At 43.0% G+C, this 72,089-nt stretch overlaps 2 protein-coding genes across 2 annotated transcripts; both read right to left on the bottom strand.

Moving 5' to 3' along the window:
• Positions 1-24,806: 24,806 nt before the first annotated feature.
• Positions 24,807-26,685, bottom strand: LOC115159814 (adhesive plaque matrix protein-like). The gene is made up of 2 exons (XM_029709869.1): positions 26,668-26,685; positions 24,807-25,754 (listed from the first exon to the last, which is right to left on the bottom strand). The coding sequence occupies exons 1-2, from the start codon at positions 26,683-26,685 to the stop codon at positions 24,807-24,809; spliced, it is 966 nt and encodes a 321-aa protein (XP_029565729.1).
• Positions 26,686-31,773: 5,088 nt separating this feature from the next.
• LOC115159864 (neuropeptide FF receptor 2-like) lies at positions 31,774-59,006 on the bottom strand. Its single transcript, XM_029709937.1, has 6 exons — positions 58,837-59,006; positions 56,032-56,388; positions 35,517-35,616; positions 35,227-35,347; positions 34,301-35,071; positions 31,774-32,532 (listed from the first exon to the last, which is right to left on the bottom strand). The coding sequence occupies exons 2-6, from the start codon at positions 56,378-56,380 to the stop codon at positions 32,515-32,517; spliced, it is 1,359 nt and encodes a 452-aa protein (XP_029565797.1). The 5' UTR covers positions 56,381-56,388; positions 58,837-59,006; the 3' UTR covers positions 31,774-32,514.
• Positions 59,007-72,089: the final 13,083 nt, after the last annotated feature.

Genomic DNA, 72,089 nt, shown 5'->3' with positions numbered 1-72,089 from the left:
CCTCAATGCCATCGGGTGAACATATTCCAGACTGTTCTGGTAAAGCAGTCCTATAGTTTAGCATCCGCTTTATCGGACCTCTTCCATATTGAGCGCATCACTGATAGTAGCTGTTTGTGTTTTAGGTTGTAAGCAGGAATCAAGAGTATAGAGTTATGCTCAAATTTGCCAAATGGAGGGCAAGGGAGAGCTTTGTATGCATTTCTGTGAGTGGAGTAAAGGTGATCTATAGTTTTTTCCCCTCTAGTTGCACAGATGACATGCTGGTAGAAATGAGGCAAGAAGAATTTCAGTTTTCCTGCATTAAAATCACCGTCCACAAGGAGTGCAGTCTTAGTGCCAGCATCGGTTTGTGGTGGGAAAAATAGACCACAAAAAAATATAGATGGAAACTTTCTTGATTAATAGTAAGGTCTACAGCTTGTCATGAGGTATTTTAACTCAGGCGTGCAGAACCTCGGGACTTATTAGAGATTATTATTAATATTAGAGATCACACGTTGGCCTCTCTTATGATGCCTTTTTCTTTTAGGGCCTGGTCCGGTGTGAGCAGTATGTCCCGCGCCTCCGACTTGTTGAAGTAGAAATCTTCTGTCACGATCGCTATCTTCGAACTCCCGATCTTAAATAGACGAAGGCGCAGCGTGCATGGAATTCCACATCTTTTTTAATGAAAATGAAACTCACCAAAACAACAAAACAGGAGCACAACGAAAACGTGACGTTCTGGGGCTGCTCAAAGGCAGCTACACAAAAACAAGATCCCACAACTAAAGGTGGAAAAAAGGGCTGCCTAAGTATGATTCCTAATCAGAGACAACGATAGACAGCTGCCTCTGATTAGGAACCATACTCGGCTCAACACAAAGAAATAGACAAACTAGATTGCCCACCCCACAGCACACCCTGACCTAACCAAACTAGAGGAAAATAAACGTCTCTCTAAGGTCAGGGTGTGACATCTTCATCCAAATCGAGGTTAGTGATCGCTGTTCTAATGTCAGAAGCTCTTTTCGGTCATAGAAAACGATGGCGGAAACATTATGTACAAAAAAGATAAGATCAGCGTGAAAACACACAAAATAACAGAGTTGGTCAGGAGCCCGTAATACATCTGCTTGTCATTGCAGAAAATGGTTGTGTTTATATCACAGCTAGATCTTTTTTTTCCTGATATATCATTTAGCCTGTCAATTCTTGGATAACTCATTGGGATTCAGATAAAGAGGCATACTAGTAAAGGGTAAAATAAGAAACATTGAATTGTCATCATCACATAGAATTACATTAGGGCTACCTTTCACAGATTAATTCCCAAGATGCATGCAGTATGCATATACCATTGGCCTGAATTGTCATCGAAAGGGACATTCTTGAAGTCTTAAAACTTTAATTTACTGTAAGGGGAGTTCTTATTTCATGAATATAAAACATTTCATAAATAAACTTTCATGAATATAAAACATTTCATAATTGACACTCTTCACTCTTCAATATTTTCAAAGCAACCTTTGTGAAATCTACTGTGTCAATCAAGTGAATGGGTAATTATATGGAACACTCTGTGATATAAGGTGCGTTAAAAGTTATGTTAATGACAATTGTGATAAAAGTGCCATGAATATTAAGGCTTTAAAGAGACCACAACAAATTCGACCTTGTGATTTGAAGTGAGTATTTTATTTAATTGTGCTCGCAGCATGGCACTAGCATAGTGGTTTCCTTGGCGACTCCTCATCATTATTCATGTTTGACGAAGCCACCAACGAAGCCACCACTATATTTACCCTGTCTAATAGCATCAGAATTTCAGACTTTTAATAAAGGCTGTTGTGGACTAAACCTGTACCTGTTTTGAAGTTGTACCTAAATAAAGATTGTGTTGCTCTTTCAGTCTCTTCACAGCTTGATACTCGTTCATCTTCTTTTTTAAACCACCTTTAATTCCAAGACTTGACTTGAAGCCTTCATCATAAGGGCTACATAACATGGTCATAATCATTATAAACAGTCACGGCAGATGTTGAAGTGAAATGCAACCCACCCACAGAGATCCTATAATCCACTCTCTATATAATTCTATGAACCCATCTGTCGTTGTGGGTCAGGCCATCTAGGACACAAAGGGGACAGGTTATGGCATAACATTGCATCACTAAGTCTAGGTCTAGTACAACATATTTATCTAGGCATGGAGACAGTAGGACAGATTTAACTAGCCTTGGCCTTGGACATCACAACTGGAATTTTTACAACATGAATCCAGGCAATCACACATGGTTCTGCTATCATTCAGGTTGGCTTCACTGCCCCTTTGTAATGCCCCCTGACACAGTAGCCTCTGACTGTCAGCCTCTGACACATGCACACACACACACACACGCGCGCGCACACACGCACACACACACACACGCGCGCGCGCACACACGCATGCACACACACACACAGCATAGAACCCACAGCCTTACAGATGTGACTTACTCTATGGCCGTTCACTGTAATTACTCTGTTGTCATTGTGGGAGGAGTGATAGTAGCAATGGCCCGTGTCTTGCCATTTTGTCCTCCCTCCCTCCCTTCCACCCTCCTTCCCTCCCTCCATCCTTCTCTCTCTACTCTCTCTCTCTCTCTCCCTCCCTCCCTTCCAGTGTTTCAACATCACATCTCAATGAGACTCTATATATTACATGTAATCAAGCAGGCCTATATACTCCCTATATCTGTCAGATAGTTGCTGGGCAACTCTAAATCTAATGGCACTATTGTAAAATAATTGGCGTTTCTGTATTACGCTGGAGCTGCATGCATTTCCCTGTTGCTGGGCATCTTGGAAAGATGCTGGTTGCATTCTAATTTGGCCTATGAACAAAACTGAAATGGTGTTCCTTTACGACACCCTGTCAAGCTCTGCAGTCACTTCATATATCTAGGGAGTAGGAGGAATGATATGAATTTACACATAAATGTGTACAGATGTATTGTGTAAAATGATAAATTACAATGTTATTAATCTTTCCATGCTACAACCAGCTGTGACAGTTAGATAATAAGGTGCTGATTGTTGTTCTAGTTGTTTTGTAATGGTAGAACTACTATCCTCTTCTTTTCACTTTCCTTTTAAGATACATTATTCGGTTCTCTATATGCATACAAAATTGTGAGTCACGATGCCACAGTCGACCACAAAATAACAATTTAACCCTCAAAATGGGGGACACTAACAATAAGTTGTTTACGAGAAGATGTCATGACTTCCACCGAAGTCGGTCCCTCTCCCTGTTCGGGCGGCGTTCGGCGGTCGACGTCACCGGCTTTATAGCCACCGCCGATCCACTTTTCATTTTCCATTTGTTCTGTCTTTGTCTTTTCACACCTGGCTTCACTCACCAATCACTTGTTTATTATTTAACCCTTTGTTTCCCATGTTGTATTTGTGAATGATTGTTATTTGTTACGTGAAGGATTGTCAGGCGTTGCATTTTTGTTTTAGACCGTGTTTTGGCACTTGTATGTGTTATGTGTTGTCATTTGGTAACCGGTATTAAAGTGTGCCTGTTTATTGTACTGTGCTCTCCTGCACTTGACTTCGCCTCCCATATACACACATTACAGAATCACTCACCTAAGAATGGAGTCAGCAGGAGCAGACGCCCTCCCAGTTGCAGTGGAGGAGCGCGTTCAGCAGCACACGACCATGTTGCAACGTCTGGGCACAGCCATGGATCGCGTGCTGCAGACTATGGATCGTTGGGAGAGAGGAGGTTTTTCAGCGCCTCCACCAGCCCCACTACAACAGGTCCCACTGTCCACCCCTCTTTCACCTGGTCCCAGCGGGATTCAACTCGCGCTCCCGAGGGAGTATGATGGGACGGCTGCCGGATGCCAGGGGTTTCTACTACAGCTGGAGCTCTACCTGGCGAGCGTCCACCCGGCTCCCTCGGGGCGTGAGAGTGTGTCCGCCCTCGTCTCCTGCCTCTCAGGCAAATCCCTGGAGTGGGCCAACGCCGTATGTAGTGAGGGAGACGCGGCATTGGACCATTACGCAGAGTTCACCCGCCGCTTCCGGGCAGTGTTCGACCACCCGCTTGAGGGTCGAGCGGCGGGTGAACGTCTGTTCCACCTGAGGCAGGGGACGAGGAGAGCGCAGGTTTTCGCCTTGGACTTCCGGACCCTGGCCGCCAGCGCGGGATGGAACGACAGGGCTCTGATCAATCACTACAGGTGCAGTCTTCGCGAGGACGTCCGTCGGGAGTTGGCCTGCCGAGACACCACCCTCACATTGGACCAGCTGGTGGACCTGTCCATCCAGCTGGACAAACTGCTGACTACCCGCGGACGTCCGGATCAGGACCTGTCAGTTCCATCCCCCAGCACCTCCGCTCCGACGCCCATGGAGCTGGGAGGTGCTGCACTTAGGGTGACCAGAGGAGAGGCCATTCCCTGCACCATCTGTGGCCGCAGAGGTCACACTGCTGGTCGGTGCTGGGGGGGTTCCTCAGGGAGTCGAGGCAGCAGGCAGGGCACTATCGTGTCACCCCAGGTGAGTCGGCACCAGGCTCACCCAGAGCCCTCTGTTGCTCACATGTATGTGTTTATTTCATTTCCTGAGTTTTACCCGCATTCCCAGCATAATGCGCTAGTAGATTCAGGCGCAGCTGGGAATTTTATTGACCGTTCATTTGCTCATAGTTTAGGGATATGCCTTGTTCCTGTGGATATGCCCTTCCCTGTGCACGCCCTAGATAGTCGACCATTAGGGTCAGGGCTGATTAGGGAGGCCACCGCTCCACTTTACATGGTTACGCAGGAGGGTCATAAGGAGAGAATCAGTCTCTTCCTTATTGATTCTCCTGCGTTTCCCGTGGTGCTGGGCTCACCCTGATTGGCCTGTCATGACCCCACTATTTCGTGGCAACAGAGGGCTCTCAAGGGGTGGTCATGAGAGTGCTCAGGGAGGTGTGTGGGGGTTTCCATCGGTGCAACTACAGTGGAAAGTCCAGACCAGGTCTCCACCGTGCGCATCCCCTCAGAATATGCCGATTTGGCTTTCACCTACTGTAAGAAGAGGGCGACTAAATGACCACCTCATCGACGGAGGGATTGTGCGATAAATCTCCTGGTAGATGCAGCACTTTCCAGGAGTCACGTGTATCCTCTGTCACAGGAGGAGATGGTGGCTATGGAAACATATGTCTCCGAATCCCTGAGGCAGGGATACATTCGGCCCTTCACTTTACCTGCCTCCTCGAGTTTCTTTTTTGTGAAGAAGAAGGATGGGGGTCTACGCCCGTGTATTGACTATCAAGGGATCAATCAGAACACTGTGAGGTACAGCTACCCGCTGCCTCTCATTGTCAGTGAGATCGAGTCAATGCACGGGGCACGCTTCTTCACAAAATTGGATCTCAGGAGAGCTTACAACCTGGTACGTATCCGGGAGGGGGACGAGTGGAAGATAGCATTTAGTACCACCTCAGGGCATTATGAGTACCTCGTCATGCCATACGGGTTGATGAATGCTCCATCAGTCTTCCAGGCCTTTGTAGACAAGATTTTCCGGGACCTGCACGGGCAGGGTGTAGTGGCGTATATCACCGACATTCTGATATACTCCGCTACACGCGCCGAGCATTTGTCCCTGGTGCGCAGGGTGCTTGGTCGACTATTGGAGCATGACCTGTACGTCAAGGATGAGAAATGTCTGTTCTTCCAACAGTCCGTCTCCTTCTTAGGGTACCGTATTTTCACGTCAGGGGTGGAGATGGAGAGTGACCGCATTTCAGCCGTGTGTAATTGGCCGACTCCCACCACGATAAAGGAAGTGCAGCGGTTTCTGGGGTTTGCCATCTACTACCGGAGGTTTATCCGGGGTTTTGGTCAGGTAGCAGCTCCCATTACCTCACTGCTGAAGGGGGGACCGGTGCGGCTGCAGTGGTGGTCTGAGGCGGACAGGGCTTTTGGTCACCTGAAGGCTCTGTTTACCTCGGCTCCCGTGCTGGCTCATCCGGATCCCTCTTTGGCGTTCATAGTGGAGGTGGATGCGTCCGAGGCTGGGATAGGAGCCGTGCTCTCTCAGCGCTCGGGCACGCCACCAAAGCTCCGCCCCTGTGCTTTTCTTTCGAAGAAGCTCAGCCCGGCGGAGCAAAACTATGATGTGGGGGTCCAGGAGCTATTGGCTGTTGTCAAGGCTCTGAAGGCGTGGAAACATTGGCTTGAGGGGGCTAAACACCCTTTTCTCATCTGGACTGACCACCGTAATCTGGAGTACATCTGGGCGGCGAGGAGACTGAACCCTCGCCAGGCAAGGTGGGCTATGTTCTTTACCCATTTTGTTTTCACTCTATCCTACAGACCAGGTTCTCAGAACACTAAGGCAGACGCACTGTCCCGGATGTATGACACAGAGGAGCAGTCCATGGATCACACTCCCATACTTCCGGCCTCTTGCCTGGTGGCACCGGTGGTGTGGGAGCTGGACACGGACATCGAGCGGGTGTTACGCACAGTGTCCAGCTGGGCGCCTGTACATTCTGTCTGCTGTCCGCAACGTTTGATCTATTGGGCCCACAAGTCACCCTCCTCTGGTCATCCTGGCATCGGTCGGACGGTGCGTTGCCTTAGTGGGAAGTACTGGTGGCCCACCTTGGCCAAGGACGTGAGGGTTTATGTTTACTCCTGCTCGGTGTGCGCCCAGTGCAAGGCTCCTAGGCACCTGCCCAGAGGGAAATTAAAACCCCTATCCATTCCACAACGGTCGTGGTCGCACCTTTCGGTGGACTTCCTGACGGATCTTCCTCCCTCACAGGGCAACACCACGATCCTGGTCATTGTGGATCAGTTTTCTAAGTCCTGCCGTCTCGTCCCTTTGCCCGGTCTCCCTATGGCCCTACAGACTGCGGAGGCCCTGTTCACTCACGTCTTCCGGCAATACGGGGTGCCTGAGGACATAGTCTCTGATCGGGGTCCCCAGTTCACTTCCAGGGTCTGGAGAGCGTTCATGGAACGTCTGGGGGTCTCGGTCAGCCTTACCTCAGGTATTAACCCGAGAGTGGAAAGGTGGAGAGAGTAAATCAGGATGTGGGTAGGTTTCTGCGGTCATATTGCCAGGACCGGCTGGGGGAGTGGGCGATGTTCATCCCCTGGGCAGAGATGACCCATAACTCACTATGCCAGTCCTCCACTAACCTCTCTCCTTTCCAGTGCATACTGGGGTATCAGCCGGTTCTGGCACCGTGGCATCAGAGCCAGATCGAGGCTCCTGCGGTGGACGAATGGTTCAATCGCTCAGAGGAGACCTGAGACGCCGCCCATGTACACCGACAACGGGCCGTGAGGTGGCAAAAAGCGAGCGCCGACCGTCACCGCAGCGAGGCCCCGATGTTCGCACCGGGGGACAGGGTCTGGATCTCGACCCGAAACCTGCCCCTGCGCCTGCCCTGCCGGAAGCTGGGTCCGCAGTTTGTGGGGCCATTTAAAGTCCTGAGGATACTGAACGAGGTATGCTATAGATTACAGCTTCCCCCAGATTATCGCATTAATCCCTCATTCCATGTGTCTCTCCTCAGGCCAGTGGTGGCTGGTCCACTCCAGGAAGCTGAGGTGTGGGAGGTTCCTCCGCCCCCTCGATGGGGGGAGGGGGCCCCGGCATATTCTGTTCGAGCCATCCTGGACTCGGGGCGTTCAGTACCTCGTGGAGTGGGAGGGGTACTGTCCGGAGGAGAGATGCTGGGTGCCGGTGGAGGACGTCCTGGACCCTTCGTTGCTGCGGGATTTCCATCGTCTCCACCGATCGCCCTGCGCCTCGTCCTCTGGGTCGTCGTCGGTGTTGGCGCTCTGCTGGAGCCGCGCGTCAAGTCGGTCCCTCTCCTTGTTCGGGTGGTGTTCGAACAACTCTACCTGTTGTTATTATTCTGCACACTGCTAACTCTACCTGTTGTTGTTATTCTGCACACCAATAACTCTACCTGTTGTTATTATTCTGCACACCAATAACTCTACCTGTTGTTGTTATTCTGCACACTGCTACCTCTACCTGTTGTTATTATTCTGCACACTGCTAACTCTACCTGTTGTTAATATTCTGCACACCACTAACTCTACCTGTTGCTGTTATTGTGCACACCACAAACTCTATCTGTTGTTGTTATTCTGTACACCGATAACTCTACCTGTTGTTATTATTCTGCACACCACTAACTCTACCTGTTGTAACTATTCTGCACACCACTAACTCTACCTGCTGTTATTATTCTGCACACCACTAACTCTACCTGTAGGCCCTACAGTATATGACACAGACAAAAGACCATCCCTCCTCCTCCTCAACCCACCAAACTGGTGCCTTTGAAAATGGCAGTTGTTATTCTGTGCAACTATCTCTACCTGTATATCCTATCTGACAATGAGAAAGGCCAATCCCTCCTCCTTCTCCTCCTCCTCCTGTTGTTATTCTATGCACCTCTAACACCTGTATGTCCTATCTTACCCTGAAAAACTATTACCAGCCCATCCCCCCTCCTCCTGCATTCTCCTCTAAAAGTAGAGAGGATGAAAGGGACTCTCTCTATCCCTGCAAAGCCTGTCTTTATCGCCAAGAAGTAAATTGAGATCCCTCTTCACTGATAGAATCTAGGCTTGGATTGTTTTAGAGAAGAGGGATTTATCTCAATTTATTACCCAGGAATGACTTCTTTGATGTGTCTTTTCTTTGACTCCAAAAGACATCATCCTCCAGAGCTAGAGAAGCTGTGGTTTCTGTTTTGGGTTGGTGGTAGCCTACGTTAGAGCTCTTATACCCAACCGACGAGTCCGAAGGGCCCTGACATTATATACTGCTCAAAAAAATAAAGGGAACACTTAAACAACACATCCTAGATCTGAATGAAAGAAATAATCTTATTAAATACTTTTTTCTTTACATAGTTAAATGTGCTGACAACAAAATCACACAAAAATAATCAATGGAAATCCAATTTATCAACCCATGGAGGTCTGGATTTGGAGTCACACTCAAAATTAAAGTGGAAAACCACACTACAGGCTGATCCAACTTTGATGTAATGTCCTTAAAACAAGTCAAAATGAGGCTCAGTAGTGTGTGTGGCTTCCACGTGCCTGTATGACCTCACTACAACGCCTGGGCATGCTCCTGATGAGGTGGCGGATGGTCTCCTGAGGGATCTCCTCCCAGACCTGGACTAAAGCATCCGCCAACTCCTGGACAGTCTGTGGTGCAACGTGGCGTTGGTGGATGGAGCGAGACATGATGTCCCAGATGTGCTCAATTGGATTCAGGTCTGGAGAACGGGCGGGCCAGTCCATAGCATCAATGCCTTCCTCTTGCAGGAACTGCTGACACACTCCAGCCACATGAGGTCTAGCATTGTCTTGCATTAGGAGGAACCCAGGGCCAACCGCACCAGCATATGGTCTCACAAGGGGTCTGAGGATCTCATCTCGGTACCTAATCGCAGTCAGGCTACCTCTGGCGAGCACATGGAGGGCTGTGCGGCCCCCCAAAGAAATGCCACCCCACACCATGACTGACCCACCGCCAAACCGGTCATGCTGGTGGATGTTGCAGGCAGCAGAACGTTCTCCACGGCGTCTCCAGACTCTGTCACGTCTGTCACATGTGCTCAGTGTGAACCTGCTTTCGTCTGTGAAGAGCACAGGGCACCAGTGGCGAATTTGCCAATCTTGGTGTTCTCTGCCAAATGCCAAACGTCCTGCACGGTGTTGGGCTGTAAGCACAACCCCCACCTGTGGACGTCGGGCCCTCATACCACCCTCATGGAGTCTGTTTCTGACCGTTTGAGCAGACACATGCACATTTGTGGCCTGCTGGAGGTCATTTTGCAGGGCTCTGGCAGTGCTTCTCCTGCTCCTCCTTGCACAAAGGCGGAGGTAGCGGTCCTGCTGCTGGGTTGTTGCCCTCCTACGGCCTCCTCCACGTCTCCTGATGTACTGACCTGTCTCCTGGTAGCGCCTCCATGCTCTGGACACTACGCTGACAGACACAGCAAACCTTCTTGCCACAGCTCGCATTGATGTGCCATCCTGGATGAGCTGCACTACCTGAGCCACTTGTGTGGGTTGTAGACTCCGTCTCATGCTACCACTAGAGTGAAAGCACCGCCAGCATTCAAAAGTGACCAAAACATCAGCCAGGAAGCATAGGAACTGAGAAGTGGTCTGTGGTCCCCACCTGCAGAACCACTCCTTTATTGGGGGTGTCTTGCTAATTGCCTATAATTTCCACCTGTTGTCTATTCCATTTGCACAACAGCATGTGAAATGTATTGTCAATCAGTGTTGCTTCCTAAGTGGACAGTTTGATTTCACAGAAGTGTGATTGACTTGGAGTTACATTGTGTTGTTTAAGTGTTCCCTTTATTTTTTTGAGCAGTGTACATCGGGTTAAGGTCGGGTAGGACCTGTTTTTTCATCAATAACTAGGGCCCGGGAATCACTAAATTGATCACTAACATTTTGAAGCTGAGCCATTTGCTTGTGCTCTGCTTTGCAGTACAGTCATATATATCTGACTAAGATATGGTCAGGAGTGCTTCAACCATGTCAAATATAAGAGGAGCGATTATTTCACAGAAAATAATCATGTTTCTTCATTGAGCAGAGCAGGCCAAGCTGAGCCGTTGCCATGGAAACTCACAGACTCAGAGCTACCATGAGCAAAGCGCATGCACAGCAAGCTGCGCGAAGTGATAGACAGAGAGGAGCAGCTAATGGATTTACTAACGGAGGAAGTTATTTCTGATTTCGGGTTTTGGGCAGGGCCTTAAATTTGGCAGAACCAATCGGGCCTGGGTAGGGTAGGGCCTGAACGATGTGGGCGTTGGTAGGGCTCGAGCATAAAATGAATGCCCGTGCAGGGCTCTAGCCTGTGGCCTCTAGCCTCGGGTGAGTGAGGACAAAGCCTTCACAGCTGCTGTCACGATGAATGAACCCAACTAAATCCTGATGTCTGATCCAAAACAACCTCTCCAATCAAATAGGCTGTAACAGCCATTTAGCACTCAGACAGACCACAGTCATGCTCTGCTACAGTAGCTCTCCGCTCTATCCCTGGCCTTACCACAGTAGCAATCAAGCTGTGAATGAACTTCCTCTGATCTACTGCCTTAACAATCCGGAACCCTGTGCCTGTGTATGACCAATGATTATGTGTAGGAGCAGTGTGATCGGAATAATAATGTACCAGTGTACCGTCAAGACTAGCTAGATTCATTCACACAATTTACCCCTATAGATAATAAAAGATGTGGAAACATGGCATTGAACATGTCTCACTGAATGAAATAAAAGCAGTGAATGAATCTGTCCCTATTGCATGTCTGCAGTTAGTGTGGAGGTAGTGTGGAGGCAGTGTGGAGGCCGTGTGGGGGCGGTGTGGGGGCGGTGTGGAGGCGGTGTGGAGGCAGTGTGGAGGCAGTGTGGAGGCCGTGTGGAGGCCGTGTGGAGGCCGTGTGGAGGCGGTGTGGAGGCGGTGTGGGGGCGGTGTGGGGGCGGTGTGGGGGCGGTGTGGAGGCGGTGTGGAGGTGTGGGGGCAGTGTGGAGGTGTGGGGGCAGTGTGGAGGCCGTGTGGAGGCGGTGTGGGGGCGGTGTGGAGGCGGTGTGGAGGCGGTGTGGAGGCGGTGTGGAGGCGGTGTGGGGGCAGTGTGGAGGCGGTGTGGAGGCAGTGTGGAGGAAGTGTGGAGGCCATGTGGAGGCAGTGTGGAGGCAGTGTGGAGGAGGTGTGGGAGGCGGTGTGGAGGCGGTGTGGGGGCAGTGTGGAGGAGGTGTGGGAGGCGGTGTGGAGGCGGTGTGGGGGCAGTGTGGAGGCGGTGTGGATGCAGTGTGGAGGAGGTGTGGGAGGCGGTGTGGAGGCGGTGTGGAGGCGGTGTGGAGGCGGTGTGGGGGCAGTGTGGAAGCGGTGGGGAGGCGGTGTGGAGGCGGTGTGGGGGCGGTGTTGTGGCGGTGTGGAGGCGGTGTGGGGGCAGTGTGGAAGCAGTGTGGAGGCGGTGTGGAGGTGGTGTGGGGGCAGTGTGGAGATAGTGTGGAGGCAGTGTGGAGGTAGTGTGGAGGCAGTGGTATCACCCTGACATCTGATAATAGTCTTTATTTCCTTTTCATGTCCTTTTTATTAGATCACACAAAGTCTCTGATTAAAACAACTCAGGCGCTCAGATTCAAACACCTTTTCAGTCACAACCTTATATACTATTGTCAGGTTGCATCTCAAATGGCACCCTGTTCCCTATATAGTGCACTAGATTTGGGCCCATGGGATGTCTCAGTCTGCCCTTGCTGACTGACTCATGATCTTCACAGTGACTGAAGGGGTCTGAAGGTTCCAAGGGCGAAAGTTCCACAATAAAACCTGTTCACGTTGTTGAATATGATGTCAGCTACACACTTGAATGCCTTTGCACGGCTGTCCTTCTGTTCTATGTTAAGTATAATGCATCAGGTATGGATAAAAATAATAAAGCAGCATTCTGAGGGGGCATGATGTCAGGTTGTTTTTATGTCACCATCACTAAACATCACTCTCTCTCCTCTCTCTCCTGACATGACGCCTTTGATCCCAGAGCTAAAGCAGATGGGTGCTGAGAAATGCACTTATAAAGAGAGGTGTGTGTGTGTGTGTGTGTGTGTGTGTGTGTGTGTGTGTGTGTGTGTGTGTGTGTGTGTGTGTGTGTGTGTGTGTGTGTGTGTGTGTGTGTGTGCGTGTGTGTGGGGGTGTGTGTGGGGGGGGGGGGGGTGCGTGCGCACGTGAGTGTGCGTGTGTATGCGTGTGTACGTGCACTGTTCATTCTGTGTCATGCGTGCAATGTGATTGTGTGTGTGTGTGTGTGTATGTTATATCTCAAAAGAGATAAGGGAAAGTATATTCAATAAATACATGTGCAACACCCATAAAGGGAATATGGAGCAGCAAAGTTGTTTGGTGAGGAATGACCTGAGGAAATATGAACTAGCAGGATGCTGGATGCTGGAAAATGGGGGAAAAAAGCACCGAATGAAATCAGATACTATCAGACAAACCCTCAGATAAAAGTCCCTTCTCCATTCCACTGTTGGTTATCCTTAGAGGCACACAGTGCTCTGTTTCACTGAAGCAAGCAGCCATAGAATAGGAAGGACAAAAAATCTCACACAGCAGCTCTCCCCTTTCTATCTTGCCCTTGGTCTTTGTGACTCGCTTTCTCTGTCTGTCTGTCTGTCTGTCTGTCTGTCTGTCTGTCTGTCTGTCTGTCTGTCTGTCTGTCTGTCTGTCTGTCTGTCTGTCTGTCTGTCTGTCTGTCTGTCTGTCTGTCTGTCTGTCTGTCTGTCTGTCTGTTGCATGTGTGTTTGTGTTGTGTGTCTGTGTCTGTGTGTGTTTGTGTGTGTGTGTGCGTGTGTGTGTGCCCTCATTGCATCAAACACTTCCTCTCACTCGCCACAGACCAGTGGACCAACACCAGGATTATCAAATTGTTAAGAGAAGGTGGAGCCCTTACAGGTATTTCAGAGAGGAGACAGTGTGCTCTTCCAGACCAACTGTACTATACGTCCATTTAAGAAAGGGTGGGATCTTCGATACCACACGTACCGTTGTCTTCCTATTCTGCACCACACAGTACTATACCATACTTTCTGTTCCCTTCCTATACATCCTGAGAGAGAATACACAGTGTGCTTCTCCACTTCTGCCCGATGCTGTCTGCTCTGCACCACACTGTACTGAACCATATACAATTCCCTTTCTCTCCCTCTTCTCTTCCCTGGACACTTTTTCAGGCCCGCTGGCTTTGACACGCTGGAATGCTGATGCCTGGGTGAGATGTGATGGACATGCATTCTGATGTTAAGGCTCTTTTCACACTCTCTGAAGAGGAGAGGAGGACAGGCTGCAGAAATCACACCTGGAACGAGTGACAACTCCATACAATATTACAAATGAGGTGTCATCTCCATGCAATATTACAAATGAGGTGTCATCTCCATGCAATATTACCAATGAGGTGTCATCTCCAGACGGTAGATGTTTTATGAAGGCCCTTTTATACTGTCTGGAGATGACACATCATTGGTAATATTGCATGGAGATGACACCTCATTGGTAATATTGCATGGAGATGACACCTCATTTGTAATATTGCATGGAGATGACACCTCATTTGTAATATTGCATGGAGATGACACCTCATTGGTAATATTGCATGGAGATGACACCTCATTTGTAATATTGCATGGAGATGACACCTCATTTGTAATATTGCATGGAGATGACACCTCATTGGTAATATTGCATAGAGATGACACCTCATTTGTAATATTGCATGGAGATGACACCTCATTGGTAATATTGCATAGAGATGACACCTCATTGGTAATATTGCATGGAGATGACACCTCATTTGTAATATTGCATGGAGATGACACCTCATTTGTAATATTGCATGGAGATGACACCTCATTGGTAATATTGCATAGAGATGACACCTCATTTGTAATATTGCATGGAGATGACACCTCATTGGTAATATTGCATAGAGATGACACCTCATTTGTAATATTGCATGGAATTGAATTCTAGTGCCTCCTGATTATAATGGAGGTTTACAGGAGTAAATGAGTGGATTGAAAGAGATGCAGGGTCCCATGTACTGTAATAAACTGGTCCTCCTAGTGGGTAGCTTTAACCTGTAAAACCATGTTGGCTCAATACAAATCATGTTAACCCAAAAACTATGTGATTCAAATTAAAGTGTTAATAAAGTGTTACTATTTTCAATTATAATATAATATACTATGGTATATTTATGTAGTTATAATATCATATTATAAAAGCTGTGGTCTATGTTACGCTAGGTGATTTGGGGGATGAGGGAAAGTAGATCTACTGATGTTTATCCAAATAAAGAGAGGGATTGATGATAAAAGTCTGACGATGAGAACCGCTGATTCACTTTGGGGTGTTTTATGCTACTTTATGTAATTTCCTTAAAGGGGAATATCACAAAAACTATATTTTGGTAAATGTTTCATTAGTCCACTGCTGACAAAATGTTTTTCATGTCAGAAGTCAAGTTGTCAAGATATTGGACTTTTAAGAAGAAAAGTGTCTCCAGCCACATTATCATGATGATGTGTTTTGCAGCATATGATGAGGAGTGAAATTCCAATTGAGAACAATGGCAAGTACTTTGTATGAACAGAACATAGTGTCCCTGAACATAAAAAAAAAAATCCATCATGATGTCTGGTTTGCTACATTTATATGTTTAAAATCAAATCAAATCAAATTGTATTAGTCACATGTGCCGAATACAACAGATGTAGACCTTACAGTGAAATGCTTACATACGAGCCCCTAACCAACAATGCAGTATAACATGTTTTTATAAATATGAATAAGAAATAAAAAGTAACAAGTAATTAAAGAGCAGCTGTAAAATAACAATAGCGAGACTATGTACAGGGGGTACCGGTACAGAGTCAATGTGCGGGGGCACCGGTTAGCCGAGGTAATTTAGGTAATATGTACATGTAGGTAGAGTTTTTAAAGTAGCCATTTGATTAGATGTTCAGGAGTCTTATGGCTTGGGGTAGTAGCTGTTTAGAAGCTTCTTGGACCTAGACTTGGCACTCCGGTACCGCTTGCCATGCAGTAGCACCCTATGACTAGGGTGGCTGGAGTCTTTGACAATTTTTAGGGCCTTCCTCTGACACCGCCTGGTATAGAGGTCCTGGATGGCAGGAAGCTTGGCCCCAGTGATGTACTGGGCCGTACGCACTAACCTCTGTAGTGCCTTGCGGTCGGAGGCTGAGCAATTGCATACCAGGCAGTGATGCAGCCCGTCAGGATGCTCTCGATGGTGCAACAGTTGAGCCTTTTGAGGATCTGAGGACCCACGTCTCTTTTTGCCACTGTTGTATGTCACTTCTGGTTACAGTAAGTGATTTCTCTCTTAATGAAAGTTATCTTGGAGAATGTCATGTAGCAATGCACTAGGTCATGGTCTAAGCCATTGAGATACATCTGTATTATGTACTTGATTTATCTGGTAAAAGCTTTTCTCCTTTGCTGACAGGTGTGTAAAATTGAGCACACAGCCATGCAATCTCAGTAGAATGACTTTACTGAAGAGCTCAGTGACTTTCAAAGTGGCACCGTCATAGGATGCCACCTTTCCAACAAGTCAGTTCGTCATATTTTTTGCCCTGCTAGAGCTGCTGTAAGTGCTGTTATTTTGAAGTGGAAATGTCTTGGAGTGATAACGGCTGAGCCGCAAAGTGGTAGGCCACACAAGCATACAGAACGGGACCGCCGAGTGCTGAAAAAATCGTCTGTCTTTGGTTGCAACACTCACTACCGAGTTCCAAACTGACTCGTCGGGAGCTTCATCAAATGTGTTTCCATGACCGAGCAGCCTAAGATCACCATGTGCAATGCTAAGCATCAGCTGGAGTGGTGTAACGCTTGCCGCTATTGGACTCGCATTCTCTGGAGTGATGAATCACGCTTCACCATCTGGCAGTCCAATGGATGAATCTGGGTTTGGCAGATGCCAGGAGAACGCTACCTGCACCAATGCATAGTGCCAACTGTAAAGTTTGGTGGAGGAGGAATAATGGTCTGGTTCTGTTTTTCATGGTTCGGGCTAAGCCCCTTAGTTCCAGTTAAGAAAAATCTTAACGTTACAGCATACAATGACATTCTAGATGATTCTGTGCTTCCAACTTTGTGGCAACAGTTTGGGGAAGGCCTTTTCCTGTTTCAGCATGACAATGCCAAAGTGAGGTCCATAGAGAAATGGTTTGTGGTGATTGTTGTGGAAGGACTTGACTGGCCTGCACAGAGCCCTGACCTCAACCCCAACGAATACCTTTGGAATGAATTGGAACGTCAACTGCGAGCCCGGCCTAATCGCCCAACATCAGTGCCCGACCTTACTCATGCTCCAGTGGCTGAACAGAAGCCCCCGTTGTAATGTTTCAAATCTAGTGGAAAGCCTTCCCAGAAGACTGCAGGCTGTTATAGCAGCAAAGGGGAGCAACTCCATATTAATGCCCATGATTTTGGAATGAGATGTTCGATGAGCAGGTGTCCACATACTTTTTGCAATGTAGTGTATGTCATGATATTAGGAAAAGTGTTTATTTCCAGCAAGTGTATTTTATGGGTTTTGTTTCTGTAACTAGGTTGACTGGCTAGCCACTTTGATCTGTGTAGCTAGCTGAACAAGAAGACATGAAATAACTTTTTTTCTGATTTATACAGTACCCTAAGAAAGTATTCAGACTCCTTGACTTTTTCCACATTTTGTTACGTTACAGCCTTATTCTAAAATGGATTAAATAAATATAAATCCTCAGCAATCTACACACAGTAACCCATATTGAAAAAGGGTAAACAGGTTTTTAAAAATGTTTGCAAATGTATTACAAATTAAAAAAAGAAATACCGTATTTACATAAGTATTCAGACCCTTTGCTATGAGACTCGAAATTGAGCTCAGGTGCATCCTGCTTCCATTGATCATCCATGAGATGTTTCTACAACTTGATTGGAGTCCACCTGTGGTAAATTCAATTAATTGGACTTGATTTGGAAAGCCACACACCTGTCTATATAAGGTCCCACAGTTGACAGTGCATGTCAGAGCAAAAACCAAGCCATGAGGTCTAATGAATTGTCCGTAGACCCTTGGTCAGGGAGGTGACCAAGAATCCAATGGTCACTCTGACAGAGCTCCAGAGTTCCTCTGTGGAGATGGGAGAACCTTCCAGCAGGACAACAACCCTAAGCACACAGCCAAGACAACGCAGGAGTGGTTTCTGAATGTCTTTGAGTGGCCCAGCCAGAGCCTGGACTTGAACCCGATCGAACATCTCTGTAGAGACCTGAAAATAGCAGCGACGCTCCCCATCCAACCTGACAGAGCTTGAGAGGATCTGCAGAGAAAAATGAGAGAAACATACCTATGCAAGTCAGGGTTCTCAAGTACAGAAACATTGTCAATGCTGAGCATGACCTCAGTGTTGTACTGTCAAAAACTGAGCCCAGAATAGACATGCTTGTTGAAAACTTCAACCAGCCACACACCTCTCATTAGGACTGTGTGTATGTGTGTGTTTTCTGGTCTACATCTGTGTGATGTGATTAATCAGTTTATTCCAGTTCAGAATAAAATATATGTATTTTAAGAGGAACAGTTCCAAACTAGACTTTCTATCAATAATAATGTATACAGTATACAATACAGATGTACAGTAGGCCAGATTATTTTTTATCTGTACTGTTACTTAGGGTTGCACAATCAAAAAGCCTTTGTGTGTGTGTTCTGTTATACATCTGTGTGATGTGATCAATCTGTTTATTCCAGTTCAAAAATAAGTTATTTATTTTATTTTAACAGCAACAGCTCCAACATAGACATGTATGTAAGAGTGTTTTTAATGGTGAAAAATAAACATGAAAATATATTTATGGGTATTTCATTGTTATTTGTTTTTGTCTATTTTGCATTATTTTTTTAGGCATAAAGGCAATGAAATGTTCCGATATTTACGTATAGTTCCATATTTTCCCAAGCTTGGGTCCCAGGAAAACACAGAATTTCTCATTTGGATCCCAGGCTGAAAGGGTTTAAGAACCCCTGTTGTAGAGTCATACCCAAGAAGACTCAAGGCTGTAATCGTTGCCAAAGGGGCCTCAACAAACTACCCCACTATTCTTTAAAAAATGTATAAGTCAACTGCTTTTGTTATGTCATTATGGGGTATTGTGTGTAGATTGCTGAGGGGAAAAAAATTGTGTACATTTTAAAATAAGGCTTTAACGTAACTAAATGTGGAAAAATGTAAGGCGTCTGAATACTTGCACTATGTGTCATGTGTATATGACAAATGAACAAACATGAACTTGAACTTAGAAGGGAAGGGGGAGCGCAGCCAGAAAGAGCAGGGGAAAGATGGCAGGCTTTGTTGTTAGATTGTAGGTGAACAAAACACATCAAATCTCTAGGGTGGCAGGTAGCCTAGTGGTTAGAGTGTTGGGACAGGAACTGAAAGGTTGCTGGTTTGAATACCTAAGCAGATAAGGTGAAAAATCTGGCAATGTGCTGTTGAGCAAGGCACTTAACAATGGCTGACCCTGGAAAACACCTTTTTTCACTGCACCTATCTGGTGTATGTGTCCTCACATGTTATGTAGTCTCACATTAGTTGGTAGTAATAATGAAATGAATCATAGAGGCTGGTATACGGTTTGGCTCATCTCTCTTCATATTCATATAGCCTAGGGGCTATAGAGCTTCTTATCTGTCATGTTTTGGAGTTGTGTTGCTCTGTTACACGAACACTGACATTTTTCTTTACAGTTAAGTTGCCCTGGTCATGTCAGTATACAGAACCTGTTATTATGAAGTTATGGCATGTTGTACCTCTACCTTGCTACCTTGCAGATAAGCCAAGGAGGGGGACAGATGAGAACAGCAGCAGCCAGGGACAACTGGTAGTGAAGGATGATTTAGATGACCCAGACCCAGGCCCAAAACAAGTTAAGCTACCCCAGTATCCCCTTGACCCTTGTGGATTGCAAAACTAGTAGGAAACACACCAGACAAGACACAGAGACAGCAGCAGAAGAATAGGTGATGGAGAGAGACAACAGACAAGACAGAGACAGCAACAGAAGAATAGGTGATGGAAAGAGACACAACAGACAAGACACAGAGACAGCAATAGAAGAATATGATATGATAGATAGAGACATCAGAAGAACAGAACAGGCCATAACAAAAAGTGGACAAAGGAGACTCAGACAGCAACAGACAAGACACAGAAAGTGACAGAAGAGGGCAGATAAAGAACAGTTTAAAAACATTTTTTTATTTATTTAACCTTTATTTAACCTGCGGTGACGGGGGCCTGGGATACATTTTTTAAATAAAATGTAATATAAATATAGGACAAAGCACACATCACAACAAGAGAGACAACACAACACTACATAATGAGAGAGCCAAGACCACAACATAGCAAGGCAGCTACACATGACAACACAGCATGGTAGCAACACAACATAATAACAACATGGTAGCTACACAACATGGTAGCAGCACAAATCAAGGTACAAACATTATTGGGCACAGACAACAGCACAAAGGTCAAGAAGGTAGAGACAATAATACATCACACAAAGCAGCCATAACTGTCAGTAAGTGTCCATGATTGAGTCTTTGAATGAAGAGATTGAGATATAACTGTCCAGTTTGAGTGTTTGTTGCAGCTCGTTCCAGTCGCTAGCTGCAGCGAACTGAAAAGAGGAGCGACCCAGGGATGTGTGTGCTTTGGGGACCTTTAACAGAATGTGACTGGCAGAACGGGTGTTGTATGTGGAGGATGAGGGCTGCAGTAGATATCTCAGATAGGGGGGAGTGAGGCCTAAGAATGTTTAATAAATAAGCATCAACCAGTGGGTCTTGCGACGGGTACACAGAGATGACCAGTTTACAGAGGACTATAGAGTGCAGTGAAGTGTCCTATAAGGAGCATTGGTGGCAAATCTGATGGCCGAATGGTAAAGAACATCTAGCCGGTCGAGAGCACCCTTACCTGCCGATCTATAAGTGATTTCTCCATAATCTAGCATAGGTAGGATGGTCATTTGAATCAGGGTTGGTTTGGCAGCTGGGGTGAAAGAGGAGCGATTACGATAGAAGAAACCAAGTCTAGATTTAACTTTAGGTGGGTTGAACACACAGTAGATTGTATTACTTCAAGCTGCTCTACAGATTCTAATTAGTTGTATTCATTAGCAAAGTTATAGCAGGTGAAATACAGAGAGTGAAAAAGTAAAAACATGATTTACAAAGAATTTGCAGGTGAGGTGAAAAAGCCTGTAATATTATTGTTAAAATAATTGTTTACTGTGCACATCAGGGTCATATCAGTTGTGATGTTGCATGCAGAATGGTTTGGATAGAGAATGGTTTGGATAGAGAATGGTTTGGATAGAGAATGGTTTGGATAGAGAATGGTTTGGATAGAGAATGGTTTGGATAGAGAATGGTTTGGATAGAGAATGGTTTGGATAGAGAATGGTTTGCCACAGTGACTTCGGCCCCGTAAATACTCAAGTTGTACAACACATTGACAAAACCATTGAGGTACAAATAAATAGTTTTTCTGGATCAAAATAATTACACAAACATAGTGGAGACACAACACAATGGTTGTGTAAACATTTTTGTTTAGGAGGGTTTGGATACAGGAGGGTTTGGATACAGGATGGTTTGGATACAAGATGGTTTAGATACAGGATGGTTTAGATACAGAATTAATTGATTACAGGACAGTTTGGATACAGGAGGGTTTGGATACAAGATGGTTTAGATACAGGATGGTTTAGATACAGAATGATTTGATTACAGGACGGTTTGGATACAGGAGGGTTTGGATACAGGTTGTTTTGGATAAAGGATGGTTTGGATACAGGTCGGTTAGGATCCAGGAGGGTTTGGAAACAGATGGGTTTGGATACAGGATGGTTTGGATACAGGATGGTTTGGATACAGAATCATTTGGATACAGGATGTTTTGGATACAGCATGGTTTGTATACAGGAGGGTTTGGATACAGGACGGTTTGGATACAGGATGGTTTGAATACAGGATGGTTTGGATACAGAATCGTTTGGATACAGAATCGTTTGGATACAGGACAGTTTGGATACAGGACGGTTTGGTTACAGGAGGGTTTGGATACAGGTGGGTTTGGATACAGGGAGGTTTGGATAGAGGATGGTTTGGATACAGGTGGGTTTAGATACAGGGAGGTTTGGATACAGGATGGTTTGATACAGGATGGTTTGGATACAGGATGGTTTGGATACAGAATCCTTTGGATATGGGACGGTTTGGATACAGGAGCTTTTGGATACAGGTGGGTTTGGATACAGGGGGGGGGTTGATACAGGATGGTTTGGATACAGCATGGTTTGGATACAGGACGGTTTGGATACATTATGGTTTGGATACAGGGGGGTTTGGGTACAGGAGGGTTTGGATACAGGAGGGTTTGGATACAGAGGGGTTTGGATAGAGGATGGTTTGGATAAATAATGGTTTGGATACAGGATGGTTTAGATAATGGACAGTTTGGCAAAGTGACAGAAGGTCCGGTCAGGAGGAGGGTTTTATAACCTCTACTTCCAGGTATACTTGGCTGACTGTATGCAGAGACATAAAAATGGTATCCACGAGTTTATATGTCTCTGGGTAAGTAGAAAAATATGAAAGGTCGCTGGTTCGAATACCCAAACCAAGAAGGTGAAAATTCTGTCAATGTGCACTCGAGAAAGGCACTTTGCTCTAGGGGCCCTGTACTACTATGGCTGACCCTGTAAAACAACATATTTCACTGCACCTACCCAGTCTCTCCTAAAATGTTATGTAATCTAAAAATCTCAAATTACCTGGTAGAACTGATACAATTAATTGAATCATAGAGGTCTTATAACTTATTCCATTCTACAGCAATTTGTTTTGGCTCATGTCTCTTTTCATATATACTTGGGGCTCTATAGCATCTTACCTGCCATGTTTGGAGTTGTGTTTCTCTGTTAAGCAGACAGAGACAGCAACAGAAGAATAGGTGATGGAGAGAGACAACAGACAAGACAGAGACAGCAGCAGAAGAATAGGTGATGGAGAGAGACAACAGACAAGACAGAGACAGCAGCAGAAGAATAGGTGATGGAGAGAGACAACAGACAAGACAGAGACAGCAGCAGAAGAATAGGTGATGGAGAGAGACAACAGACAAGACAGAGACAGCAACAGAAGAATAGGTGATGGAGAGAGACAACAGACAAGACAGAGACAGCAACAGAAGAATAGGTGATGGAGAGAGACAACAGACAAGACAGAGACAGCAACAGAAGAATAGGTGATGGAAAGAGACACAACAGACAAGACAGAGACAGCAACAGAAGAATAGGTGATGGAAAGAGGCACAACAGACAAGACACAAGTTGCTAAGTGATATAGAGGTTTTTGTCAATACACGGTATGTGTTCCAGAGAAGAGAGTAGAGAGGGATCCAGAGTAGAGTGATCCACAATACCTACTGTAACTGAGTACTGTCAGTGTCTGCTGTTTCAGGTGGGAAGATGCAAGTTACCTGAAAAATATCTAGTCTCTCAATGTTCATCTCAAAGTGCACCAAATTCATGCATTTAGCTGTTGAAATTCCTTCTTTAATGTCTGTAGAGGATGCCCCCAAACTCCCCTACTGGCTTTGAGCTAAGCCACCGATGTCTTCAAATCCCCAAAATCCCCCTGACATCTGGTGGTTTGTTTAACATAAATTACCAACAACCAAGGAGTGAAACCAAACTTCTCCTGGTATTATGCTATTATCCTTAACTATTATCAATAACAACCCCATTAGCTGAATATTTTACTGTGATCGTTTAATGACAAATCTGAGTGGGATACATTTGCTTTAAGGAAGGCTTAGTTTAATCTACAAAGACTACACAATTTCAGACACTTTCTGAACCATTTGGGACAAAGGATTTCGCGAAGAAAAGAGCACTCAGTCTAGGCAGCCATTTTCTAAATGGCAAAACACTGTATGGTGATGTGTAGTTTCTATAATGCTTCAGATAAATAATAAAAGGCAGTATTACACTTAAGAATCGATTGAACACTACTCTACTTCTCATTTACATTTTACATTTAAGTCATTTAGCAGACGCTCTTATCCAGAGCGACTTACAAATTGGTACATTCACCTTATGATATCCAGTGGAACAACCACTTTACAATAGTGCATCTAAATCCTTTAAGGGGGGGGGGGGAATAGTGTGTTGTATTTTTAGAGTAGAACATAAAATGGACAGCATTTAAAATATTCCAAAGGTTTAATTTCAATACAGTATTCAAAATCAAAACCAGAACCAAAAACAAATTATTGACATACATTGCTACAGGGCTCCCCATGTCACGACTTCCACCGAAGTCGGTTCCTCCCCTTGTTCGGGTGGTCGTCGTCACCGGTCTTCTGGCCATCGTTGATCCACTTTTCATTTTCCATTTGTTTTGTCTTGTCTTCCTACACACCTGGTTCTCATTTCCCTCATTAAGTGTTTTGTATTTAACCTCTGTTCCCCCCATGTCTTTGTGTGGAATTGTTTGTTTGTAAGTGCTTGTGCACATGTTTACTGGTGCGCGTCGGGTTTTGTACCCATGTTGGTTCTTTCTTTATGTCGTTGATTTTGAAATTAAACTGCTCCGGCTATTACCTAGTTCTGCTCTCCTGCGTCTGACTTCACTGCCATCAGTTACGCACCCCTTTACACCCCAACTGGCAGCCCGCGGGCCAAAGGCCCCCCAAGTGTTCCCACGCGTTATTGAGAGATACGTGATCGTATACATATGTCAGCAAGATTTGAAATGCTTATGTTTTAGTCAAACAGGACATCTGTTTGGGCTTCTTGCAGTCAATTTGCAGTCTATAAATTATTTGTAATTATGTTCCGGCTCCCCGACCATCCACTCAAGAAACAATCGCCCGCAGCTGAATCAAGTTGAATCTGCACTACTACATTGTGAAAATGTGTTGCTCTTTTCAACTGCCAAAAAAATCTTATTTTGCCTTTAAAAGACACAGCCATTGATAATTTGTTTGATTTAATCCATTATTTCATACGTGTAGATCACTTTACTTACTCCATTTAGCAGTGGCGTAGCGCAGTTTCTCTACGCCCCCCGCTAGGTCCGAGCAAGTTCTTTTTAGGGGGAAAAACAGCTAACATCTTTCAATTCGACAAATTTTGCAATGAGGCATCGTGGGGGGGGGGCTGCATGGGCTGCGGGGCCTGTGGGTGCTGTAGGGGCTGCGGGGCCTGTGGGTGCTGTAGGGGCTGCGGGGCCTGTGGGTGCTGTAGGGGCTGCGGGGCCTGTGGGTGCTATAGGGGCTGCGGGGCCTGTGGGTGCTGTAGGGGCTGCGGGGCCTGTGGGTACTGTAGGGGCTGCGGGGCCTGTGGGTGCTGTAGGGGCTGCGGGGCCTGTAGGGGCTGCGGGGCCTGTGGGTGCTGTAGGGGCTGCGGGGCCTGTGGGTGCTGTAGGGGCTGCGGGGCCTGTGGGTGCTGTAGGGGCTGCGGGGCCTGTGGGTGCTGTAGGGGCTGCGGGGCCTGTGGGTGCTGTAGGGGCTGCGGGGCCTGTGGGTGCTGTAGGGGCTGCGGGGCCTGTGGGTGCTATAGGGGCTGCGGGGCCTGTGGGTGCTGTAGGGGCTGCGGGGCCTGTGGGTGCTGTAGGGGCTGCGGGGCCTGTAGGGGCTGCGGGGCCTGTGGGTGCTGTAGGGGCTGCGGGGCCTGTGGGTGCTGTAGGGGCTGCGGGGCCTGTGGGTGCTGTAGGGGCTGCGGGGCCTGTGGGTGCTGTAGGGGCTGCGGGGCCTGTGGGTGCTGTAGGGGCTGCGGGGCCTGTGGGTGCTGTAGGGGCTGCAGGGCCTGTGGGTGCTGTAGGGGCTGCGGGGCCTGTGGGTGCTGTAGGGGCTGCGGGGCCTGTAGGGGCTGCGGGGCCTGTGGGTGCTGTAGGGGCTGCGGGGCCTGTGGGTGCTGTAGGGTCTGCGGGGCCTGTAGGGGCTGCGGGTGCTGTAGGGGCTGCGGGGCCTGTAGGGGCTGCGGGGCCTGTGGGTGCTGTAGGGGCTGCGGGGCCTGTGGGTGCTGTAGGGGCTGCGGGGGTGCTTCCTACGCCACTGTTTTTAGCTCCTATTTGTAGAAAAGGGCCTCAAAGTGCACATCAGGGTCATATCAGTTCCAAAACCCTGTGAGGTGTGATGTTGCATGCAGAATGGTTTGGATAGAGAATGATTTGGCACAGAGACTTTACCCCATGCACACTCAAGTTGTACAACTGTTGTATAACATATTTGACAAAACAGTTGTGATACAAAGGAATTGTTTTTCTGGATCAAAATAATTACACAAACATAGTGGAGACACCACACAATGGTTGTGTAAACATTTTTATGCAGACTAACTCTCCATTGAATCACAAATGCACTGTGCATCAGTTGAAAAACCTAAATGTGTACAGGCCACTGTGAGGTGTAATGTAGTAGAATGGTTTGGATAAATGATGTTTTGGAAACAGGATGGTTTGGATACAGGATGGTTTAGATACAAGATGGTTTGGATACAGGATAGATTAGATACAATATGGTTTGGATACAGGATAGTTTAGATACAGGATAGTTTAGATACAGGATAGTTTAGATACAGGATGGTTTGGATACAAGATGGTTTGGATACAGGATAGATTAGATACAATATGGTTTGGATACAGGATAGTTTAGATACAGGATAGTTTAGATACAGGATAGTTTAGATACAGGATGGTTTGGATACAAGATGGTTTGGATATAGGATGGTTTGGATAAAGAATGGTTTGAATACAGGATGGTTTAGATACAGGACAGTTTGGCACAGTGACAGAAGGTCACACATAGAAACAGAGGGAAACAGAGAACGAAGAGGGGATGTTTTGGGATAGTTGCAGTAAAGGAAGAGAATGTGCTCAATTGTAAATCCTCTTGTGTTTTGAGATAAGCATAGAGTTACAGAATAATCCCCTTCTAAAGGGAAACTGTGATACATACGCAAGCGTACCTGTAGACTTCCAGTCATTGCGCTAATGCTAGACAGCATTTGCTTTGCGAACTACCTTTAACATCCTTCATACTGCACGCAGAGACATGCAAATGGTATCACAAGTTTGTGTGTCTCTGGGTAAGTTGACTTTTTTTATCTCGCAGTATCCCTTTAAACACCTACTATATCATGGTGAGACAAGTGTTTCCAAATAATGAACTATAGCACTACGTTCCTTTTTTTCTTCTTTTGTATTATATTTTACTCTGTGATTGTATCACAATCAGACTGAGTCATCTACAGCATGATTATCTGTAAAAGCATGTGAAAGAATCTGAAACATATTTAATGTGAGACTTTTTGTGGACTTTATCAGCAACACTCCTACATGGCAATCTGAGAGACATATATATTGATTCAGCTGGGGCACTGTGTTTCTCTAGGTATAGTAGAGCCAGTGGGAAATCTGTGGTGGAATCAGACATAATCAGTCTAACCTTGTCAGAGGGAGAGATGGAGGGAAGTATGGAGGGAGTGAGAGAGAGTCTCAGAATGAGGGAGTAAGAGAGAGCAAGTGAGAAAATTAGGGAGAGTAAGAGAGAGAGAGAGAGAGAGAGGGAATGGGAGAGTAAGAAAGAGAGAGAGAGAGAGAGAGAGAGAGAGAGAGAGAGCGAGAGAGAGAGAGAGAGAGAATGGGAGAGTAAGAGAGAGAGAGAGAGAGAGGGAGAATGCGGGAGAGTAAGAGAGAGAGAGAGAGAGAGAGAGAAAGAATGCAGGAGAGTAATCTGCCCGGCATCTCATTGTCCTTTTTAACTTCATATGCATTATCTCCAGCACCAAACCAGTCAGGGGTGTCACCCCCAAAATCTGAGAGGCACAAAGTATTTGAGGTTGGCTGAGGGACGGTAAGTTTGCAAATTTAGCATTTTTCAAAAACCTGAAACAGCTTTTTCCTGGAATCTAGAGCTATAATCATTATGCTTAAATCTATATCAAAAATAGGTTCCCGGAGCCTCTGGCGACGCTCCTCAGCCCGGAGCCTCCAGCGACGGTCCGCAGCCCGGAGTCTCCAGCGACGGTCCGCAGCCCGGAGCCTCCAGCGACGGTCCGCAGCCCGGAGTCTTCAGCGACGGTTGGCAGTTCAGAGCCTCTGGCGCTGATCCACGGTCTGGTTCCTCCGGCGACACAGAAGCGGGGGGATCAGCGGGCGGTGTGGGGGCTACGCCCCGAACCAGAGCCGCCGCCAAGTATAGATGCCCACCCGGACCCTCCCCTATAGGTTCAGGTTTGCGGCCGGGAGTCCGCACCTTTGGGGGGGGATACTGTCACGCCCTGACCTGAGAGAGTAATTTTTCTCTGTTTGGTTAGGTCAGGGTGTGACATGGGGTGGGCATTCTATGTGTTGTATGTCTATATTGTTTTTGTATTTCTTTGTTGGGCCGAGTATGGTTCCTAATCAGAGAAAGCTGTCTATCGTTGTCTCTGATTAGGAATCATACTTAGGCAGCCTGTTCCCCACCTGTGTTTGTGGGTTATTGTTATTTCTGTGTGTGTACGGCTCAGTGCGTTACGTTTCTTGCTGCGTACCTGTTTATTGTTTTGGTTTCGGTTTCCTTCAATAAAGATGTGGAATTACCGGCACGCTGCGCCTTGGCTCCTTTATGACAGGAAATTTGAAGACAGCACTCGTGACATCGTGACTGATGCACTTGATTTTGAGATACACTGTAGCTATATGTGTTTATCATATTTATCATAAGGCTGTTGTTTTGTATTTTACTATATATAATGACGATTTACGTCATCTATGGAACCATTATTTTTAAACTTATTTGCCGTCTATATAATGGAATAAGATGCTACTATATCTGTAAACACACATTTTTGCTTGTTAAAGTCTAATTTCTCCATCGGGTTGCTGAAAAGCAGATGCCCAAATAAAGGAATCAGAATGAATTACACATTGTGGAAAGTAGATCCAAGCCATATAGCCACATATAGAAGCACCTGCCTGCTGCATTCATGATTTACTATGTCAATGGTGTTGTGAGTTCACATTAAAGTTGCATTAGCCTACCAGGAACAGGGTTTGAGAGCCCTGGCCTACGTGATGAGAGCTAAACACATGCCTGCGAACAGATGGGGAGGTGCAGGCTGCACGGCCTTAGCCTTGTATCAAGTGATTTACCTTTCAACGAGGCACAGTATGTGGAGAATTAAGAACAACAACAATAACAACAGTAACAGCAGCAAACATGCAGAGTACTTTGCTAGGTTTGATTAAGCCTTAGCAGGCACAGGTGGATGTGATTAGGCAATGTGCCATAGGAGGGCCGTGAGTGTGTAATCCTGCAGGATTAGTTGGAGGGCGGAGGGCTGTGAGACAGACAAAGATGGGAAGGGAGAGGGATAAAGGAGAGAGAGAGGGAGAGGGAGGCAGAGAGGAAGAGAGAGCAGCAGAGAGAGAGAGGCAGAGAGGGAGAGAGAGAGATAGTGGAGAGAGGCAGAGAGAGAGCGAGAGAGATAGAGAGGCAGAGAGAAAGAGAGAGAGAGGAGAGAGAATGAGTGAGAATGAGAGAGTGCAAATCTCAGGGTTTTCATTGACAGTGTATACTGTATTCCTTCCATGTTCATCCATTAGGATTAAAAACATGTGTGGATTAAAAAGGTTTGCAAATGCGGTGGATTCATTTATTTTTGACATTTGTTTCATCCCCTTGTTTCATCTGTAGCCTGGTCTGTTTATTTTGGAATTAGGTATTATTTAAATTGAAAATTCACAGAATCCATTAGCTTAGCTAAAATGGCTGGAATCGTTACAGGGTTTACTGAACTGAACAGCCACACTTAACATGCCATAGATCTTATACAAGTGTAGCTGCCAGTTTATTACCCTGTAACAGAACCATATAATACTGTTAGTAGGCTATAAGTAGACTAGGTGTGCAATTATGCAGTAGCACTTCACTTCACTTTCCAAAAATGGTAAGTGCTACTACAGTAGGTTCAGTAATTATAATGCTCTGTGCCATTCCTGTGAAATATGTTGCCAACAACAAGGGCATTGTGGTGAATTCCATGTCTAAATGTGGTGGAGTCCTTGTTGAATAGACAACAATAGATCTTTATTGAGTCCCAGGGGGGCATTAAGATGGAATTACTTTTATACTACTTCTGTATATGACTACTAGCCAACACTCAGACAAGGACGATGAAACTCTAGGAACTATTTGAGCTCTCTAAAACCCAATTGACTCCATGCTCCTCTTATAAAAATGTCAAGCACAGTCCAAATCTCACAGCAGACTTGTTATACTATTCACTATTTTCTATGTTTCATCTCCAGACAGAGCATACAGTAGGTTTCTGGATTTTGCTAGTGAACAGAACATTGATATACTGAAAAGTAATGTGAAATTGATAAGTGAAAATTCATTTCATGGTGAATTACAAGTCCCTCGTAATTCGTTCACAAACTCACTGACTCAACAACTTATTTTCCATGTAGATTTCTAACATGTTTATTTTGAAGCCCCAATGTTCTCCTCCATCAGCAATGATAAGCTCACACAGCGTACAAAGCATTTACGCAGAAGCCCAGTAACACAACATAACAACCCACATGAAAATGTTTTACAGTTTACTATAGAATACTACAGTACTTACTATAGAATTCTGTGGTCAACTGTAGAATACTATGCTACACACTGTAGTATACCTTGAGCATGTGTAGTACTTACTATAGAATGTTGTAGTATACTGTAGAGTAAATGTATAGTAAATACTACAGTATACTACAGCCCACAAAAACACCACAGCAAATACTATAGTAATGTTCGCAAAATCACTAGTCTGCAAAACACTTTAATACTACAGTAACATCCACAAAAACACTACAGTAATTACTATAGTAAACATTCAAGTATTTGATTTGCATATACACTGCCCATTAACCCATATCCCAATGTGTGCCACCCATACAAAACCTACATGCCAAGTATAGACCATATAATGTGTTCCCTACAGTTTATAAAAAAAGAGCAGAAGCTCTGAATCCTACCTACATGTTATGGAAAATCTGCTCTTTGAGTATTTTGTCCAGTATGTTTCCTCAAAGACAAAGCCCCCACTGCTATGTCAATGATATAACAAAAGCAGTATTGTAAATACTACTGTAATGCCTGCAAAAACACTACAATAAATACTACAGTAAAGTCCGCAAAACCACTACAGTGAATACTAAACTGTTTTTTCAAGTGGGAACATCACACAGCCTTTGACATCTTCAAAATTAAATGAACCAGACAATCACAACACCGCTATTGTAGCAACACTTCATGACAAATCACAGCCCTGTCAGTTTCATGACAATGACAGACAACCTATCATAACATTCGATGACTTTGACAGATATGATACAGTACATCATATATTTATACAACAAACCCTTTTATACAACAAACCCTGTTCCTGTAGGTTTTTGCTCCAACCCTAATTTAGCACACCTTAATCTGATAATTAGCTGGTTGATAAGCCGAATCAGGCTATACTTCTGGGGTTGGAACGAGAACCTACAGGAGGGTAGCTCTCCAGGAACAAGTTTGGAGAGCCCTGGTCTAGATCTATAATTCCCTGTTTCCTAACAGTGTCATTGTGTCGACTGACATAACTGTGATGTTATGTTACTATGTTAAGACACAGTGTTGCGTGGGAACTAGAAACCATGATGGAAGTGAAATAATAGGCTACCAGTTATTTTCCAACATAATAAAGGTTTTCCAACATCGTAAAGGTTTTCCAACATCGTAAAGGTTTTCCACATCGTAAAGGTTTTCCACATCGTAAAGGTTTTCCAACATCGTAAAGGTTTTCCAACATCGTAAAGGTTTTCCAACATCGTAAAGGTTTTCCACATCGTAAAGGTTTTCCACATCGTAAAGGTTTTCCAACATCGTAAAGGTTTTCCAACATCGTAAAGGTTTTCCAACATCGTAAAGGTTTTCCAAAAGAGTAAAACATGCATGAATACAGCTACAAAATTCCACCGCCACTGTATTTATATGACATATAGATTCCTTTGCCTCCAAATTAAGTAGGCTGTCAGTCATAAAGTAATATTTTCTTTGTTAACAAGGATAAATTAGTCAGAACATCTATTCCTGTTCTGCAGAAGAGTTTACGATATTTTGGAACACAGAAAAGCAGCATAAAATTCTGGTGCAAGACACTCATCGTTAAAAAGTAATATTCACAATCACTATTAAAATACAAACAAAACAACATAAAATAATATCCTTCACTGTATCTCATAAGTACACTGCTTAATTGTTGAACGTTGGTTGGTTGATTCTATTCCCTTTTATTCCCAGTCCTCTTGTCTGTTTAAGAGTGCAGCAGCAGGAGGCATCTCTCATCCCTGCATGGTCTCTTGTCATGTTCTAATCAGTCCCAAGGCAACTGAATAGGCACGTCACTGCATTAGCCTCGGCTCTGAGTGCCCCTCCTTTTGACTGAGAGGTGTGGAGCACAACAAGTGTCCCTCTGCATCCATCCTCTCACTCCCATCTTTGACAGAGGTGCGGAGCACAACAAGTGTCCCCCTGCATCCATCCACCCTCCCACTCCCCTCTTTGACTGAGCATAGCCCAGCAAGGGGCACAGGTACTCTATTGTCCACCGGTAAGAATGAATCCATGCATATCATGTGCCATTCAATAAGATGTTCCTCTTAAGTGTGAGATGTTGTCCTTAAATGTCACCAGTCAGTCATGACCCTAAAGAGCCATGAGGAAATTGATGTCCACTGGCTACTGCACGGCTGAATGGAGGTTGACTGCACCATTTCTTTGTGACATTAAGTGTGTCTCATAGGTCATATATAACCTGCGGAAGGAAAAAAAAGGAGAAAATGTGCCCCCTTAAAAATCAGTTAAAGAACAATATGTCCTAATTATGGTTTTCAATACAAAAGAGGTAATGGAATGGAAGATTGTATATTTGGTGCAAGCAAATGGAATGCAATGTTCGAGACAAGACAATCAAAGTGCAGTATGATCAAGACGATGCTCAAATCAAATCTTTCTTACATCTATAGTTAATGTTGTCTTTTCCAATCAGACTTTCCCCATAGAGAGATTGGCATATAATTGAACATAATCAAGAATTGTGTATAAAAAGAATTCCCTGTTAATCATCTTCCCGCTTCTCCACAATCAGTGTCTCTGTGTGGATTAATCCACCATCCACTAAACACAGACACAATAATGAAACATATTCATGACATTCAGAAAGAGATGTTTAGACAGATTGTACATACTTCTGCTAAGCAGAGATGCGCCTGCAGCGTAAAAAATATTGTGCTAGTTTAGTGACAGGTAGCCTAGCGGTTAAGACCAAAAGGTCCCTAGTTCGAATCCACAATGTGACTAAGTAAAAATTCTGTCAATGTCCCCTTGAGCAAGGCTTTGCTCCTGTAAATTGCTCTGGATAAGAGTGTCTCTTAAATTATGTAAATGTATTTTGAAAAATGTTGCAACTATTTGCATCAGCTTTTTGAGTATTTCCAACATGAGGTATCCATATGTATAGTATACTTAATATTTGGTGTTTCACAAGTCCAGCATCTAAAAAAATGCCTTAGATCCAACTTAATTTGATCAATTCCAAAACTGTATCTGTTAGATCTAGTTAATATTTTTGATTAGTTACTTTCAGTGATGGTGTCTTATTGTTTTAACATAGATTCATATTTTTGATTATCAGTCATTTTAACCCACTTTCGCAGGCATTGTTGAGCATAGTGCTCAATCCACTAGCAGTGGAATAAGTGGTGGTAGAGCTGCAAGCAGTGTGGAATGTTGCATTTGCCTCGGTCATTTAAGGGTGGTGCACATGACATTGTTGATGTTGCGAATATGTTGTGTCATCGGCTTTGATATCCGTGTACCATGATCCAGTACACCTCAAAGCACAACAAACTGCTTAATACTAATATAGAAATATAGTTCTTTCTTCAAACATGCATATAATATTGTGTAAAAGTATCATGAAGTCTAAAAAATTGGAATTACCCACAATCCTTTTAAACGGGGCCACATGGCAAGTTGTTGCAAGAATTTAGGGAATAGGGTGCCATTTGGGACTCGGCCTGTATCCTCTGTGCTCAGTGCAGGGTCTGGCTCCTCTGGCCGGTCAAAATGGGCAATGGCACGTACAGTATATGTGTTACAGTACATGTTTAAATTCAGTGTTTAAATCTGGGATATCTTCTCCAGCGACACATTATGTGGGTGTGAGGGTCTTCTCAGTGCAGCGTCTGCCTCAGGTTTCTATGGCTGTTACAGTATGTGTGTATTCTGGGATACCTTCTGCATTTCCTGAATGTCTATAGCACAGTATGGGTATTACAGTAAATGTAACAGTACATGTTTAAATGTCATGTTTAAATCTCAGATACCTACTCCAGGTTATCTGAGTGTCTCTCTATGGCATATTCAGTACAGTATGTGTGTTACAGTATATGTGGTTAAAATCGCATCTTTAAATCTGTCCACTACATGTCCCAATGGCACATACAGTATCTATGAAATGTTTAAATCTGTCCTCTACATGTCCGAATACAGTATGTTTGAAATGTTCAAATCTGGGATACCTTCTCCAGATCCTCCATGATCAGATCCTGCTCCTTCACGTCGCTCTCTGACGATCGCCCGCCGGATGTCCGCCCGACAACTTCCTCCCGACCCAGCCCCTTCCTGTTCACCAAAGCCAATTCCGACCCCCCTGAGCCGGGCCCGGTGGGCAGGTGCAGGTTCGCTGGTAACACTGCATTGCCTTGGATACGATGCGAGTAGGTCTTCTGGCGCTCCATAACTGCAGAGCACAGCTGGAATTTAAATGCGGCCTGGAACCCCCTTCGGAAGTTCTCATTGAAGAAGCCGTAGATGATGGGGTTGACGGAGGAGTTGAAGAAGGCCAGCCAGTGGGCCAGCGGGTACACGTAGATGTTAATGATGCGGTGCTGGCTTGCCGTCAGGCTGGCGTAGTCGCTCAGCATCATCAGCGTCCACAGCGGGAGCCATGACAGGATGAAGAGAAGCGCCACCACCAGCAACATCTTGATCACCCTCTTCTTCTTCTTCGACTGACGGTGGTTGTCCAAGCTGGGTTTCGTCCCACCGCTGCTGCCACTACCACTGCACCCGCCGGAGGAGGGTACGGCCGTCTTAAAGAGGGTGAATCCGATGCGGGCGTACATGATGACAATGAGTGATAATGGGGCTAGATAGATGTTAGCGAATAGGACGGTGGTGTAGATCTTCCTCATCTCTTGATTGGGCCAGTTCTCACGGCACCAGTAGAAGGGGCGGGTGTTGTTGTAGCCGTCCCCCAGTAGGATAAGGACACGCTGCTCCTTGGTCACCTTGGAAATACAGTCACAATAAAAAAAAACAGAAAGGGATGAAAATGTGTCTGATGCTTACGCTTTACATTGATGTTAAACTTGACATGTTGATGTGTCCCTCTCAAATCCGTTGATTAATAAAACCTGACATGCACCAGCATTAGACAGTGTACCTGGAGCATGACCCCTGAGGGACACATTATGGAGATAGCCAGCACCCAGATGATGATGATGATCAGTGTGGAGGTGGAGATTGTCAGCTTCTGCTTGAAGGGGTACACGATGCAGCGGAACCTGTTCAGACGGGAGGTGAGGGGGGAGGAGAGTATAAGAGCATTCTGTAAAATGTCTGTATTGTGAAATTGTCTGTTGTGCTGTGAAATTGCGTTGAAATTGTCTAAACACACACAGACACGCACAATTAATTTAATAAAATGATTTAATCAGTTGAAAGAAACCTCACCTATCCACAGCTATTGCCACCAGAGTAAAGACTGAAGCTGACACTGATATGCCTTGAACCATCCCACTCAGCTTACACACTAACCTCCCAAAAGGCCAGCCTGTCAAAAGAGACATATTCAGAATATACAAGAAGGGAGATATCTGGGACAAATAATGAGTCATGTGAAATGGATTCTGAGGTGGAATCTCTTTTCACATAAAATGTTATTTGTCAGATACGCTGAATACAACAAGTGTAGCCTTTAACGTGAAATGCTTACTTACGAGCCCCTTTCCGAACAATGCAGTTAAAAATGTGAAAATTAACAAAGAAATAAAAAGCAAATAGAAGTAACACAAAATAACACAATAAAATAACAATAACGAGGCAATATACAGATTATATACAAGGAGTAATGGTACCGTGTACTGAGTACGTGGTAGTTGGGGTGATTGATTGAGGTAATATGTACATGTAGGTTTGGTTAGGTGATTGATTAATTGAAGTACTATGTACATGTAGGTAGGGGGCGAAAAGCAGAACATCCGGGTAACCGTTTAATTAACAGTTCAGCAGTCTTATGGCTTTGGGGTAGAAGCTGTTCACAAGCCTTTTGGTCCCAGACTTGGCGCTCCAGTAACGCTCTGCGGTAGCAGAAAGAACAGACTGTGACTTGGGTGGCTGTAGTCTTTGACAATTTTCCCTCTGACACCGCCTGGTATAGTATTTATGCTGCAGTAGTTTATGTGTCGGGGGGCTAGGGTCAGTCTGTTACATCTGGAGTATTTCTCTTGTCTTATCCGGTGTCCTGTGTGAATTTAAATATGCTCTCTCTAATTCTCTCTTTCTCTCTTTCTTTCTTTCTTTCTCTCGGAGGACCTGAGCCCTAGGACCATGCCTCAGGACTACCTGGCATGATGACTCCTTGCTGTCCCCAGTCCACCTGGCCGTGCTGCTGCTCCAGTTTCAACTGTTCTGCCTGCGGCTATGGAACCCTGACCTGTTCACCGGACGTGCTTGTTGCACCCTCGACAACTACTATGATTATTATTATTTGACCATGCTGGTCATTTATGAACATTTTAACATCTTGACCATGTTCTGTTATAATATCCACCCGGCACAGCCAGAAGAGGACTGGCCACCCCTCATAGCCTGGTTCCTCTCTAGGTTTCTTCCTAGGTTTTTGGCCTTTCTAGGGAGTTTTTCCTAGGGAGTTTTTCCTAGCCACCGTGCTTCTTTCACATGCATTGCTTGCTGTTTGGGGTTTTAGGCTGGGTTTCTGTGCAGCACTTTGAGATATCAGCTGATGTACGAAGGGCTATATAAATACATTTGATTTGATTTGATTATAGAGGTACTGGATGGCAGGGAGCTGGGCCGTACGCATTACCCTCTGTAGCGCCTTGCGGTCGGATGCCGAGCAGTTGCCATACCAAGAGGTGATGTAGCCATTCAAGATGCTCTTGATGGTGCAGCTTTAGAACTTTTTGAGGATCTGAGGGCCCATGCCAAAATATTTTCAGCCTCCTGAGGGGGAAAAAGGTGTTGTCATGAATGGGGTGTGCTCGGCCCTCCGTTTCCTGTAGTCCACGATCAGCTCCTTTGTCTTGCTGACGTTGAGGGAGAGTTTGATGTCCTGGCACCACATTGACAGGTCTCTGACCTCCCTGTATGCTGTCTCATTGCAGTCGGTGATCAGGCCTATCACCGTTGTCTCGTCAGCAAACTTAATGATGGTATTGGAGTTGTGTGCAGCCTCGCAGTTGTGGGTGAGTACGGGAAGGGGCTATGCACGCACCTCTGAGGGGCACCCATGTTGAGGGTCAGCGTAGAGGACCATATTGTTGCCTAACCTCACCACCTGGGACCACCAGAGGGTCCAGTATCCAATTGCAGAGGGAGGTGTTTAATCCCAGGGTCCTTAGCTTAGTGATGAGCTTAGAGGGCACTGAGCTGTAGTCAATGAACAGCATTCTCATGTAGGCATTATTTTTGTCCAGGTGGGAAAGGGAAGTGTGGAGTGCAATAGAGATTGTTTCATTTGTGAATATGTTGGGGCTCTATGTGAATTGGACTGGGTCCAGCCTTTCAAAGCATTTTATGGCTACAGATGTGAGTGCTACGGGGCAATAGTCATTTAGACAGGTTACCTTGGTGTTCTTGAGCACGAGTACTTTGGTAGTCTGCTTGAAACATGTGGGTATTACAGACTGGGTCAGGGAAAGTTTGAAAATGTCAGTGAAGAAACTTGCTAGCTGTTCAGCACATGCTCTGAGTACGCGTCCTGCTAATTCGTCTGGCCCTGCGGCCTTCTGAATGTTAACCTATTTAAAGGTCTTACTCACATGGGCTATGGAGAGTGCGATCACAGTCGTCAGGAACAGCTGGTGCTCTCATGCATGATTCAGTGTTGATTGCCAGAAGCGAGCATAGAGGGCATTTAGCTCCTCTGGTAGGCTTGCGTCACTGGGCAGCTCGCGGCTGGGTTTCCCTTTGTAGTCCATGAGAGTTTGCAAGCCCTGCCACATCTGACAAGTGTCAGAGTAAGATTAGATTTTAGTCCTGTATTGATGTTTTGCCTGTTTAATGGTTCATCGGAGAGCATAGTGGATATCTTATAAGTGTCCAGATTTGTGTCCTGCTCCTTGAAAGTGGAAGCTCTACCATTAGCTCAGTGTGGATGTTGCCCGCAATCCATGGCTTCTGATTAGGATATGTACGTACGGTCACTGTGGGGACTATGTCGTCGATACACTTATTAATTAAGCTGGTGACTGATATGGGAAACTCCTCAATGCCATTGGATGAATGCCATAGCATATTCCAATCTGTGCTAACGAAACAGTCCTGTAGTTTAGCGTCCGCTTCATCGGACCACTTCCATTTTGAACGCATCCCTGGTACTTCCTGTTTGAGTTTTTGCTTGTAAGCAGGAATTAAGAGGATGGAGTATTGGTCATATTTGCCAAATGGAGGGCAAGGGAGAGCTTTGTATGCGTCTCTGTGTGTAGAGAAGAGGTGACCTAGAGTTTTTTTCACCTCTAATTGCACAGGAGACTTGCTGGTAGAAAGGAGGTAAAACGGATTTCAGTTTCCCTGCATTAAAATCCCTGGCCACTTGGAGTGTCATATTTGGGTGAGCATTTTCTTATTTGCTTATGGCCTTTGTCGTGTCTTTCATTCAATTGAAGACATAATTTATCAAATAATTTCTCTAATTATTATTACGTGATTAAACTAATCATGTAAATGTAATTAACTAGGATGTTGGGGCACCAAGGAAAATCTTCAGATTACAAAGTTAGAATTTTCCTAATATAACTTCAGATATTTTAATATCTGATCAATTAGTCTTCTAATTGATTAATTAGTCTTTACCTCACGTGAGTCTCATTCCAAATGTCGTAAATTGTAGGTTATCTGCATGAACCCAGCCTTTACTATGAATCATCCATACACCAATTGTCTTAATCATTTATTTACTAACTAAATATTCACAGAAATGCACAAACAAACAAACAGTAGATATGGTTACAAGGAAATGATAGGGGAGGTTCCCTAGTGGGCTAAGCCGATATGACGGCTTGGTGGACAAAGGGAAGTGGGTGTGGACTGAGAAGGGCGGGAGAGACAAAAGAGTCACTACACAGTTGATAATTATATTAATTGAAATGCTAATCCTTTGCACATGAACGCTCACTCATTCGGGAATAATTGCAATCAATATATATTTACGCTCAGTGTGTCGTCATGATCTCTGCTGGAATCGTCCGTCTTTCTGTTGGATAGTTCATCCAAGCGTCTCTCTGCTTCCCTGGAGTCTTTTGTGGTTAGAATGGATATTTCAGAGTACCATTCAGAAATGTTCTTATAGAATATATGTTTCGGCGGTTGTTGGTCTTCGCATCCCAGGTTAACAATTTCTGGCTGCAGACTAGTAATTAGTATCGAAGATTTGCTCTTATTCTGTCGGGATCGATAGTCTCAGAGTTTAAACATTTCCACCCGTGTAGCCAATGCTCCACGTGGTTTGGTTAGGAATTCAACAACCATTACAACCTTAGCTTATACTGAGGTTTTTGTGGTCTCACTCAAACCTTTGCCCTCTTGGTGACCGACGTACGCATGGTCTGAAGTGGGTTTCTTCAGGTGGGGGTTTTATTCAGAACAGTAGAAAAGGGCTGTCCCATGAGCCAGATCATGTCTGTGCTCATGACTTGACCTTTGCCTCTCCTGAGTCCGTTGGGGAGTTGCAGCGATGAGACAAGATTGCAATTGGATATCACGAAATTGGGAAGAAAAAGGAGGTAAAATAAAAACAAAAATGATAATAATAAAAACATTTACCAATGCTTTAAAGTACTACTAAAGTAGTTTTTGGGGTATCTGTACTTTACTTTAGAATTTATATTTTTGACAACGTTTACTTTTACTTCACTACATACCTAAAGAAAATTATGTACTTTTTACTCCATATATTTTACCTGACACCCAAAAGTAATTGTTACATAATGAATGCTTAGTAAGACACAAAAATTGTCAAATTCACACACTTATCAAGAGAGCATCCCTGGTCCTCCCTACTGCCTCTGATCTGGCAGACTCAGTAAACACACTTGTTTTGTTTGTAAATTATGTATGAGTGTTGGAGTGTGCCCATGGCTATCCATACATTTTTTTAAAGAACATGGTGCCTTCTGGTTTGCCTTAATATAAGGAATTTGAAGTGATTTATACTTTTACTTTTGATATTTAAGTATATTTACAACCAAATACTTTTAGACTTTTACTCAAGAAGGATTTGACTGGGTGACTTTCACTTTTACTTTAGTAATTTGTTATTAAGTTATCTTGACTTTTACTCAAGTATGACAATTGGGTACTTTTTCCACCACTGCCCAATGGCTCCTCTCTGTTCCTCCTGTTTGCACTCTGCCCTGGATTAGTACGGTTTCCCCTTCCCTGTTTTTTCCCAACCTAACTACTCCGCCTTGATCTTCACCGCCTGAATAATAACTATCGGTTGTCCTCTGATGTCCTTATGCCTTCCACTCATTGGGCATCCTATGTACAGTTGAAGTCGGAAGTTTACATACACCTAAGCCAAATACATTTAAACTCAGTTTTTCACAATTCCTGACATTTAATCCAAGTAAAACTTCCCTGTCTTAGGTCAGTTAGGATCACCACTTTATTTTTAGAATGTGAAATGTCAAAATAATAGTAGAGATTTATTTACTTCAGCTTTTATTTCTTTCATCACATTCCCAGTGGGTCAGAAGTTTACATACACTCAATTAGTATTTTGTAGCATTGCCTTTAAATTGTTTAACTTGGGTCAAACATTTTGGGTAGCCTTCCACAAGCTTTCCACAATAAATTGGGTGAATTGTGGCTCATTCCTCCTGACAGAGCTGGTGTAACTGAGTCAGGTTTGTAGGCCTCCTTGCTTGCACACGCTTTTTCAGTTCTGCCCACAGATTTTCTATAGGAATGACGTCAGGGCTTTGTGATGGCCACTCCAATACCTTGACTTTGTTGTCCTTAAGCCATTTTGCCACAACTTTGGAAGTATGCTTGGGTCATTGTCCATTTGGAAGACCCATTTGCGACCAAGCTTTAACTTCCTGACTGACGTCTTGAGATGTTGCTTCAATATAGCCACAGAATTTTCCTCTCTCATGCCGCCATCTATTTTGTGAGGTGCACCAGTCCCTCCTGCAGCAAAGCACCCCCACAACATGCTTCAAGGTTGGGATGGTGTTCTTCGGCTTGCAAGCCTCCCCCTTTTTCCTCCAAACATAATGATGGTCATTATAGCCAAACAGTTATATTTTTGTTTCATCAGACCAGAGGACATTTCTCCAAAAAATATGATCTTTGTCCCCATGTGCAGTTGCAAACCGTAGTCTGGATTTTTTTATGCCGGTTTTTGAGCAGTGGCTTCTTCCTTGCTGAGCGGCCTTTCGGGTTATGTCGATATAGGACTCGCTTTACTGTGGATATAGCTACTTTAGTACCTGTTTCCTCCAGCATCTTCACAAAGTCCTTTGCTGTTGTTCTGCTAATATCTGACAACTAATATCTGACAACAAGCTAGACTTCCTCCTCTGAACTGAAACTTGCCAACAACCTGGTGATTATTTTTCTCTTAACCAAGCTACTACGGGTAAGAATACTGGATTGGATGGATGATGTGGTAGGCACAGCTTGTCCCATGAATTAATCACAAAAATTGAGGATTAGCTGATAACTACGAAACAAACATTCTGGATAATATAGAGAATCTGGAACTATTTATTGATCAGCATTTTGATATGCTCAAAAAATAAACAGATACATCCAAGCGAACAAGAGAAGACCTTTCCTCGAGTTCTGCGAGCGAAACGGGAGAAAAGTCAACGTCTAAAATTCCAAACTTAACATTGAAGGGGGACGTTTTTATAACAAAGTCTCCATAAGATAGAGCATTGCTTACAAGCATGAGCGAGCAGTTAAAAAAACTGGATCTATTGCCTGGGCTACTGAGGGAGGTTGAGGCCTTAAAAACAGGAATGGATTACAGTAATAAAATGATGGAAGAAATACAAGCAGAAAATAAGATATTGAAAACTACCGTGAACTCCCTAAAAGACACTACAGAGAGGCTATGGTATGATAATAAAACAATGAAAGCTGAATTACTTGATCTAAAGTGCAGAAGTATGAGAAATAATATTGCTATAATGGGAATAAAGGAGGATGAAAATGAAAACTATCAGTCAACGGAGGAAAAAGTCAAGGTGTTCATGAAACTGATAGAGTTCAGTGTGTCAAATTGGAGGGCCTGTTGTCCGGACCTCTGGCAGTCTCTATAGGGGTGCCACAGGGTTCAATTCTTGAGCCAACTCTTTTCTCTGTATACATCAATGATGTCGCTCTTGCTGCTGGTGAGTCTCTGATCCACCTCTATGCAGACGACATCATTCTGTATACTTCTGGCCCTTCTTTGGACACTGTGTTAACAACCCTCCAGACGAGCTTCAATGCCATACAACTCTCCTTCCGTGGCCTCCAACTGCTCCTAAATACAAGTAAAACTAAATGCATGCTCTTCAACCGATCGCTGCCTGCACCTGCCCGCCTGTCCTGCATCACTACTCTGGACGGTTCTGACTTAGAATATGTGGACAACTACAAATACCTAGGTGTCTGGTTAGACTGTAAACTCTCCTTCCAGACTCACATCAAACATCTCCAATCCAAAGTTAAATCAAGAATTGGCTTCCTATTTCGCAACAAAGCATCCTTCACTCATGCTGCCAAACATACCCTCGTAAAACTGACCATCCTACCGATCCTCGACTTTGGCGATGTCATTTACAAAATAGCCTCCAATACCCTACTCAACAAACTGGATGCAGTCTATCACAGTGCCATCCATTTTGTCACCAAAGCCCCATATACTACCCACCACTGCGACCTGTACGCTCTCGTTGGCTGGCCTTCGCTTCATAATCATCGCCAAACCCACTGGCTCCAGGTCATCTACAAGACCCTGCTAGGTAAAGTCCCCCCTTATCTCCGCTCACTGGTCACCATAGCAGCACCCACCTGTAGCACGCGCTCCAGCAGGTATATCTCTCTGGTCACCCCCAAAGCCAATTCCTCCTTTGGCCGTCTCTCTTTCCAGTTCTCTGCTGCCATAGACTGGAACGAACTACAAAAATCTCTGAAACTGGAAACACTTATCTCCCTCACTAGCTTTAAGCACCAGCTGTCAGAGCAGCTCACAGATCACTGCACCTGTACATAGTCCATCTATAATTTAGCCCAAACAACTACCTCTTCCTCATACTGTATTTATTTATTTTATTTATTTTATTTTGCTCCTTTGCACCCCATTATCTCTATTTCTACTTTGCACTTTCTTCTACTACATATCTACCATTCCAGTGTTTTACTTGCTATATTGTATTTACTTTGCCACCATGGACTTTTTTGCCTTTACCTCCCTTATCTCTGTATATATGACTGTATATTTGTTTTACTCCATGTGTAACTCTGTGTTGTTGTATGTTGTCGAACTGCTTTGCTTTATCTTGGCCAGGTCGCAATTGTAAATGAGAACTTGTTCTCAACTTGCCTACCTGGTTAAATAAAGGTGAAATAAATAAATAAATAAAATAAAACGTAATCTCAAGATGACGAACGAACAGGTGGAAACAATTTGGCGGCAGAGCAGAGGGAAGGCCCCGTCTGATCGTAGCTATGCTAACCCACTACAAAATGAAAATTGCCTTGTTATAACAAGGTAGGGAACGGAAGAACACCCCATTCTCTATTAATGAACAATTTCCTCATGAAATAGTGGAAAGACAACGTGCCCTGTACCCCGTCATCTAGTGGTCAATAAATGATATGTAAATAATCAAACGTTCAAGGATTCGAAGATTACAACATGGCTGTGAGTGATAGCTACCTCCTGTTGAAGTAGTCCCCGATACATATTTGCACCGCATTACACAGTACAAATATGGATTCATTGTTTTTTTACAAAAAAATATTTTTTGCATGAACAACTTTTATTTTTGTTTTATTCATGCATTATGGAACCGTGGACTATGTGGATTTAAAATAATGTTGGATTTATGGTAATGCAGATTGGGTATAATGAACTTATCCTTTTTCTATTTAGGCAATATGGAACTTTGGACTATATGGACGTAATATCAGGTTGTGATTTAGGGGAAGGCAGACCTTTTTTTCTTTATGATTTTTTATGTATTTAATTTGAAGATTGTACATTAGAAATACCAAGGTACTTTTTTTGTTTAATATGATACGTCCTAATTGTAAAGGTCGGGTATATTAAGACTTAAAAGCTGTTATATAGTGTGACCCTTGTTCGCCGATGTGAATCGGAATTTTGGTATTTTATAAGGATCTCCATTAGCAGTTGCAAAAGCAGCAGCTACTCTTCCTGGGGTCCACATAAAACATGAAACATACTACAGAATGACATAGAACATCATTAGACAAGAACAGCTCAAGGACAGAACTACATACATTTTTTAAAAGGCACATGTAGCCTACATATCAATGTATACACACAAACTATCTAGGTTAGAATGATTAGCTTTTAAGATAAAACTGAATAAATATGAATAGATGTATTATAGGGCTAGGATAAAGGATTATATAATTAAAAACCTGCCTAGGTTCTCTATTGGAATAGGCCTATACGATCCTAAAACAATTGGTATTATCCTTTTACATTTAAAAAATATCTCAATATAAAAATGTAAAGGATGATTATTCTTCCGATACACACCGGCAAATGGATGGATGAGGTATTGTCGACAGGGTTGTTGTCTTTAGTGTGTGTGGGCTGGTTAACACTGGGATAAAGTGATTCAAGTTAACGGTATAACTAATACAATAATTGGCTTATGGAAGCACTTCTCTAAGCGAGAGAAAGGTATATTATATATTTCTATATAAGCTATTTATGCTACCTTTTATATTCTTGATCGTAAGATATAGGCCTAGGTGTAAAACAGCTGAGGTGATAGAGCAACGACCCTGGAATAAAAAACATAATGTGTAGGGTGGAGAGAGGGTTGGTTTTACAGATTTACTCGCTCTGGATTGTCAGTACTGCATGTGTTCTTGGCTGTCGTGCCGTGGCTGTGTCGGAATCGATTGTGAGTTGAACTTGAGTATGCCTTCCCATAAGGGAGTGCCCGGGGTTGGCTTGCAGTCGGCTCTGGCACAGCCATGGCACGATACAACAGGATATCATGTGATGCCCAAAACACATTTTTTCCTTGCGGTCATTAGCGGCTGTTAGAATCTGTGTTTCTTTTTCCTTCTTCCTTTTTTTGTCGGAATACAACAGGATATAATGAGGACTACATGAAATATGTCTTGCATGTAATGGACATTAAAAAAGGTACTGGTCTTGTGATATATTTAGGTTGTTTTCTCTTCTTTTTTTAATGAACAATTGAATCCAATGAACTGAGAAGGCTATACTGACATGCTTATAGCCTTGCTAGGACTTTCAAATATGAGCCTGCGTGTATAAGATTGTGCTGTTATTATTTATTTTAATATTATCTATTATTGTTAGAATTTTTTTCTGACTGTTTTCCATGTTATTTGGTTAGTTCTCTTAGGCATCCTCATAGATAATTATGTTATCATGGGACTGCCCATATTTCCCTCTGGCCAACGCCAATTGGCGGCCAAGGGTTTGCCTTAGGACGCAAAGGTGCATCGTGAGTCAGGGAGATGGTCTGATGGTCTTAGTGACAACAGACCTAGATATAGGGGAGGTTTTAGTGGGTGAAATATTAGGACAATTGCTTGAAACAATTGAACATTATGGAACATTGAAGGTACCAGGTCTGGTCTTCATAGCAGAGAAAGTATGATTAGAATTTATATATAAACGCCTGGAATACTTTAATTTTGGTGAATCTCTTATACAATGTGTTAAAGTTATGTACAGCAACCCCAGATGTAAAATAGTAAACAATGGTTATTTCTCAGAAAGTATTGAGCTTTTAAGAGTAAAACAAGGCTGTCCGGTGAGGCCATATCTATTTATTATGGCCATTGAAATGCTAGCTATTAAAATTAGATCCAAGAGGAACATCAAGAGGTTAGAAAACCAGGGGATAAAAACAAGTGTCAATGTATGCTGATGACTCTAGTTTTTTTCTTAAGTCCGCAAACTGGATCCCTGCACAGTCTCATTGAAGATCTTGATCACTTTTCTAGCCTCTCTGGATTAAATCCTAATTATGACAAGTGTACCATATTACATATTGGATTGTTAAAAAAATACAGTGTTTACACTACCTTGTAGTTTACCAATAAAATGGGTGGATGGTGAAGTAGACATACTTGGTATTCACATCTCAAAAAATATAAATGAACTTACCACAATTCATTTCAAGAAAGTTAGCAAACATGGATATCATTTTGCAACCATGGAGAGGTAAATACTTGTCTATTAATGGAAAAATTACATTGATTAACTCTTTGGTCCTATCACAGTTTACTTACTTACTAAAGGCATTGCCTACTCCAGATTATTTGTTTTTAAAATCATATGAGCAATAAATATTTAATTTTATTTGGAATGCTAAGCCAGACAAAATTAAACGTGCCTATTTATATAATGAATATGGGGGTCTAAAATTATAAAATATTAAAGCTTTAAACCTCTCACTAAAAGCTTCACTCATCCAAAAATTACACTTAAACCCCAAAATGGTTCTCCAGTAGATTATTAAGAAAAACTCATCCTTTGTTCAAAATAGCTTTTATGCCTTTATACAGATAAAAACTTCTCATTTCCGACTAATTGAAAATTACATTTTGTTTAATGTATCGCCCTTTCTTAAACAAGCCATACAAAGCTGGTTACAATTTCAGTTTTATCCTCCAGAAAAGATAGAACATATATTACAACAAATGATATGGTTAAACTCAAATATATTGATTAATAAAAAAACTTTCTTTATGGATTTTTTTTACATTTTTTAAATTATATTTATGAATGATATGAATATAAATGGAGGAGTTATGTCACATATGCAGTTATATGGGAATATATATAATATATATGGGAATATCTGCTCTATCCAAATTTATTTCCAACTGATTGCAGCACTACCACAAAAATGGAGGAGGCAAGTGGAAAAGGGAGAAGGTAGGGAACTTGTTTGCCTGCCATATTTTAAAGATACAAATTGGCTGAAAGGGACTGGCATAAATGGAAAAATGTAAGAGTTTTATCTGAGGACAAAAATGTTGACCATGGCACATGGTTCATGAACTGGTACAAAAAACTACACTTGACTCAACAGTTAAGAGTTTTTCAATTTAAATTATTATTTCAAATTCTTGCCACCAAGAGAATGCTATATATATGGGGCATACAACAGTCTCAGCTCTGTAGATTTTGTTGCGAAGAGACAGAAAAAATAGATCACTTATTCTGGTATTGCCCCTACGTAGCTTGTTTCTGGTCACAGGTTCAGGAATCGTTAAAAAAAAATCACAACATGCATCCACAACAGGTTAAAATGAACCTTAAAAATAGCAGTGTTGTGCGATCTGGAAAGCCATAGCCAGTCAATAAATTATAATAATACTCATAGGAAAGGTTTTCGTCTTTAGCTCACAATCTGAATAATATACGATTAGAAAGATTAAAAATGTTGTAAAACAGCACAATTGAAAAATATATGGCACATGGAAACCAAATAAGGGTGGTCTATGGTGATACTGTAGGTGGGATAGGCTGAGAGTGGCTGAGGGTTGGGATTAAAGAGTTTGTTTGGTAATGTATTGTTGTTATATATAAAAGTACCTGTCACGGTTGTCGTAAGGAGGAGCGGACCAAAGTGCAGCGTGTGTGTCGTTCCACATTTTATTTACACTGTGAAACTATGCAATACATAAATAAACTGAATGACAAAAACAACAAACCGTGACGCAGAGGTGAAAACATACACTGACTCAAAAATAATCTCCCACAAACCCAGGTGAAAAAACCCCTACATAAGTATGATCTCCAATTAGAGACAACGAGGACCAGCTGCCTCTAATTGGAGATCATCCCAAACAAAACCAACATAGAAATACAAAGCTAGAACATGACCATAGAAATAGAAAACATAGAAGAAGAAAAAACCTGTCACGCCCTGGCCTACTCTACCCTAGAAAAATAACATCTTTCTATGGTCAGGACGTGACAGTACCACCCCCCCCCCCCCCCCCCCCCCCCCCAAAGGTACATCACACCAAAACAAATGAAATACCGTATACAAAAAGGTTGTAGTCAGTCGGTCAGTCAGACAAGCCAATCCGCCGACAGATCTCCAGCGGAGAAAGGCCACGAAGAGGTGTAGGCCACCGACGCCGACGCAAAGAGTGGATCCGATCCTGGGTAGACTTGCTATTAGGCTACACAAAGCACACTTTTAAAGCAACAGAACAAACGGAAGAGAGAAGCTTCAGAACTGAGGGTTGAACACATCCTCATTCACGTTTCCATCACAACCCCACTTTTGCGTAGCTGATGCTGGCTATTTAATTGGGAATTAAAGGGGAAGCCCCCTATTGGAAGGAGAAGCATTATTTAATTGAGAATTAAAGGAAAAGCGCTCTATTGGAAGGAGAAGCACTGAGACGGTTCAGAAAAAGTCAGGGCCGTCACAATACACTGACTCAAAGATAATCTCCCACAAACCCAGGTGGAAAAAAACCCTACTTAAGTATGATCTCCAATTAGAGACAAAGAGGACCAGCTGCCTCTAATTGGAGATCATCCCAAACAAAACCAACATAGAAATACAAAACTAGAACATGAACATAGAAATCGAAAACATAGAGAGAGAAAAAACCCTGTCACGCCCTGACCTACTCTACCTTAGAAAATAACATCTTTCTATGGTCAGGACGTGACAGTACCATGTATGTAAAATGTATATGTAAAATGTATATGTAAAATGTATGTATATGTAGCAAAAAAGCTGTAAAAAAACTAAGATATTTGTCCTCCGTGGAGGGGTGAAAATATATATATATTTTTAAATATATATTTACAAAATAATTGCAACTCCCGCTGGTTTTGGCTACCTGTGTCACCCTCACTCCACCAGCCGTGGTGGCGGCCTAGCTGTACTGGGCAACTCCAAAATCCAAATAACTAAACTGTCTTACTGTCTCCTCATTTGAATACATTGCTTACAATTTATCTTGCTTCATGATCACTATCCTTGTATACTGTCCTCCTAAATCTAATGAATAATTCCTGTCTGAACTGCTCACCGTTGCAGTCCCACTCTCCCCCCGCTTACTGTTGCTTGGTAATATTAATATTCACGTGGACTCGAACTCTAAACTTCCCTCTTTCCTACTTACCTATTTCATTGCTGTTCTGGACTGTTTCAATATTACCAACAATTTTCCCACTCAGATCAAGGGACACAAACTTGATCTTGTTGGAGACTATCTGACTTGAGCCCATTTTAATCTGTTTATAATTGTATAATTAGCCTGCCAGTAGTGATTTTCCTGTTATGGGTTAGATGGAATGATACACATGATACACATACTGTATGTGCATTGTATTTGGGCAGAGAGCAAGGATGTTTCCATATGGGTTGAATAGAAGCCATACTCTGTAAAACATACAAGTCAAAACTGTAACTAGGCCACTCAGGAACATTCAATGTCGGCTTGGTAAGCAACTTTAGTGTATATTTGGCCTTGTGTTTTAGGTTATTGTCCTGCTGAAAGGTGAATTTGTCTCCCAGCCTCTGTTGGAAAGCAGACTGAACAAGGTTTTCCTCTAGGATTTTCCAGGTATTTTTATCCCCCCCAAAAAACTCCCTAGTCCTTGCCTGACAAGCATACTCATCAATGGCAGTCAATACCGTTTAAGATGAGGGAGGACTTTTTTTAAATGAGCATGGCCTTACTTCTATTACAGCATATTGTTTGACTGTCATTCATATTCCATTCACCCAGTTCAATGTAACGTCGATAGGTTTAGTCTAATACATGATATTAAAATGTTCCCTATACCCATCATGAGGTTGCTACAACCTAGCTACGAATAAAAGTTTACAACCTAGGTGCACAGGTCCAGAGGATTTTTTTTGTAGAAGGTGACAGACAGTGACACATTCAATACTGCCTTGCATACTCTTGCCTGCATCTAGCTGATCTAGGGTGTATTCATTAGTCCAACAGTTGCAAACAAGAGTTTCTATTGGACAAATTCAGGTATGTTCATCCCAGTTTTGCTTCCATTTAAGAAATGTTTTTCAACAGAATTGGCGGAATGAATATACCCCTGATCACCACAAACACAGTTCACTTTCATAGCAGCCATACGCAAACAGCATGATAATTTGCTCATTGTATAATTCCTTCTCAGATCTACGTGCTCTCCTCTTCTCACTTTTTCCCATCCCTTGTGGACTTCCATGCACTACAACAGCTGTCTGTGACCAGGCGAAAAAACCTTTCCAAGCCAAACCTTCATACCATAACCACTAACCACTACTCACAGCCTACATCGTCACCATATTAGCTAATTTCATAGTCAACATAGCTAGCTACACGAACTAATGCCTTAGTAAACACGCAACAATTATGCAGTACAGTGTAGAGAAAGCCGTTTAGCAGTTACACCGGCAGGCCCCAGTGGCAATACATTTATATAACCAAAAGCTTACTTTGACTTGGAAAAGTTCCCATGTTAGAGAACCATAGACAGCTAGCTAACATAGCATCCCTCTCTATTTGACACCGGTGTTTGATTGGGCTAAACTAGCCAGCTGCATTCGCTAGCTAGGTAAGTGAAAGTGAGAAAAAAAAGGAAATATAGCTCTCTCTATCTCTCTCTTTCCATTGCTGCTCCTTCATTTTTGAAGTAATTAATTTGTTAACTGTTCAAATATTGTCTTTCTCACTCTTTAAGTCAAATACCCACCACATTCTCTGCACCGCAGTGATAGCTAGCTGTAGCTTATGCTGTTTTAATTCTTTGAATCTTTGATTGGGTCGACAAAGTGTCAGTTCATACTGCAAGTGCTCTGATAGGTTGGAGGACGTCCTCCAGAAGTTGTCCTAATTACTGTGTAAGTTTGAAAGGGGGTGAGAAACATGAGCCTCCAAGGTTTTGTATTGAAATAAACATACCCAGAGGAAGATGGAAACTAGCTGTCCATCCGGCTACACCATGGTGCTACCTCATCAAATCAAAATCACATTTTATTTGGCAATATGAATAGAATGCTGTTGATTGCTGTTGAGGCTACTGTAGACCTTCATTGCAAAACAATGTGTTTTAATCAATCATTTGAAGACGTGAAAATATTTTGTATAGTTTTATCTTAAAATTGTTTCACTATATTTATTTTTCTGAAATTCACTGAGGATTTTCCTCCCCTTCTTCTCCTGAGGAGCCTCCACTGACACCCATACCATAATGCAGCCACCACCATGCTTGAAAATAGAAGAGTGGCACTCAGTGATGTGTTGTATTGGATTTCATGAACACGATGGTGTTCTCCGTTTTTCACTACGACCCCCACAAGTGTCACAGGACTCATCTGAAGGTAACCCATACAAACAAATGGAAGTATAGAGGTAGTTTTGTGCCCAAAAAAATAAGGGGTTAAATATGTGTCCAAAAAATATGCAGTTGAAGTTGAAAGTTTACATACACCTTAGCCAAATACATTTAAACTCAGTTTTTCACAATTCCTGACATTTAATCCAAGTAAAAATTCCCTGTCTTAGTTAGGATCACCACTTAATTTTAAGAATGTGAAATGTCAGAATAATAGCAGAAAGAATGATTTACTTCAGCTTTTATTTCTTTCATCACATTCCCAGTGGGTCAGAAGTTTACATACAATCAATTAGTATTTGGTAGCATTGCCTTTAAATTGTTTAACTTGAGTCAAACATTTCGGGTAGCCTTCCAAAAGTTTCCCACAATAAGTTGGGTGAATTGTGGCTCATTCCTCCTGACAGAGCTGGTGTAACTGAGTCAGGTTTGTAGGCCTCCTTGCTTGCACACACTTTTTCAGTTCTGCCCACAGGTTTTCTATAGGATTGAGGTCAGGGCTTTGTGATGGCCACTCCAAAACCTTGACTATGTTGTCCTTCAGCCATTTTGCCACAACTTTGGGAGTATGTTTGGGGTCATTGTCCACTTGGAAGACCCATTTGCGACCAAGCTTTACCTTCCTGACTGACGTCTTGAGATGTTGCTTCAATATATCCACAGAATTTTCCTCTCTCATGATGCCATCTATTTTGTAAAGTGCACCAGTCCCTCCTGCAGCAAAGCACCCCCACAACATGATGCTGCCACCCCTGTGCTTCACTGTTGGGATGGTATTCTTCGGCTTGCAAGCCTCCCCCTTTTTCCTACAAACATTTCAAAAACAGGACCTTTTGGGCATAATGACCATCATTATGATGGTCATTATGCCCAAAAGGTCCTGTTTTTGTTTCATCTGACCAGAGGACATATCTCCAAAAAGTACAATCTTTGTCCCCATGTACAGTTGCAAACGTAGTCTAGCTTTTTTGGTGGTTTTGAAGCAGTGGCTTCTTCCTTGCTGAGCGGCCTTTCAGGTTATGTCGCTTGTTTTACTGTGGATATAGCTACTTTTGTACCCGTTTCCTCCAGCATCTTCACAAGGTCCTTTGCTGTTCTTCTGGGATTGATTTGCACTTTTCGCACCAAAGTACGTTCATCTCTAGGAGACAGGACGCGTCTCCTTCCTGAGCGGTATGACGGCTGCGTGGTCCCATGGTGTTTATACTTGCATACTATTGTTTGTACAGATGAACTTGGTACCTTCAGGCGTTTGGAAATTGCTCCCAAGGATGAACCAGACTTGTGGAGGTCTACAAATTTTTTTCTGAGGTCTTGGCTGATTTCTTTTGATTTTCCAATGATGTCAAGCACAGAGGCACTGAGTTTGAAGGTAACCTCTGAGGAAGCACAGTTCCCGCTCAGCCCAGTCAAAACTCTTCGCTGCTCTGGCACCCCAATGGTGGAACAAGCTCCCTCACGACGCCAGGACAGCGGAGTCAATCACCACCTTCCAGAGACACCTGAAACCCCACCTCTTTAAGGAATACCTGGGATAGGATAAAGTAATCCTTCTAACCCCCCCCCCTAAAAGATTTAGATGCACTATTGTAAAGTGGTTGTTCCACTGGATATCATAAGGTGAATGCACCAATTTGTAAGTCGCTCTGGATAAGAGCGTCTGCTAAATGACTTAAATGTAAATGTAAATGTAAGCCTTGAAATACATCCACAGGTGCACCTCCAATTGACTCAAATGATGTCAATTAGCCTATCAGAAGCTTCTAAAGCCATGACATCATTTTCTGAAATTTTCTAAACTCTTTAAAGACAAAGTCACCTTAGTGTATGTAAACTTTAGACCTACTGGAATTGTGATACAGTGAATTATAAGTGAAATAATTTGTCTGTAAACATTGTTGGAAAAATTACTTGTGTCATGCACAAAGTAGATGTCCTAACCGACTTACCAAAACTATAGTTTGTTAACAAGTAATTTGTGGAGTGGTTGAAAAACGAGTTTTAATGACTCTAACTCTAAAGTGTATGTAAACTTCCGACTTCAACTGTATTTCCTGAGCTTTCTTATCTCTTAGATATAGGACAAACATTTGAAAACCTTATTCCTTATGATGAATTTTTTGACTACCTTTTTTGTAATTTATGAATGTGTAACTCAATGTCCTAGAATTCTAAATTAAATAGCTAAATGACCATCTTAAAGCAATGCCATATGTTAGCTTAGTCCAGGCAACTTGTTAAGCAAATGTACAATTCCTTAGACCTCATGGCTTGGTTTTTGCTCAGACATGCACTGTCAACTGTGGGACCTTATGTAGACAGGTTTGTGCCTTTCCAAATGATGTCCAATCAATTTAATTTACCACAGGTGGACTCCTATCAAGTTGTAGAAACATCTCAAGGATGATCAATGGAGGCAGGATGCACCTGAGCTCAATTTCGAGTCTCAAAGCAAAGGGTCTGAATAATTATGTAAATGAGGTATTTCTGTTTTATTTTTTTATAAACATTTCAAAAAACCTGTTTTTGCATTTTCATTATGGGGTATTGTTTGGGGGGAAATGATTTAATACATTTAAGAATAAGGCTGTAACGTAACAAAATGTGGAAAAAGTAAAGGGGTCTGAATACTTTCCAAATCCACTGTACAGTATAAGTTACCAGACCCGGACTGAGTGATTGCTGACCCTGGAGTTCCCTTTAATCTCCACTGAGTTAAATTCATTTGCCTTCAAAATGTTTGCCTCTCGTGGAATGATCCATCTCCAAAAGTCCTTACATTTCATGTGGGGCAGAGCTCTCCAACCCTGTTCCTGGAGAGCTACCATCCTGTAGGTTTTCGCTCCAATCCTAATCTAACCTGATATTAATAATTAGCTAGTTGATAAGCTGAATCAGGTTAGTTACAACTGGGGTTAGAGTGAAATCCTACAGGAGGATAGCTCTCCAGGAACAGGGCTGGAAAGCCCTGCTCTAAGCAATTTTTTTTTACCTTTATTTAACTAGGCAAGTCAGTTAAGAAGAAATTCTTATTTTCAATGACGGCCTAGGAACAATGGGTTAACTGCCTTGTTCAGGGGCAGAACGACAGATTTGTACCTTGTCAGGATTTGAACTTGCAACCTTTCGGTTACTAGTCCAACGCTGCCGCCCCAATTCAGGCGGATGCTTTTTTACTGTGTTTGTTTCATATCATTGTGTTTTGTTTTTCGTGTTTGCTTTCCATGTATTGTGTAAATGATGTGTATATATACACTGAACAAAAATCTAAACGCAACATATAACAATTTCAAAGATTTTACTGAGTTACAGTTCATATGAGGAAATCAGTCAATTTAAATAAATTATTTAGGCCCTAATCTATGGATTTCACATGACTGGAAATACAGATATGCATCTGTTGGTCAAAGATTCCTTAAAAGAAATGGGCCTCTCAATTGGCCTGAGGATCTAGTCACGATATTTCTGTGCTTTCAAATTGCCATCCATAAAATGCAATTGTATTTGTTGTCCGTAGCATATGCCTGCCCATACCATAACCCCACCTCCACCATGGGGCACTCTGTTCACAACGTCAGCAATCCGCTCGCCCACATGATGCCATACACGTGTTCTACGGTTGGATGTACTGCCAAATTCTCTAAAATGATGTTGGAGGCGGCTTATGGTAGAGAAATTAACATTCAATTGTCTGGCAACAGCTCTGGTGGACATTCCTGCAGTCAGCATGTCAATTGCACACAACATCAAAACTTGAGACATCTGTGGCGTTGTGTTGTGTGACAAAACTGCACATTTTAAAGTGGACTTTCATTGTCCCCAGCTCAAGGTGCACCTGTGTAATAATCATGCTGTATCAGCTGCTTGATATGCCACTACTATCAGGTGGATGGATTACCTTGGCAATGGAGAAATGCTCACTAACAGGGAGGTAAACAAATTTGTGCACATAATTTGAGAGAAACAAGTTTTTTGAGCATAAACAACATTTCTGGGATCATTTATTTCAGCTCATGAAACATGGGACCAACACTTTACATGTTGCGTTTATATTTTTGTTCATTGTACATACTAATTATATACTATAATTGTGGTTAAACTAGGGTTGAGCAGGAGTGTGGACATGAAGCTAGGGTTAGGGTTAGGGTTGTGGTTGAGGCTAGGATTAGGGTTGAGCAGGAGTGTGGACATGAAGCTAGGGTTAGGGTTAGGTTTGTGGTTGAGGCTAGGATTAGGGTTGAGCAGGAGTGTGGACATGAAGCTAGGGTTAGGGTTAGGTTTGTGGTTGAGGCTAGGATTAGGGTTGAGCCAGAGTGTGGACATTAAGCTTGGGTTGGTGTTGTGGTTGAGGCTAGGGTTAGGGTTAAGAGGCCTTTGGCTACTAACCTGTTATGATGTTGTCCACCAGGGTAGTTGGCATGCAGAAGATGCCCACCAGTAGGTCACTGATGGCCAGGTTGAGTATAAAGAGGTTGGTGACCGTCCTCATGTTCTTGCTCCGCAACACAATGAAACACACAACACCATTCCCCACCATGCACACCAGGAAAATGAGCAGGTAAGACACAATGAAGACTACCACCACTGAGGGCTTGTGGAGGTAGAGGTCCACGTAGGTGATGTTCTGTTGGTAGTATGGGTATGGCGGGTGCAGGAGGTCCCTGGATGAGTTGAAGAAAGTGGTGTTCCAGTCTTCTGTGCTGTTGGAGCTGATGGCATCCAGAGTGTGCGTCATGGTGGAATCTGAGGACAGAGATGGCGAGAGAGCGAGAGAGCGAGAGAGCGAGAGAGAGAAAGAGGAGAGGAGATACGGTAGTTTTGGGGCCTTGAAGGCACTTTCCATTGACATACAGTGCGCCTAATGTGAATAATCTTCTAATGTGTACATAGTGTGTGTGTGTGTGTGTGTGTGTGTGTGTGTGTGTGTGTGTGTGTGTGTGTGTGTGTGTGTGTGTGTGTGTGTGTGTGTGTGTGTGTGTGTGTGTGTGTGTGTGTGTGTGTGTGTGTGTGTGTGTGTGCAAGAGTGGATGGGTGGAGGTGGAACCTTTCCATTCACATCAATAAGATTTCAATTACCATGACCGTGTGCTGAGACCTTGTTAGAAACATCCCCTTGACAAAGTCATCTAATCAAGAGAGCCCATACTTAGATAGGTTAGAGCCTTTACAATACCTAGGTAATAACAGGCAACACCACACTCACAGGAAGTGGATATTGATTGGTTATTACGTATAAAACACAACATAGTCTCCAGAAATCCATAAGAACCATTTTTCTGCCTTGATGATTGTGTGATGATTCAGTCAACTATATGCCATCTCTCACACACTCACTCACTCAAACACACACTCAAACACAGATGACAAAAGCATGAGCGAAGTGAAAAATGTCAAGGTATTTTTGCTAGTGATTATATTCTGCTGGTGTGCTGGTACCCTGCTGAGCACCATGGCATCAAAACGTTATTCATCAATCACATCAGCTCTGCCTCAAAAACGGTCAAAGTTTCTCCTCAACTGGAGAGAATAACTATTGATGTCAAGCTCCTTTCTCTCTGAAGTTTCTAACCTGCCAATGATTGATAAGTGGCCTAAGCTCCTTTGGGCTTTTGTTAATTAACTTTCACATGTGAAACATTGACAGAATTGACAAGATGTTTTGAAGTCCGAAGTACAGTAAGCGAGGAATTTTAATTGGATGGAGAACAAATTCCACCAACCTGGGAAATTAACAGCTCATTTCCAGGGTCAGTGCACCTGCAGCACCTCATAACTCAAACTACAGGTGAGAGATCTGCTGATAAAATGTACTCTAGTAATCATTCTGAATTTCAATCAGCATATTCTCCAGGGATGTCTCCTGGGCAGATCTGGGACCAGATGTTCAATCCCAGTGCTAGGCACTTGTTTTCGTTTTAAGCCTTTCCCAAACCTTAACCCTTAACTCAACCACTCGGAATTAATGCCTAAACTTATGTTTAACCCTATCCCTAACCTTAACCCAGTGGTGTAACCCAGCGCAAAATTGGCCCAGCGTGTCCGGGTTTGGCCGGGGTGTGTTCCTAGCTGACTTGCCCAGTTAAATAAAGGTTAAATAAATTAATTATAATTCTCATAGAATGGTTCACACAGGGAGCTTTCCTTCGCTGGACAGGCCGTTTGGAAATGTTTTGGCATAATTAGAGTATACTGACAGCTTGACTGACAACTATGATATGGCACCACATGGCATAATTAAAACGTTACGCCATGGCGTAATTTTGTGACAACTAAGATATGGCACCACAATGTCCAGCCATGGCGTAATTATGTTGCTGCACGGGTTGGCGTTTTATTTGGAGATTAGGTTGTCTGTAAACCTCTTCAACCTCCAGTCAACAACTAGACAAAACCAAGACCAAGATATTAAGGTAAACAAGCAGGATAACTGAGCAGAAGTAAGTCACCCTCCCTCTGCACGTATACAGAATGTCTGATCTGAACAAATCGAGATTTCATTTCAGAACCTTGGACAGCGGGATAGCGGCGTTCCGAGGTTCCAACCTTCAGCACCACCAATGGATAACGACAGTTATGGAACTAATTCAAATTCTACTCATGTAGATGTTAATATTCAATATGTAATGAAATGTCCATATTTAATTACATTCACATAAACTCAATTTCAGTTCCTGAACAAGCTAACTATAAACTAAATTGAATTGTGCCAATCTCTAGCATTAAATTATGTGGATGGGAGAGGGTATACTGCTATACCATCTGCCATTGTTCAGAAAGATCAGTCCTATACACTGTAGGCCAGCCCTCTGCTCACTCAGCTCCGTCAGTCAACTCTGCAAGAGTTGAGCAAATGACACGAATATTTTAATTTGCAGTTGCAATCAAGCACCGTCAACAATTAGGTTGATTATTGGCCACGGGACGGAAGTCGTTCTCTTGCTTTGAAGAGACGAGGCAATCTGTATGCATTTGAAATGAAATAAAGGCAGTCTTTTTCAATAGGTAGGCTAATGCATTGATGATTGATCATTATTTTCTAACATACTTCATGTAATTCTTAATTAAGTTATTATAATTTCTGCTCACACTCACTCCTAAAATATGCTTTTGTTGTATTAACCTAACAGTGTAGATTTTGTTTTATTATTCAATCAGCAAATCCTTAAAAAAGAAAAACAACAAAGATCGTACCTTGAGTAACTTGAAAAAGATGTCCAATGTATATTTCCTTCCAAAATGTGAATATGGAAGACTCAAAAATCCAAAGAGATGTATGTGCGCCACTTGTTAATAAGAAAGCATTGCTGTGAAGATGCTCCGTAGCCTACATCGCAACGACCTAGAGGACAGACACGGACAGAGTGCTGTTGCTCCACGCGCTTTGACACAAATAGCAAAATCCACTAACAAGCGCAAGATACATTGCATGGGGTGGGAGGAGGCGCGGATCGCGGGTAAGTAAAGTGCGTGCCACCCAACGCCCCACTGTTTCTCGCGCAACAAAAGGTTGCCCAAAGAGGGAATTATAGAGGAGAGCAAAGGTGACGAGATCACATCAACTGCGTGGGTGGTGGTGGTGCTGTAATTCAATTAAATGTCTCCAATTAAAATGCAATTGCCATATCTAGTGGCATACAAGAGCAAAAACAGTAAATATCGACTTTTTGGCATCTCACAGTATTTGTCTTCGAGTTCATGCTTATTGCTCTGTATGGATTTTAATCCATAAAATAGATGTGATAAGGATTTATCCAGAGCTTTTAAAAGGGAGCTCTAGCCAAGCCTTGAGCTGGTGGAGGTTGAAGTGGAGGGAGTACAGTTCGTAGCATGTCTCTTGAGGAGGCTTAAAAGAGATTAATGTTTGGAAAAGTTGAATATGTTCAGAAGGAGTTGGGTAATTGGTTAAGGAAGGAGGACTGGAGGGAAAAAGAGGAGGTTGAAAAGACTGAGGGAGGCAGAAGATGGGTTTGAATCTGTTGAAGTTAGCAATAACAAGGGAGAAGGTATGTCGAGGAAGATTGGTGTCAAGTTCAGTGTGAGCCAGATGCCAGTTTGAGTTCTGGAGGTGAACTGGTAGTGGTAGAAGGTGTTGTGAGGAGCTTGGAGCCTGAGCCGTTGATTGACATGGTTATGATAAAGATGTGTTTGGTCCAGTAGGAGTGATATTTTTTGAGAAAGTTGATCCTTGCCTTTTGGTGGATCTGTTTCAGGGTGGGTGTGAAAGGAGTTGAATCAGTGAAGGTAACCTGTAGTGGACTTGTGATTGTTTCTTCTGAGCAGAGGCAGTGGTAAATTACAGAAAGAGATGTGGTGGAAGCTGGAGAGAAGTACTTGGGGTTATGAGATTTGACTTCAGAAGTTACAAGGTGTGTTGAGTGGTAGTGTCCTGTCCTCTCAGGCTGTTGGCCTGGGGTAGGATCAGATGGGGTTAAAGTAATGGAATAAGGTGATGGGTTTTAATGAGTATAGGGTTAATTGGTATGGTAATTAAAATGTATGTATTTTTATTTTTCCTGATTCCCCGTTCCCATTTTGTGTCAAAGTGTAATAGATCTATAGTTCAGTTGGGGGCGGTAATGCAACATATTGGATGCCAACTGCCGTTAAACCTCACTGAAGAAGTGTTCTAGGTGGCTGTGCATGGGAATTGATGCAGTCCAGAGACGTGTCAGCTTCTTGAGCCATGTGTGAGATTTGGGTTTAGAGGACAATAGAAGCTTATAGAAAATTGATGCCTGCCTCCTGGGCTGCACCGCTTCCTGTGCTTGTTTCTTTTCTCCCTTATGGTATGTTTTGTGTTTATCTTGCATGTTTTTTTTAAGTATAGTGAAGAAAAATATAACTGCAACTTGTAAAGTGTTGGTTTCATGAGCAGAAATAAGGTTCCATACACACAAATTATTTCTCATTTTGTGCCCAAATTTGTTTACATCCCTGTTAGTGGGCATTTCTCCTTTGTCAAGATAATTCATCCACCTGACAAGTGGTGTATCAAGAAGTTAATTAAAGAGCATGATCATTACACAGGTGCACCTTGTGCTGTGGACAATAAAAGGCCACTCTTAAATGTGCAGTTTTGTCACAACACAATGCCACAGATGTCTCAATTTTGAGGGAGTGTACAATTGGCATTCTGACTGCAGAAATGTTTGCCAGAGCTGTTGCCAGAATGACATGTCAATTTCACTACCATAAGCCGCATCCAACGTAATTTGAGAGAATTTGGCTGTACATCCAACTGGCCTAACAACCGCAGACCATGTGTAACCATGTCAGCCCAGGATCTCCACATCCAGCTTATTCACCAGCGGGATCGTCTGAAACCAGTCCTCCAGACAGCTGATGAAATTAGTATTTCCTTCTGTAATTAAGCCCTTTTGTGGGGAAAAGCTCATTCTGATTCTGCACGCCTGCTTAGTGAAGTGAAATCCATAGATTAGAGCCTAATGAATGTATTTAAATTAGCGAATACTGATTTCCTTATGAACTGTAACTCAGTAAAATCTTTAAGTGTTGCATGTTGTGTTTATTTTTGTTCAGTATAATTTATGGGTACAACTTAAAAGTGCGATGTTATTTAAAGAACCATGCCCTAAAATGTTATGGAAAGAACCATGCCCTAAAATGTTATGGAAATAACCATGCCCTAAAATGTTATGGAAAGAACCATGCCCTAAAATGTTATGGAAATAACCATGCCCTAAAATGTTATGGAAAGAACCATGCCCTAAAATGTTATGGAAATAACCATGCCCTAAAATGTTATGGAAAGAACCATGCCCTAAAATGTTATGGAAATAACCATGCCCTAAAATGTTATGGAAATAACCATGCCGTAAAATGTTATGGAAATAACTATGCCCTAAAATGTTACAAATTGTTCCTTTGTCTGCCTCTACTTCACGCTGTCTGTTCAACCCAGATTCTAAAGAACTTGTCACTTTTCCACCTCGTGACAGAATCCTAAATGTTTCTGAGAACCACATGGTGCCATCTTCCTCTGTAATTTTCCATAGACCGCCTGCTTTCATGTAGCCTAATGGCTTACACTTCCATTAGCTACAGATTATAACACCAGATAATGTGATTTAACCAATACGTTTTGGATCATTATACTGGTAGTTACAGATGTGGCTATACAAAATGTTGCCAGAGATTTTTCAACCAACCTGGTATTCGTCCTCAATTCGTGGAAACGGGAGTTTCAAGTCTGTGTCCAGTTGAATGGGCTCAGTTTGAATTTAGAAAATGATCCCTTATTAAAATAAATTTGTTAGTCCAAAAATTAATCCAACAATGCATACACCGCCATCTTGTCTTTTTCAAATCTCTCGAGACAGGTGGGTCCATTCCAAAGTGCCGCATGTCATGATGTCAGACACCTGTCTCGATCAATGAGAGAAGACTTGAAATAGACAAGATGGCACCGTACCCTATACCAGGTTAGTTGAAAAATCTCTGCAAATGTTTTGTATAGCCACACCTGTAACTACCAGTATAATGGTCCAAATTGTTTTGGTTAAATCACATCTCGTGTTACAATCTGTAGCTACACTTCCTGGTTAGAGCGCACAGCATACACACCGGGGTTCAAATACTTGTCAGATGGTGGGTGTAGCTGGTGCACGAAGTCAGGCGCAGGAGAGCAGAATGAGTGAGCAACGTACTTTACTCAAAATAAAGGCACAAGGTAACAATACACTTGACCAACAATAAACGGTAATCAATTACGCACGGGTGAAAACAGCACCGTCAAAAAACAGCCATAACGTACCGAATGAACATAGAAACAATCACGCACAAAAACATGGGGGAAACAGATACATGAACATGTAATTGGGGAATGAAACCAGGTGTGTAGAAAACAAAGACAAAACAAATGGAAAATGAAAGGTGGATCGGTGATGGCTAGAACAAGGAGAGGGACCAACTTCGGCAGAATTCATGACAATACTATTCAACATCTTTCAAATACTTTGAGTGTTTGCTTTAGCCTGCCTAGAGTGCCCGGCATGCAAGGATTACACTTTTGGGACTTTTCTATTGGTTGCAGCGTAACTGGCAAGCTTATTCAAGCACAACAGAAGTATTTGAAATTATTTCAAATAGAGTTTGAACCCAGTCCTGGTTAGATCACATTTTAATGAGCTTGGATGGTTTCTCTAGAGACAGACGGATCGAGAATCACTTTCACAACCAGCGCCAACACAATCTGTCTGACACACGCCTCACACCACACAGCCTAAGTCACAGCTGTCAAACTGATTCCACGGAGGGCTGAGTGTCTGCAGGTTTTTGCTCCTCCCTTGTACTTGATTAATTAATTAAGGTCACTAATTAGCAACGAACTCCTCACACCTGGTTGTCTAACACTTAATTTAAAGGATAAACCGGCAAACACTAGACCCTCCATGGAATGGAGTTTGACCCCCCTAGCCTAAGTGTTCACACATGGTCTATGTAGCCTATTAGGGCGCTTTGATTGAATCGGCCACACAAATTACATCATAACCATCCATTTAATTTATTACTCACTTACTAAGGTTTCTCCTTGATGGTTTTTATTCATGTAAAGGTGAAACATTAGGCTATAGACCTACGTAATAGTAGTATCATATTCTATTACTCTAGTGTATTACCCTCAAACCCAGTGCCACTGCGTTTTCATTGGTGCCCTCTAATTAGGGACTGATTTACACCTGGGACACCAGGTGGGTGCAATTAATGATCAGGTAGAACAGAAACCCAGCAGGCTCTGGACCTCATAGGGTAAGAGTTGAGTACCCCTGGTCTATTGTTTGGTTTATACAACCATCCAGACAGTCATTTTCTCGTTCATTTGTGGACATGACTTCATCCCCAAAAAGCATGGACGTTTCTAAGTCAGTTTTTCTAATTTGCGTAAAAGCATTTTGTGTAACAATGTGAATTTTCTAAGCAGAGTTCACAAGACAGAACTCTGTGAAGTTTTGCAAAACAGTAAATGTGTTTTCAAAATGTAGTTGCCTTCTCAAAACAATATTATACTGTCAAAATTGCAAATAGATTCCACAAAAGAACACAATGGCCTGCGAAAGATGAATGCAACCATACTTATCTCTTGCGTCCAAGCAGACAAAACAGAAAGTTAGAATTGTCTTTTAAAAATCCCAGTAGAGCAATATATTTTCTTTGCAGTCACGAAATCATGATGATAATAGTTGGGAGTACTATCCAAAGGAGCAGAATTATAGGACATTACTCTCCTTTTATGCCTATTTCAACGAATAATTTCATACATATCAAATATTATTCCTGATTTTAAAATAAATAAGGATTCATCATCGGTATCATCACAATCCAATTCCATGTATTCAATAGAAAGGCTGCTTTGCTGATTGTTTTGTAGACTTTCCATTGGTGCACAGAAACACTATCACAATAGAAATAAGGAGAGGTGACTGACAGGAAGATACCGTTTTTACACATTTAACCTTTATTTAACTAGGCAAGTCAGTTAAGAACAAATTCTTATTTACAATGACAGCCTACCAGGGAACAGTGGGTTAACTGCCTTGTTCAGGGGTAGAACAACAGATTGTTACCTTGTCAGCTCAGGGATTCAATCCAGCAGCCTTTCGGTTACTGGCCCAATGCTCTAACCACTAGGCTACCTGCCGACCCCAAGTATAGGCCTCGATCCACACTAAAGCAAAGCTTTATGATGGTAGGTCACAATATTGGAGATGATGACTTAGAAGTAACCCAAAGTTACTTTGACGTAACCCAAAGTTACTTAGAAGTAACATAACATCATTCTCTGCATCAATGCATGTCCACAGTATTGTAAAAAATCATAACAATTATATTAGACGGTCCCCATTGACTAGATCTTTCCATATACTGTACATGGTATGAGACTGATGAGGTGATTTATCATTTTGTGCAGTAATATTTACTGATTGCCAGAAACAGTGAACACAATTGCACACATTTCTCTTCTAATGAAAACAATGTGTTATATTCTCTGAACTGACCACTTAACAGTGAATTTTGTATTCTTTGATTACATTTGTATTTAAAGTTGTGCAAAAGGTGGGCTAAGCTATGCAAGTCGGGTACTAAGGCAAGAAAATGATCAGAACTTCTCTAAATGTATTTGAGCATTTGATCAATGCTGTTCTGCTCTAGATACTGTCACGACACCTACAGAAGGTGGCACCCCTCCTCGCCCGGGCGGCGCTCGGCGGTCGTCGTCGCCGGCCTACTAGCTGCCATCGATTTATGTTTCACGTTCTGTTAGTTAGGCCTAGGTTAGTTGCGCACCTATTTTGTGTTAGTTGTTAGTGGGGAGGGGTATTTAGGCTAGTTAGTTAGGTTTGTTGTTTGTGCGGGATTGTTCGTTGGTCAGGGTGTTTTTCATGTGGTTCTGTATGTTTGGAGTTACGCTATTCCTTTTGGGCTGAGTCCCTGGTTACGTTCTTTTAAGGGTGGTGCGTTTCTTTTTGCACACCTTGCACTCCATACCTTGCATATTTTCCGTGTGGATATTCCATTAAATTCATTAACGGAATCTTTCTGTCTCCTGCGCCTGACTCTTCGAAATCCACAAGCCACCCATTGTGACAGATACATTTCACCACAAATCCCAAAATTGCTTGTACATGATTAAGAAAAACTTTCATGAACTGATACAGGCTATGTTTTATAAATCCAAAACATGTTTGTCTTGACAATGAGCAAAGGAGTTGGCAAGAGCACAAACAGATCTGGGACCAGGCTAACATGGAGTTTCCTCTTCCAGTAATGTGTTTATCAACTGTCTTTACTCTTTACTTTCTTCCCCATTCCAGGTGTGCAAGGTGTGATGTACCTTAGGCTATGATACAGACAGGGTTCCAATTACCTGTGTCATTGACTAAAGAAGTCAATATTCTTGATGCTGTCACCCTGAGCATACAGAGGCTCCTCAGAGGAGGAAGGGGAGGACCATCCTCCTCAGTGAATTTCATCAAAATAAAAATCGTGAAACATTAAAAAAGTTATCCTTTTTAGATAAAACTATACTAAATATATTCACATACCAAATAATTTATTAAAACACTGTTTTGCAATGAAGATCTACAGTAGCCTCAGCAGCACTCTGTAGGGTAGCACCATACTTTAGCCGGAGGACAGCTAGCTTCTGTCCTCTTCTGGGTACATTGACTTCAATACAAAACATAGGAGGCTCATGGTTCTCAACCCCTTCCATAGACTTACACAGTAATTATGACAACTTCCGGAGGACGTCCTCCAACCTATCAGAGCTCTTGTCGCATTAACTGACATGACGCATTTAACATATTAATTTCTTCCAAAATGAAGGAGAAGCAAGAGAGAGAGAGAGAGAGAGAGAGAGAGAGAGAGAGAGAGAGAGAGAGAGAGAGAAACATACAGTGCCTTGCAAAAGTATTCATCCCCCTTGGCGTTTTTCCTATTTTGTTGCATTACAACCTGTAATTTAAATTTATTTTTATTTGTATTTCATATAATTGACATACACAAAATAGTCCAAATTGGTGAAGTGAAATGAAAAAAATAACTTGTTTAAAAAATACAAAAAAATACAAAACGGAAAAGTGGTGCGTGCATATTGTCACAACTTCCACCAAAGTCGGTCCTTCTTCTTGTTCGGGCGGCGTTCGGCGTTCGGCGGTCGACGTCACCGGCCTTCTAGCCATCGCCGATCCACTTTTCATTTTCCATTTGTTTTGTCTTTGTTTTTCACACCTGGTTTCAATTCCCCAATTACATGTTCGTTATTTAACCCTCTGTTTTCCCCATGGTTTTTGTGAGTGATTGTTTTATTGTAAGTTCGGTCCGATGTTTGTGGGCTTGGTATTACTTCATGTATCTGGAAATTTGGAGTAAACTTCATTGTGTCACTCATCTCTGCTGTTCTGCGCCTGACTCCTCTGTACCAGCTACACCCAGAACCTTACACATATGTATTCACCCCCTTTGTTATGAAGCCCCTAAATAAGTACTGGTGCAACCAATTACCTTCAATTAGTTAAATAAAGTCCACCTGTGTGCAATCTAAGTGTCACATGATCTGTCACATGATCTCAGTATATATACACCTGTTCTGAAAGGCCCCAGAGTCTGCAACACCACTAAGCAAGGGGCACCACCAAGCAAGCAGCACCATGAAGACCAAGGAACTCTCCAAACAGGTCAGGGACAAAGTTGTGGAGAAGTACAGATCAGGGTTGGGTTATAAAAAAATATCAGAAACGTTGAACATCCCACGGAGCACCATTACATCCATTATTAAAAAATGTAAAGAATATGGCACCACAACAAACCTGCCAAGAGAGGGCCGCCCACAAACTCACGGACCAGGCAAGGAGGGCTTTAATCAGAGAGGCAACAAAGAGACCAAAGATAACCCTGAAGGAGCTGCAAAGCTCCACAGCGGAGATTGGAGTATCTGTCCATAGGACCACTTTAAGCCGTACACTCCACAGAGCTGGGCTTTACGGAAGAGTGGCCAGAAAAAAAGCCATTGCTTAAAGGAAAAAATAAGCAAACATGTTTGGTGTTTGCCAAAAGGCATGTGGGAGACTCCCCAAACATATGGAAGAATGTACTCTGGTCAGATGAGACTAAAATGTTGCTGTTTGGCCATCAAGGAAAACACTATGTCTGGCGTAAACCCAAAACCTCTCGTCACCCCGAGAACACCATTTCCACAGTGAAGCATTGTGGTGGCAGCATCATGCTGTGGGGATGTTTTTCATCGTTAGGGACTGGGAAACTGGTCAGAATTGAAGGAATGATGGTGCTAAATACAGGGAAATTCCTGAGGGAAACCTGTTTCAGTCTTCCAGAGATATGAGACTGGGACGGAGTTTCACTTTCCAGCAGGACAATGACCCTAAGCATACTGCTAAAGCAACACTCGAGTGGTTTAAGGGGAAACATTTAAATGTCTTGTAATGGCCTAGTCAAAGCCCAGACCTCAATCCAATTGAGAATCTGTGGTATGACTTAAAGATTGCTGTACACCAGCGGAACCCATCCAACTTGAAGGAGCTGGAGCACTTTTGCCTTGAAGAATGGGCAAAAATCTCAGTGGCTAGATGTGCCAAGCTTATAGAGACATACTCCAAGAGACAAAGTATTGACTTTCGGGGGTGAATAGTTATGCACGTTCAAGTAATTTTTTGGGGGCTTATTTCTTGTTCACACAAAAAAATATTTTGAATCTTCAAAGTGGTAGGCATGTTGTGTAAATCAAATGACACAAACCCCCAAAAATAAATGTTAATTCCAGGTTGTAAGGCAACAAAATAGGAAAAATGCCAAGGGGGTAAATACTTTCGCAAGCCACTGTATATATTTGTTTCACTTTTACTTACCCAGCTAGTATCAAATGCAGCTAGCTAGTTTAGCCTGTTCAAACTCCAGGCTCAAACAGAGAGGGATGCTATGTTAGCTAGATGGTTATGACTATCCAACACTGGAACTCTTCCAAGTCAAAGTAAGCTTTTGGTTTTATAAATGTATTGCCACCGGGACCTACCGGTGTATCTGCTAAACTTCTTGCTTCTGACTGTAGAGCATGATTGTAGCAGGTTTACTAAGGCGTTAGTTCAAGCATCTGTGGTTATTGTCTATGATCTGACTATTTAGGCTGTGTGTAGCAGTTAGCGCTCATGATATGAAGGTTTGGCTTGGAAAGGTTTTTTCACCTGATCACAGACAGCTGATGTGTTGTGCACTGAAGTCCACAAGCTAAGGAAAAAAGTGAGAGGAGAAGAACATGTAGATATTTGCTAGGAGGAATTATATATACAACAAGCTGTTTGTATGTGGTTGCTATGAAAGTGATCTGGGGTGTATTCATTCCACCGATTCTGTTGAAATACATTTCTTAAACAGAAGCAAAGGGAACAAAACGGGGATAAACATACCTGCATTTGTCCAATAGAAACTCGTTTGCAACTGTTGGACTAATTATTGCACACTAGATCAGCTAGATGCAGGCAAGAGTGTGCAAGGCTGTATTGAATGTGTCACTGTATGTCACCTTGGGTGTGTTCGTAAATTACCTCCGGAGTGCCAGAGTATGCTCATATTGCACTCTGGGCGTGTGTAAATTCAGAAAGCTGTCAGATTGTCTGTTCGTATATTCAGAGCGTGTTGCTTTCAGAGCGTTCAGTAGGGTTGATGCGAGTGTTCTAACCTCACAACGGCAGTCAAGCACCCAAGCTAATTGGCTAAAGTTGTGTAGCTACTTCCAGACACAAATGAGAGAACAACTCACTCTGACCATTTTACTCACCCTAGCATATTATCGAGAGCATTAGTGAATGTAACTGTGCTGCTGTCAACAATTGAATTATGTTTCTTTGCCAACGTTTACTGGCACCTCCCATATTCAACGGTGTTGCACATTCATAAATTAATCAGTTATTCTGCGCCCTGGCACACAGACGAGTGCTCTGAAATCGGAGTAGATAGCCTGAATGAATTTACAAACACACCCCTTGATTACTTAAAATTTTCACTCGACCTGTGCACCTACACTGTAAACTTTCTTTCATAGGCTAGGTTGTAGCAACCTCGTGATTTGTATAGGGAAAATTCTAGTATCATGTAGTAACCTAAACCTATTGATGTTACATTGAGCTGGGTGTATAGAATATGAATGACAGTCATGCAATATGCTGTAATAGAAATAAGGCCGTGCTCATAAAAAAAATAATCATCCTCCCTCATCTTAAACGTCACCGACTGCCACTGGTCTATACCAGGGAAAACAATTACTACAGCATTCTTTACTGTAAAGTCTGGTTGCAGATGTGGGAAGAATTAACGATGTGACTATGCAGTGTGTGTGTGTATATACAGTATATAATGTATGTCAAATCAAATCAAAATCAAATCAAATGTATTTATATAGCCCTTCTTACATCAGCTGATATCTCAAAGTGCTGTACAGAAACCCAGCCTAAAACCCCAAACAGCAAGCAATGCAGGTGTAGAAGCATGGTGGTTAGGAAAAACTCCCTAGAAAGGCCAAAACCTAGGAAGAAACCTAGAGAGGAACCAGGCTATGAGGGGTGGCCAGTCCTCTTCTGGCTGTGCCGGGTGGAGATTATAACAGCACATGGCCTAGATGTTCAAATGTTCATAAATGACCAGCATTGTCAAATAATAATAATCATAGTAGTTGTTGAGGGTGCAACAAGTCAGTAACACAAGAGTAAGTGTCAGTTGGCTTTTTCATAGCCGATATTTGAGAGCATCTCTACCGCTCCTGCTGTCTCTAGAGAGTTGAAAACAGCAGGTCTGGGACAGGTAGCACGTCCGGTGAATAGGTCAGGGTTCCAGCAGGTCTGGGACAACAGGTCTGGGACAGGTAGCACGTCCGGTGAACAGGTCAGGGTTCCATAGCTGCAGGCAGAACAGTTGGAACTGGAGCAGCAGCACGGCCAGGTGAACTGGGGACAGCAAGGAGTCATCAAGCCAGGTAGTCCTGAGGCATGGTCCTAGGGCTCAGGTCCTCCGAGAGAAAGAAAGAGAGAATTAGAGAGAGCATATTTAAATTCACACAGGACACCGGAAAAGACAAGAGAAATACTCCAGATGTGACAGACTGACCCTAGCCCCCCAACACATAAACTACTGCAGCATAAATACTGGAGGCTGAGACAGGAGGGGTCAGGAGACACTGTGGCCCCATCCGATGAAACCCCCGGACAGGACCAAACAGGTAGGATATAACCCCACCCACTTTGCCAAAGCACAGCCTCCACACCACTGGAGGGATATCTCCAACCACCAACATACCATCCCGGGACAAAGCCGAGTATAGCCCACAAAGATCTCCGCCACAGCACAGCCCAAAGGGGGGCACCAACCCCCCCTAATGTATGCTGTAACAACTCTGATACTCAATAGTCTCTAATTATTATTCACAATTTTCAAGACTTTTATATCAAACCATAGACTGCCTCCCAAATGGCACCCTATTCCCTATATACTGTAGTGCACTACTTTTGACCAGAGCTCTATGTGCACTATATAGGGAATAGGGTTCCATTTGGGACGAATGCATTTTCTCTTTGCCTTTTACTATGCCCTCTGTACTGGTCTTGTTTAACCCATCAGCTGTTCCAGGAAAGAGAACAGAATGTCTCCTTCTATTCTATTCCTAGTCACAGAATTCCAGAGGGGGAAAAACGCTCATTATTGTTCTGGCCTTTATGTAATGTAATCATCAACTGGGTCAAAGGTCAGGGTTTTCCTCTGTATGAGAGTCATTAATAATGGATGACTATAAGCCTATTTGCATGTGTGATTCCGGTCTCAAAGGGTTCTATCCCAAAATGTTCATCCTAGTTCAGGGTTGTGTCCCGAATGGCACCCTTTTCCCTATACAGTATAAACAGTGCGTTCCAAAAAATAATAATCCTCATCAATCTAGACATATCGATCGGGTTCAAGTCCGGGCTCTGGCTGGCCCACTGAAGGACATTCAGAGACTTATCCTGAAGCCACTCCTGCGTTGTCTTTGGCTGTGTGCTTAAGGTCGTTGTCCTGTTGGAAGGTGAACATTCGCCCAAGTCTGAGGTCCTGAGCGCTCTGGAGCAGGTTTTCATCAAGGATCTCTCTGTACTTTGCTCCATTCATCTTTGCCTCGATCCTGACTAGTCTCCCGCTGAAAAAATCCCCACAGCAGGATGTTGCCATCACCATGCTTCACCGTAGGGATGGTGCCACGTTTCCTTCAGAATTGACGCTTGGCATTCAGGCCAAAGAGTTCAATCTTGGTTTCATCAGACCAGAACATTTTGTTTCTCATGGTCTGAGAGTCTTTAGGAGTCTTTTGGAAAACTCCAAGCGGGATGTCATGTGCCTTTCACTGAGGAGTAGCTTCCGTCTGGCCACTCTACCATAAAGGCCCTGTTGGTGGAGTGCTGCAGAGATGGTTGTTCTTCCTGGAGGTTCCTTTCCAAATCATGTCCAATCAATTGAATTTCCCACAAGTGGACTCCAATGAAGTTGTAGACACATCTCAAGGATGATCAATAGAAACATAATGCGCCTGAGCTCAATTTTGAGTCTCATAGCAAAGGGTCTGAATACATATGTAAATAAGGTATCTTTTTTTATATACATTAGCAAAAATGTAAAAAAAAACTTTTTCTCCATCATTATGGGGCATTGTATGTAGATTGCTGAGGATTCTAAAAAAATGTAATCTATTTTGGAATAAGGTTGTATCGAAACAAAATGTGGAAAAAGTCAAGGGGTCTGAATACTTTCCGAAGGCACTGTATTTTCAAGGGAGCCTTGCAGTGCAACCCTTAATTATAATGAACCCTTTTGGATATAACCCACTGGGCTAGAACCTTCTGAGATAGAACCCTCTAGGATAGAACCATTTGCGACAGAAATCACACACAAAT

Source organism: Salmo trutta, chromosome 23, assembly GCF_901001165.1.
Source record: "Salmo trutta chromosome 23, fSalTru1.1, whole genome shotgun sequence".
Taxonomy (NCBI): Eukaryota; Metazoa; Chordata; class Actinopteri; order Salmoniformes; family Salmonidae; genus Salmo; species Salmo trutta.
This window is presented reverse-complemented; position numbering and strand designations above follow the sequence as displayed.

Excerpts from the sequence above, each read along its gene's own strand:
- LOC115159864 (XM_029709937.1), bottom strand. The coding sequence starts at position 56,380 with ATGACGCACACTCTGGATGCCATCAGCTCCAACAGCACAGAAGACTGG. Across the intron at positions 35,617-56,031 it reads GGTGGACAACATCATAACAG|GCTGGCCTTTTGGGAGGTTA; the intron begins GTTAGTAGCCAA and ends CTCTTTTGACAG. Across the intron at positions 35,348-35,516 it reads GTGGCAATAGCTGTGGATAG|GTTCCGCTGCATCGTGTACC; the intron begins GTGAGGTTTCTT and ends CCGTCTGAACAG.